Source organism: Alosa sapidissima, chromosome 11 (genome assembly GCF_018492685.1).
Source record: "Alosa sapidissima isolate fAloSap1 chromosome 11, fAloSap1.pri, whole genome shotgun sequence".
NCBI classification, from domain to species: domain Eukaryota; kingdom Metazoa; phylum Chordata; class Actinopteri; order Clupeiformes; family Clupeidae; genus Alosa; species Alosa sapidissima.
In genome coordinates this window covers 5,931,773-5,994,155 of record NC_055967.1, presented here as the reverse complement: position 1 = coordinate 5,994,155, position 62,383 = coordinate 5,931,773, and the positions used below count along the sequence as shown (strand labels likewise).

General features: G+C 42.3%; 1 protein-coding gene and 2 long non-coding RNA genes across 3 annotated transcripts; all 3 read left to right on the top strand.

Annotated features, from left to right (window-relative positions):
- Positions 1 to 12,898: 12,898 nt before the first annotated feature.
- Positions 12,899 to 37,673, top strand: LOC121724347. The gene is made up of 3 exons (XR_006035190.1): positions 12,899 to 12,918; positions 19,859 to 19,864; positions 37,548 to 37,673. It is a non-coding gene; the product is annotated as an uncharacterized LOC121724347 (long non-coding RNA).
- A 6,541-nt stretch (positions 37,674 to 44,214) lies between these two features.
- Positions 44,215 to 45,309, top strand: LOC121724317. Its single transcript, XR_006035185.1, has 2 exons — positions 44,215 to 44,474; positions 45,218 to 45,309. It is a non-coding gene; the product is annotated as an uncharacterized LOC121724317 (long non-coding RNA).
- An 8,385-nt stretch (positions 45,310 to 53,694) lies between these two features.
- On the top strand, positions 53,695 to 56,126 carry LOC121724215 (leukotriene B4 receptor 1-like). The gene has a single exon (XM_042110614.1). It carries the CDS (start codon positions 53,703 to 53,705, stop codon positions 54,678 to 54,680), a length of 978 nt encoding a protein of 325 aa, XP_041966548.1. The 5' UTR covers positions 53,695 to 53,702; the 3' UTR covers positions 54,681 to 56,126.
- Positions 56,127 to 62,383: the final 6,257 nt, after the last annotated feature.

Genomic DNA, 62,383 nt, shown 5'->3' with positions numbered 1-62,383 from the left:
ATTTGGCATGTGTTTGAGGCGATAAGCGTTCTCTCCCTGAGCTGACATTCAGCAGGGGGTGTTGCTGTAGTCGAAGGTTCAGCTGCTTCTAACCCTCAGTGGTTAGTGGTGTTTGTATGTGTGTGTGTGTGTGTGTGTTATTCTGTGTGTGTGTGTGTGTGTGTGTATGCATGTGTATTAGAGAGAGAGAAAGAGAGAAAAAGCTTGTGTGTGTGTGTTTGTTGGTGACACAGGGTAGGGGGTTTGGCAGGGAGCTGAGCACATAAGGCGACACTCGGAGCCTTGCTCTGTAGTGTCAGCCACACTCGAGCTGGTCATGAATCCTCACCACAGATATTAATCAGAACGCCCTCTGCTCTGCCACACATCCACATACACACACAAGAGAGACAGACAGATCCCTCGAAAATCTCCACACCACACTTTTTATTAAAGCAATATTTCACACAGACACACACACACACACACACACGTCTGGAGGTGCACCATGCATGAAAACCTCCAAAAGACTATTATAGAGGGGGTGAGAGAAAGTGAGGGGGAGAAACCTTGGACAGACTTTGGAAAAACACCCTCAGTCACAGCTCTAAATAAGAACAGTGGAAATCAGAGAGGAGTGTCTCGCCAGCAAGGAGTCGCAAATGCAACACACATGTTACACAAGCCCCGGTAGAGCGCTGATTCTGCCAGGCCTGCAGACAGCAGGAATTTTGCAGAGGCCTAAACGACGGCATGGGTGACAACACACATTATCCTCAGTACAGCTTGTTTGTTTGATCGTACGCCTTGGCCATGCAGGTCTGGCATTCTGGTAGAATGCCACAAACCTAATATCACCACTTTATATGTGTTGCATTGTCCTCGACAGTCAGACAATGTGTGTAGTTTATGTCAGTAATGCATCTGAAAAGTAATGCAAAGCCTCATAAAAGGCAAAAGGTGGGACACATATTCTGCATCACCCCTGATTATCAGGGGGAAGATGTAACTTGTAACAGAGTCCACCCTATTCAACTCTATCTTGCTATCTTTAAGTTTAGCCTAGTAGTATCACTTCTGACGCCATGAGATGACTGTATTTAACAGAATGAATCTCAAGTGCAGATCGACTCATGTGCAGTACAATCGCTGGCACACTGATTATGATTTATAATTATATCAATATGAAATCTTGCCAATTGTATTGTGATAGACTAAGAATGTGGAGGACATGCTCACTTTTGTCTGCCATTGTTCAAGCCATCTAACTGACTGCCATTGTTCAAGCCATCTATGGAGAGATTTGAGTGATTTAGAGCTGTCTCTGGGCTCCTTGTCATATTGGACAGCGGAAGAGCCATGAGGTTATTACAGTCGAGTCTCCCCCTTTGAACTTTGGGCATTGTAGAGGAGCCGTTTCCTTGGAGACATGCCCTACTCCCACTTATTGCCTCCACTTTAATCTTCACCGTAGCCATATACCTCACAAGATGATCCACAGCCCGTGTGTGGCTCTACAAAAAAATGGATTCATTTCCCTTCGGTTGAGCTGCTTGCGAATCCTGCTTTCCAATTTGTTGAGCTTTTCAGAGAGTGCTCCAGCCCGACTATACACAATACACTTGGCCACGTTATTGTGTGTGTGTGTGAGTGTGCATGTGTCTGAGATTGAGCAACTGCATAAAATAATGATTTGGGTGAAAAAAGGAGAACGGAATCTGAGCCCATCTTTCACTGTTGCACAGGGAGGTAAATCCTTCGCCAGTGGATAATTAAAGTGACATAAATCACACTAGACGCGGTGACGCAATTAACCACAAACACATTTTGTTTACCATGACTGTTCTTCTGCGGAGGCATATGTGTGGGCCATGAAGGACGTGGAAGAACTGTGGCTCACGGAACTCACGGCGTCCAAAATTCACGTGAGAACTGAGGGACGTCACCTTTGTTAGGCTACCTTTGCGGTCTTTCAATTTCCCAGTAGACAAAGCAGTCCTAGATTTCTACTTGAAAATCTCCTGCACTGCAGTAATGAAAAACAATGGCTCCCTACTTTCCAAGTGCAGTTCTCTTGGCATACATGGTGGCAACATCTATTATCGATTCCAGCATCTCCTTTGTCTGTTGCTTAACTGCATTTGACAAGACAGTTGTGGTTCATCAGTTTCCCCGATATGGACATGAGAGCAAACGCTGTGGTAGTGGAATCTCTCTTCGCAACATTGTCATCACAAACCACCACAAATACGAAAGGACACAAAAGAAGACGAGGGGAGACTGAGAAATACCTATGATGCAATACATGGTTCTCCCAAACATGGGTTGAAGGATATTTATGTCTTTAAGCTTTGTCTTGTCTTCATCTAAAAAGGCTTTGCCTGTAGATCCAGCGACACAACACCCCCGCCAAGCCTTGAATGCGGGCGCCCTGCTCATCTGTGTCTGGTGGACACTGTGTCTGGTCTCTGGGACTGGCGATGAGTTATGGAAGAATAAATCCCTCTCTCTCTGGCGCAGAGTCGGGGCAGCTTCATTGGAGGGCCGTCCCAGAAGACCGCGCCCCGGGCCAACATGTGTGCATTCCTCGCAGGGTTGAAATCCCTGTGGCATGTGGTTTCAGGACCTCGTCCAGAACTCCACCCTCCCGCCGGAGCCGATTCGACTTGACAGTTTTCCCCCGGTTGAACCGCTGCTTCTCTTCTCCAGGAGTGAACATGATAAAACCCACATGATTAGAAAAAAAGGAGGAGAACAAATGGTGAGGGGGGGAAAAAATGCCAAAATGGTAGAAAAACACCAACGAGCACACTGTAAGATATGCTCCAGTGATAACATTCCATTTTTCAACTAAAGACCAGACAGAGCTGGGGTTGACAGATGGAGAGTGTCTGTGTTGACAGACATCTGAGAGGTGGGCACAAAAGCGGTGCCAGGGAGTTCACCCCTCTGTTAGCTCCGATGGCTACTCGCACTTTCTTTCAGTGGAAACAGAAGGCAGAGAGGAGCAAGACACTGTCACTCGTTTAGCTTCGCCAACACACACAATGTTTCTGTTAATAAAAAACCTGTCTCATGTGCTGAGAGGTGCAGTAGTTAGGCATGAAGAGAGAAACTTGCTCAAACATGCACAAACAAACAAACTAGGGTTCAGTCCATTTGGAGATGTGATATATTGTTAAATATAATTAAACAAGTAATCATCATCCAAGTGAATAGGACATATTTGTACAAAACATTTTAAAGCATGGAAGACTAGCTATGTAAAGAGGCAGAGGTATTTAATAATCCACACTTAATCAATTTGCAAAAGGTGGTTTGCTTCATATATGAAAAAAAAATAAATGTCAATCTGAATATATACAAGCCTTGTGATGTGCAATCCAATGAGCGGATGCACCATGTTGCCTGCAAGAATAGTTCCACAGAGTATTCCAGTGATAAAAAAAAAGTATTAACATTGTCAGAAAGGATCATGTTAAAGGAAAATTCTGGTTTTTAGCACTTTGAGTCCCTTTTCTGGTTTGTTTTGGATGATTTGGATGAGTGGTGGACACCGACATTTTGACGATTGGTCCTGTCTCGACTTTTCTGACTCGTTTTGAATTGCCTTTGCCTGCTCAGGGTGGCTGCCAACAGGCATACTGTAGGCTACTCAAACATGTCCTAAAACAACCCTTAACGTTCGTTTTCAAAACTGTGCAACTCACCGAGTGGTTAGTGGTGTTCGTTGATTATTAAAAGCAAATATATCGGCGCAATGTATGATTTCTAGCCGTCTTATTTGCTAGGCCTATTGTGGAACTATTTATTCAAACACCTCACAACCGCGTATAAACTTCCGCTCAATATTTGAATCTGAAGCATAGACGGTGGCGCAGTAATATTAACGTGCAATGAGTCTTCCAACAGAAATCAATGGGATTTTACAAAATGCCAAATAAAACACGACAGAAACTGTATTTCGCTACGATACTTGTTTTGGAACATCAACGAACACCACTAACCACTCGGTGAGTTGCACAGTTTTGAAAACGAACGTTAAGGGTTGTTTTAGGACATGTTTGAGTAGCGTACTACAGTATGCCTGTTGGCAACCACTCTGAGTAGTCAAAGGCGATTCAAAACGAGTCAGAAAGGTTGAGACAGGACCTATCGTCAAAATGTTGGTGTCCACCACTCTAGTTCATCCGAAACAAACCAGAAAAGGGACTCAAAGTGCTAAATACCGGAATTTTCCTTTAACAAGTTAAATCACAAATATGAGTTTAAGTGCAAACATTTGAAAGATTTCCATTTTTACAACCACAGCTTTATATGATGAAACTCGTCAAAAATAATGATGAAATACATAAAAATGAATTTATGGACTACACAAAGCAGACAATGCAATCATTTGTTGCCACCAGGTAAGAAGATTTACTCGATGTTTGGTCATAACATATTTTTACTGAATTTCAGCTCCAAACAAAAGATAGCCTAAGTGCTACAGTAGATGGGCCTCCTCAGCTTTTCCATGAGAGATTTCCATTTCCAGATTCTGTTGCTTGTAAATAATAAAAGCCAAGAACTACACAAAAAAGATCACAGCTTCATTTCCCGATTGATTTCCATTTCTAATGTTATTTCAGTAAATGCAATGACTGCTGCCCTTTATAACTTAATGTCTTGTATGGCATCTTGACAATCCAATACTAAGCACTACTATGCCGGCACTTAATAATGTGAATAAGCTATTTAAACATGAAAAACTGGTTCACGTTGGATTTTGGAAGCATGAGACGGATGCATACTGTAACTATACCTCATAGTAACACTTAATCCGAAAACAATGTGTTCAGATCACATTACCAAACACACAGCAAAAAGTAATAAGCATGCTATGCTGGTACAGGAGAGCCTATGCAATACTATGAGCATAAAAGGAAGCACAACAGACGCTATATGACTGAAGGCTATAGGCTACCAAGTCAATGCAAAGCCATTAAATACCCTATACAGGTATAATATCTGACCACACAGCCATTACCAGCAAAATCATAGATCTTCTGTTTCTGGTGACTACTGGCTCTTAAGTTTGTTCTCCCTCTTTTAAATGGACAAGTGTAAGTTGACTATCTTCCTTAACGGAACATGCCAACTTTGTTGGAAATAAGCTCCCAGAGTTAGAAAAGTGGATACATACCCTTCTCTACTCTGAGTGTCCAATAACCCAATCTGACACTGTTAGCCTGGCTTAGCATAATTCACTGGAAGTGGGAAGACCCAAGGGGGCAGGCGAATTCCCGGAAGTAGAAGAATCGACGTAGGCTGGAGGGACCACCTCTCTGCTAACTCCCATAGAAGCCCATTCATTCTAGGATTTTTTTGAAATACCATAACTTCATATAACATATATCCTGTGCCGATATTGTAGCTTCTGTGTAATCTACATAAACACTACAAAGGCAAAACAGACTCCACTACCTTGTCCGTAACGTTGGTTACCCGTAAGAAGAATGGTTAGCTTGTTCGGTTGGAGGGAAGCTAGCTTTGACGTAATCTCTCTTTCGCACCGTAGGGAGATAACCGTATTGTTTGGATAAGAAGCTCAGTCCACCTTACTGTCTATGACGGTAACTCATAAGCAAAACCTAGCATACACGACCGTATGTTAAGGTAAAGCATTACACAGAGGCAACCTAATAATAATAAAAAAAGTAAACCTAATTTTTTTTAAAAACCGGCACTAATCATTTCAGAGGTTTTCGATGGATTGACCGTAGGTCGGAAAAATTAGCTTCAAGGCTATAACTTTTTTGTTTTGTTTTAGCATGACTGTTTTTGAAGATGATCATGTGTGGTAGCTTCAACATTAACAAGACTTGGTGAGGATGATATTAATAATAATACATAAATAAATGTTTAACTTTGATGACTTTGAAGGCGAAGGAAGTGTGAGAAGAATTTCTGTGTATCTATCATATGAGTTACAAGATTCAGTTCGATGGCTAACGTCACGAAGTTAAGTGTGAGTCGGCGCAGTACTGGGGGGACCAACTGAAAAATCGTTCTATTTGACTCAGTGCCCTCCCATTGAAAACGACGGAGTCTGTTCGTCCATTTCTTTTACTGTCAATGGGAAGACCAGTTAGCCTATAGCTGCATGCTAACTGGTCTTCTCACTTTCACTGAATTATGCTAAGGTAGGCTAACGGTGTCATTCTGGATTATTGCATGCACAAATAAGTAGGTATGTACCCACTTATCTGGGGTAGATGGCAGATAAGATAATTTCCCCAAAAGTTGGCGTGTTCCTTTAAAGATATCCTTCTATCAGAGTATAAAATTGGAGTGTAATATGCGTAGCACACATGACACATCCATCATCTCTTCTGTCCTGTCTCACCCTGCTAATCCCTCATGGAAAATAAGTGTACTAAAGTGTACTGAGTCCTTTCCCTAGTGGATTGAGGCTATTTAGGACATCAAAGGCTGCATCCATTGTGCACAGGAAGTGAACTGTGGCTGCACATCCGCTTAACTGAGGATACTTCAGCTCCTGTTCACAAGATTGAAGGGCATCAGCCACACTGCTGGGGAACAGCTGAGCTACGAGATGAACTTTCATCTTTTGGGTCCGCCTCTCAATGTGCGCCATTTTAAGTTTGTTTCAAAGGCGCAAGCACTCCTTCTCCTGAAGTTCCCACTTTATCCGCTGGTCATCTTCTCATACCAGTACCTCAGCTGTAGAGTAGATGTTGCACAGAAGCTTGAGCATGTCACTTGGATCCAAGAACACATGTTTTTTTTTTTGTGTGCGCTCCTTGAGATGGAAAAGGTAAGATTTCTTGTGCAGCAGAAGCCTTCCTTTTTAGTGTTCTTGGAGACCCTGCATAATGGTGATCATCGAGAGAGAAGCTAGATGTTGTAATGCAGTGGTGTGTTTCTTGTGTCATTGCCACATAACAGCTAGGCTATATTTTGGAGAAAGAGCTTGTCACTTCTGTGACAGAAAAAGCAGCTTGATCTGCTTTCAGAAGCTATGGAAAAATATTATATATTGTTTACAAATATTTAGAAAGCCTGGTAAATCAACCCTTAGCCATTTTTGCTACGTACTGTAGGCACTTAGCCTCTTTCATCATGAATTCAAAGCAGAGACATTGGCTGAATTGCTCTCTCTCTCTTTCTCTCTATCTCAGACACAGAAACACACAGACACACACACACACACACACACACACACACACAGCATTGATCTTTGACTACCACCAAGATAATCCAAGTCTTTTGTTATCTAATACACTCTAATCTATTACTTATCAAAGCCGGCCTCCTACAGCAGGAGTTTGAATAGGATCCCAAACCTCATTGATCCCCTCTCACGAGGCCCGTGGAAACAAAAAAGAGGGCAGCTTTTGTGCATTTCACAAAGAAACACACAGCACTGAATGGCAGGGGAAGTAACCTAAAGGTGGAAACATGATTTCCTCTCCGATAAGATTAGCTCTTGAGAAAGATCAGAAAGCAGTACATGAACAACATGGCGGCACCAACAATACTTCACAGAGGAGACCTTGGGGACCTGACCCTTTTTTCTTGCTATTTGTGTAATGAGTATATTCTTAAACTCCTAAATAGATAGTGTACATTATAATGGTGAGATGTTTGTTGCCCTTTTTTGGACTGCTTATGTTTTCAGCATTGAAGTCTACCATAAAAACTCTTGTGCCAAGATCTTTTATCAACAAATAAGATCTCGGGATGACATGTTCTGATATATAGAAATTGACTAACAACCACAAAGAATACAAGTAAAAACTTTTTCATAGCAAAAATCCAAAGAGAATAACTGCACACAAAGTGAGTGAGGGTATTGCTCAACCAAACACCTCTGTTGTGTAACCACTGACAATAAATCATTCATGTGATCAATAGTTAATAAGATCCTTAAAGCTTCCGCTGTAACTGAAGTAAATTGCTTCGAGCACATTCAAGAAGATGTATGGTGTGTTTGTTATTTCCCTTGCTGAGTGTAATGATTCAGGAGAGTAAATTCCTCTGATTAATCTAATGTTTTTCTGTCCAATATCAGAATCCACTTTTTTTTAAGGAATTTGGTAAACCAAAAATTTGGGGGCAGTCGTGGCCTACTGGTTAGCGCTTCGGACTTGTGATCGGAGGGTTGCCGGTTCGAACCCCGACCAGTAGGCACAGCTGAAGTGCCCTTCAGCAAGGCACCTAACCCCTCACTGCTCCCCGAGTGCCCGCTGTTATTGCAGGCAGCTCTCTGCGCCGGGATTAGTGTGTGCTTCACTTCACTGTGTGCTGAGTGTGTTTCACTAATTCACGGATTGGGATAAATGCAGAGACCACATTTCCCTCACGGGACCAAAACAGTATATATAATACTTAAACCAGGACAGCTGGGAGATGGGGTTGTGAGTGTTTCTCACCAAAGCAAAGATCTCCACAGGTGTTCAGAGAATATGAGAATTAAATCCAGAACCTTTTCTGCACAAAGTTACCTTTATCTCTTGACTTGATCTCCACTTTCATGTAATTTTGATTATCACTTCTGCCAGTGCCATCATATGATCAAACATGTGATGGTAGGAAGGGGGAGTTTAAGATATCTATGTGATTCAGTATAGAGGATCAGGAAGTAATTCATATGGGCACTTATTTCAATGGCAACTATTAAAACCTCTGGCTGAGGTCACATGCTGAAGTTGTGGAGACAGTCATGAAGACTCTCAGATTCTTCCCAAAACTGTGCCAGTCTGTGGGCAAATGCCAGACAGTAGGACAGTTACCAGCAGCGCTGGTCCCAAGTTTTGGAAGAGAATAGGAAAAACTCCACTTTCTGTGAATGAATGAATGAATGAATGAATGAATGAATGGCAAACCCCACAGGCCATGTAGTGATGGCACTAATGAACTGTGACTGTCTTTGATTGAGTTGAATCTGGAGTCGAAGCTTCCTTTCATGTTAATAAGACTTTTTCAAAGGTTCTTCAAAAAGATAAAACTGCAGCACATAGTATTTTTTAAGTCATTTGAGTTATACACTATACAGTCTATTGTGACAAAATAAAATAACAATGACTGCTGCTCTGTGAAACAAAAAAGACAGTGAAAATCAATTGAAAATCGAAGAACCCCCTAGACAACTCTGAAAAGAAACTCTGACTAGTCCGCTCTGAATAAAACAAAACTCTTTACTAAGACAGCTATAGTGTTTGTGTGGTAGTCACTTGCTGAGCCATCATATTAGCCCACCCACGCCTCTTTCCCCTCTACTCTCCCTGTAATAGCTGATGAAGCTGCCTGGCCAACCTCACATTAGACAGCAGCAGTTCTGGCAGTGCTCACCAAGAGGCAATCCATTCAAGGCAACTTCAGCAGCACAACACATCACAGCCACATCTCGCAGGTACATTTTGACATTTTGATTTCAGAGGCAATTACATGATGCCATAAAATACCTCACCCAAGAAAATAGTGTAATGTACATGACATGATTTTCTCTCTCTCTCTCTCTCTCTCTCTTTTAAGGGAAGGGCACTTGGCTGAAAGCCTACAGCTGATACAGGCTTTTTAGTGAGCTTCAAAAATGTGAATATGTTAGCAAATTCCTTTACCTTGGTTCCATTTGGCCAATTTTGATGAGGATACAGACATTTGCCCCCCCCCCCCCCCTCCCCCTCTCTCTGGCACTCTCCCTTCCTCCCTCTCTCTCTATCACTCTCTCTTTCTTTTGCTCTTTTCAAACGTGTCATTGCCTGCACGGAATGCTAACAGTAAAGACATGCATACTCCTGGAACTGTGCTAACATTTTTACCTTTACTGTACATATATCATGTCCATATGAGAATGTTTCTTTTTTTTAAGTCTCCTGTTTACAGTAGTCTGTGGCACATAGCACTTCAACCTCTTCTTGATCCGTCTTTAATGTAGTTGCTTGTAAGTGTGCCTTTGTGCATGCTTTAGGTTCCTGTGACAGGACATTTTTCTTTTAACAGCAGATTCCAAAATTCACTTTCACCCACTCTTGAAATGTATTCTGCACCTTTCTTAAGCACAAAGAGTGCCAATCAGATAGGATGCAGTCTAGCTTATGCCAAAACCACATATCTATAACCCTATCTGTGGGCGATCAGTTGTGCGGAAACCAATCTTATATTTGGCTCCTGTGATTGAAATCAGTGTTTCTATTACCTTGCTGTAAACAGATGGCTGATAAGTTGGACGAAAGGCTTTTGAAATTATGTTCAGGGAGGCTGTGGTCAGCCTCTTATGCACGCAGAAGTAACTTTGCTCCGCTACGGGAATGATTAACCCCCCCAACCCTGACAGGCCAGTGAAAATCGAACACTCATACCCACAAGCCAACAGGGGCCAATAGGGCATCCATTTTGGCCCCTGAAGGCCACTTCAGCATCTCTTTGAGTCAGAAGGGTGGTAGTGGAGATTTTCAGAAACAGGCTACCACTACATTCACATTCACACACATACACCTACACAAACACTCATATGAGAGAGGGAGGGAGGGATAGAAAGAGAGAGAGAGAGAGAGAGTCATGTGGATTGAAATGCCAGACTGGTCGTGACCCTTCCCTTCAGGCTGCCACATCGTAGTGTGTAGGCCTAAGTCAGACAATATATAAATTCATGGCCACTAGAATGTGAATGAATAAATAAATAAATAAATAAATAAATAAATAAATAAATTGCTTTACTGATGCAGATATTCTACTGAGTCTAAAGGACACATGGGGTCCTGAGAGACCAGCTGATTGTGGTTTGGTTCTGGGCCATCATAGACCCAATCCAGGACCAGGTCCGTTGTCAGACTATTACAATTTCTATCCAGGCCATGTGCAGTCAGCGTTCCATTTGTCATTGCTGGTCTTTTTGAACTCTCGCAGAGCGTTCTTTTATTGATGACATCCACGGCAAGGTTGTCACCGATGAAAGCGTACCCTGGGACACCGGAGAGCCGTCATATGAAAGGTAGACATTTCATAAATCATTTAATTACGATTCCATTAGCGAATTAATGTGCCGCCTGCTCGCGGTGATAAGACAGTTCGGCCGAGTGTGTCCAGAGAATTCACTCAATTACCCCTACTCTCTGTGTCTACTTACCTCTCAGGCTGGCAGCCTCGGCCACCCCATCTGCATAACAAAACCACCCTGTTTCCTGGGCTGTCACACTGCAGGGTTTGGGGGCCTGGGCAGGTAATAGACGCCTTAGCTTGTGAACGCGCGGGTCTTCCACAGGCATGACAGCAGGCAGATGGCTACTTCTTTCTTTCTCTTCCTATGTTTTTTTTTTTCTTCTTCTTTTTTGTAGCCGTGGGCAGCTTGAGGCACTGTCTGACATCCTAATCAGAGAGACCTTTTCTGTCAAGGGAAAGGAGGCTAATGGCTGAGGATATCATTGTCGACAATCTGTATTGCAGCCTATTTGTCAAGTAACTATTGCGGCCGAACAAATAACAGTGGTTAAAAGTATGCAGCTTGTGGTTATCTATAATTTCAGTCGTGTGTTCACTGGAACATGCATGACCTTGAGTAGCATTTAAAATCCACTGTCCATATTTGAAGGGGAAGGATTTTAAAGGATTATGCAGAGTCTGTGAAATTAGTTCACTCGCATCCGTACACAATAGCTGACTGGGATGGGGGAAAAATATGTTTTTGAAGAATTGTTCTTGTGTTTTACTTAGACTCCAGGGAATGTATCAAAGACAACAATAGATCATATGAGTTACTGTAATATGCAACAACTGTTAAAAAAGAAAATATGCAGGGCCCTATTTGCCAAGAGCAACATTCGCTGACCATAAAGTTCAATTCAGTCCACGTCCTCCCCAGATTCGGAGGAGAATTAATGATGAGTGTTTACAATGTGTTGTGGTTTGTTCTGTGACACAACAGTGCAAGTCTGAGACCTTGCTGAAGGCCGGGGTAGAGAGAAGCAGGATGCTCTCTGCCCTCAAACTTTCCAGCCCAGCATGGGCACCCTCATAAGCCCCCTCTCCATATTAATGTGGAGACTCTATCAAGCATAAGGGGAGAAAAGCTTTTCGGAAAGGAATATGCTTTCTCCTATGATGCACTTTATTAGATGTTAGTAGATGTTGAGAAGGCGCATTGATAGGACCGCACATAATAGTATTGTAATAACAAGTCAATAGTAATATTGTAACAGTTTTACATTTTGCGATTCAAAAGAAACTTTACTGAAACGTGGGAGGAAATCAAGGTTATTTGGACTTGTACTGGAGCATTGAAACATTGGTCAGTCGCAGAAATTAATAATAATGAAGAAATATATATTTTCTCCTACTAACCCTCATGTGGAAAGACACCTTCATAATTTTTAAGTAGCCATCCAGTTCTAACTATATCAAATTCCAGGATTTTGTACTGTGTTGTAAGTTAAAATCATTTGAATAAATGAATTCTTTTGTTATAATGGAAAGCTGAAAGGATTACAGAACAAAAGTACAGAACATTATTCCTCATACGAGAGCATTGCAAATCCCCTATGCAATGATCTTATTTTTAAAAGTTTTTGAGGGCCACTATCTGGTTCAAAGAGAGACTTTTCCTCAAGCATGGCCAAATAATTTGATACATTTACAAGATGAATCATGTCAACAAGAAACAGCAGAACTCTGTTTGAATCCTTCCACACATGGGCACCAGCCATTAAAATAATATGGGTATGAAAAAGAGTTTCGAGATCAAAATGCTTTGACACAAACACAACCCCAGGAAAGCTGGCAGAAGAGGTCTGTCTGATGGACGTTCTGGGAATCATCCAAACCAGCAAAGTACATGAGAGTCATTTAGCAATTGGATAGCCACTCATTCTCTTTCTCTGCTTCATGTACTAATGCCATTAGAATCACCATTTTTCAACACACACACACACACACACAGTTACACAACAGATGCTATCACCAGTCATTTTCACTGAGCCACTCACATTGTACATACAGTACATTTCAATTTAAATACGCTTTGCATGCAGATAGGAAATCCTGCATTATCTTGTCCGTGTAATGTGTAATATGGACAATTATCCCCTTAGTAGCCTCCTAAGCCATGTCAGGGGCCTGCAAGTGTAAACAGCCACAGGCTAGCCTGATGATGGAGCCATAAACAGATAACAACTTAATGGCAGACCAATTTGGAGGCAGCTGGGGGCTGGGCTGTAGAAGCAGCTGTTTCAACACACATACACTCACTCAAAAGCTAACCTGGAAACTGGTGACACATGCTGCAGATATATTTACTAAGACCAGCATTTCAACCAGCAAAAACTAAGACCAGCATTTCAACAGATGCTTTTGTCCCAAGGATATTTGTTACGGTTCGGTATGTGTCTTCTGCATTCTAAGCATTGGCACTCAACACAAGTGGCCATGTATGGTGTACAGTGATATAGCATGAGGTAGCATGATCTTGTATACATCTTTGTGATTCAGATGTAGATACATAGGAGAAGAAGCTTATTTGTTATTCTAGCCTCCCTTGCTTCACTACCGAATCAGGAAAATGGCCACAAATAGTTAAACATAAAATTTTCTGTTGAGTTTTTATGTAAGAACAAGAAAATTAAGTCAACAAGTTAAACTGCATCCGGCCCAATGGGCTCAATTAACAGTGCAAGAACATTACTTGGGATGTAAACCTCAATGTTGCTTCATTCAGTCATAAATTAACAGTAAATAAATCAAGGTCTCTGGACAGCAAAGCCCAATTTATACAGCTTAATAGCAATCTGGAAATAATAAAAACAAATCTACAGGTGTAATTACTCATCATGAGAAAGATTCATATATTGTGTGCAGTATATGCACTCTCTTTAGTTCATATTACAGTAAATACAATCTACAAAATACTGTTTCATTTATAAATATAACAAATACTGGTAACATCACATAAAACATTTAGTCAATTTAAACAGAAAATATTGCTAACATATAGTGTGTGAGGTTACTCATCTTGTTTGTCTTTATGTGTGCCCACACACACACACATGTACACATTAAGGGAAGGTTACTTTTAAAATGTATTCCACTACAGATTACAGAATACATGCCCTAAAATGTATTTTGTAATATTCCGCTAGATCACTCAAGTTGAGTAACGTATTTTGAATACTTAGGATACCTATGAAACACTGTTAGCGCCATTGTGTCAAAGAACGTACCACAGTCATGTTTTGTCTACACATAGGCTAAAACATGGCATACACCGGAAAATAAATTAACACCACAAGGAGAGTTAAATGCCTTTTTGCAGAACATGAGAAACGAGAACCTATACTGGGCTAAAAGATGTTGGCTGGATATACTGTAGGCCCTATTGACCTACAACCAAAACTAATTTTACATTCTACATTCTCTGAGAGGTTTTTCATTTAGGCTATCAATATAAACAGAGAGGGAAAGAGAAAGGAGCCACCTGAGAGATACATAGGCTACATGTACATATATATATATATAAGGGATAATGGACGATACATAGGCTACATGTACATATATATATATATAAGGGATAATGGACGATACATAGGCTACATGTACATATATATATATATAAGGGATAATGGACGATACATAGGCTACATGTACATATATATATATATAAGGGATAATGGACGATACATAGGCTACATGTACATATATATATATATAAGGGATAATGGACGATACATAGGCTACATGTACATATATATATATATAAGGGATAATGGACGATACATAGGCTACATGTACATATATATATATATAAGGGATAATGGACGATACATAGGCTACATGTACATATATATATATATATAAGGGATAATGGACGATACATAGGCTACATGTACATATATATATATATATAAGGGATAATGGACCACACGGTAGTCTGTGCACGGTAGTCTGTGCAAATTAATGCACGGTCGAGGTTGTAAAACGGTAAAACCTCATAAGTGCATTAATTTCTGTGAACAGACCACCGTGGAGTCCAATATCCCGCTTATTCCACTGTTGCCACTTGCGCTGTGTTCATTTCCTGTTACAATTTAAACGTTTTAAACGCTAAAACTGTCTTGTTTGTAGAACTACTTTCTTCCCACACATGTCAACAAATTTCTCAACTTGCAGGACTAACTGTCGTTACTAGTTCTAAATGGATGGTTGCTACGGCCAAAGGCCAGTCGTTAGTTCTATCTCTCCCGTTGTCAAGCGGGCGTATCCCAAGATTCTGATGAACTTTAGTTTTGAAACATCGCTATTTTACTTGATGCCTGCTGTCATCCATCTAGCTAAAAGCCACCTCCGTCATATGCTACAATGTTGCTATGTGCTGAACGTCTGCATTTTACAGCTCAGATGCAACGTGACGGTTCATTTAAACTTCACAACGAGTTTTAGTTTTACAAACTACTTTTTTACTTCATTGGTGTGCAAATAACATACGGTTAATGGTCATTCTAAATTACATAGGACAATGGAAATTCAACCAAGCAGTGGAATATATACAGTTACTCATTTTTTTTTGTATTTTAAATACGTAATCCTGTTACATGTATTCCGTTACTTCCCAACACTGCACACACACACACACACACACACACACACACACACACACACACAGGCAGGCACACACACATGGGCAGGCACATGCGCGCACACACCAGAAAGAGAAAGGTGATTTTTATTAGGTAGCCGTTAGGTGCTGATGACTCACGGGTCATCACTCTAAGCCCTGCCGAGGCCGTGCTGCCATGCTTGGAGGCCCCTCAGGGCTGAAGATGTGTTTATAGGCTGCTGAGACCTGGCCCCTGGACGCACTTACTGGAAATGACCAGCCTACTGCAATCACTGGACAACAAGCAGTCCATTGCACAGGGAGTGAAGGGCTGCAACGAGGGCCCCTTGGGTTTGAATCAGCACCTGCATGAGAGAGAGAGAGAGAGAGAGGGAGAGGACAAACCGCCTCTGGTGTCGGGAGTCCAAGCATGCCTAACCTCTCGATTCTGCCTGAGGAGGTCGAGGCTTTGGCATGTTCCATGTTCTACAAGCAGGTTCCTGTCAAATGCGATTCCTTTTACATCCGTGATCTCGAAGAATGAGGAAATTAATCCAAGCCGGGCTTTGAAATCGACAGGGTATTTTGTAGTCGTCATTTGCTTGGCAAATAAATGTCAACTTGGCTTCTACTGGTCTGGTCAACCTGTGATCAACGGACTGATCACTAAAACTCCCTTTGGGGTCTATCAGAGCAGTAGGAGCCACAGTGCCCTCTGCTGGCGGTAGGTGCAACAGTCCTGCGGTCGCCGGGAACATGTTGAAGGTCCTCATTAGAAAACCCTTGCTCACATTCCCCCGGCCACAAGCTTAGATACTGTAATTTTGCGGCTTGGACGGGACATGTCTCTCGCAGGAGTGCTCCACTCACGTCTATGATTTAGTGATTGTAGAACTACGCTCGCTCCGAAATGTTTTTCCAACCCAGAACACCTCCCCCTATACACCGTGAGAATATTAGTGTTTAATGTATTCCCTGAGATGGTAAGATTTATCATTCAGTTTATTAAATCATTTTTAATGACTGCCCATTGCTGAAGATAGAGATGCAGATAATGGACTTAGCACAAAGGAAAACATTTAGACACACGGCACACACTCAGCTATAATTAATGGCACTCTGAGTGGTGTGGAAAACTAACTGCAACAGTTCATAACATCAAGCCTCTACACATGCACTGGCTGAAGTGTTGCCTCTCTCTGCACAAGTGACTATTGTATTTTCCCAAGTTTTAACACATCTCTCTCTTTTTCTCCCCCTCTCTCTCTCTCTCTCTCTTTCTCTGACTACATACATACTTTCTCAAACACTATGAGTAACCTATAAGTACACACACACACACACACACACACACACACACTGACACACGCACACACATACACACACACACACACACACATGACCCTAGCACCTATTTCATTAATAGTGTGTCTGGAACAGCTCAACAAGAGGAAAGCTTACTCTCTGTTCAAATGGTGTTAAAAAAAAGTTCTTGTTTTCCGCTAATTATGGGATGTCTGTTTCCTTCATAATCCCTGTTTAATGGTTCTGCGCCATAGGTAAGAAAATAAATATTGTGCACTGTAAATGCCAGCTAATGAAAAGTTCAGAGTGGTCCTGTCGTAGCACCTACTTAACTGACACCAGTAAAGGCTCCACAATAAATGTGGCTAATTAAACACAATAAAGTGTGCAAATTGTGTGGCCTGTCTAAGTGGATTGAGTATGAATGAACAGATTTACTGCAACAGTATACCTTCCTGAGCACTCTCCTAAATCCTGGAAGAGAAAGGGGGAAAGAGGTGGCAGAGAAAGACAGACACAGAAAAGGAGAGATAGGCAGATAGAGAGAGAGAGAGAGAGCAAAAGGGGGAGGGAGAAATGGAAAAGTTATACTTCTCCCCCTATCAAACATTTCACTCCATGTGACAGGAAGCCCTTCATACAATAGCAACTTCATAACTCAGCAGAAAACAACCCCAGGCAAAATACCTGACTAGGTCTTATTCACAGCTCTGAAAGCAAGGCGTATGCTCCCCCTGCCCCCTCCTCCCTCCCCCTGTGTTCTCCAGAAGTAACATAACACATCACTGTATGGGCTGATTTTCGAGGGCACTAATAGGTCTTGGCAGCACACGTGTAAGGTATATTGAACGCAAATGAAGTAGTGATATGTCAGTAAACACCGGGGCGCATTATGAATGTGGCTATTTAATGATGAGTTTGCCAAGTGGCAGAGTGAGAGAGAGAGAGAGAGAGAGAGGTATTTCTCTTGTAGAATTTGTTTCACTTTACCTCACGCTATAAGTCAAGCTACAGCTCACACCCATGACCTGTGAAGGTGACTAATAGGAAGTGGCCTCAGTCTCGCAGGCACGGACTATTGCAAACAGCCACCGAAGCCACAGCTTCTCTCTCTCTCTCCCCCATGGGAGTTCAAATCAAACTGGCATTGTTCAAATGCTTTCAGAGAGAGAGAGCCAAAGGCAAACACTTTATATGGCACTGTTAACCCTGTGCTGTGCAAATGTTTGTTTTGGGGCTGAAGCGTCGCTTAACAGCCGCGCACAGCTGCCTCTCTACCTCACGCTGCCTTGATTTCCTGAGGCTAGGGAGATGCAAATGATGGGAGCCGCACCACTGCAGGCCAGAGACAGGTTTTTACTGGGGAGAGAAGAGCTGATGTAAACTGGGTGTAATCTTTAAAACATGGATGACTTGACCTGACTGCAGAGTGGCTGTGACATGGCGGACTACTTGACTCAGATGGCAGTCTGGCAGTCTGGTAGTCCGGCGTTCTGTAATGCAATTAACATGCAATCAATTAGGATTTCAGCTCTGGCATCATTCTGAAAAAGGCTCCACAACATTAATCATTGAAACTTGTTTACTGCTCTCAGCAATTAAAAATGGTCCCTCTCTGAAAACAGCTCCATTCATTGATAGGGCTGACAGGAGAGCGTGACAGGCATGCACACAAACAACCCTGAAGTCGAGCATCGGAGGCTCCGCTGGAGCACAATGGCAACACTAAATTATTGAGGAGGCCGAGTTCATCTGTCTTCAGACTGCTATGGGCCCGTGGTGCTATTTTCATCCACCCTCTCTGATTTCACTCCGCACACGCAGGCCAGGACACAGCAGCCTCCCTTCCACCGATACCGAGATGTCTGCCTGCAGAGCTCTGCTCTTGTTTCTTTTCTTTTTTTTTTTGTATCCCTCCTCTCCCAGTGTAGCGTAGCGTCACAGAACACCACTCACACTTGCCTCAGTGGCCTCAGGATGCAGCCTGCTTCAGAAAAAAAAATATATATCCATTCCCAGCCTGACAAGTTTAAACAAAGCAATTTCAGGGGCCAGCTGCACCTGCAGTATGGGACTGCAGCCCTCCCTCCCCTCCCTGTCCCGCCCATCACCTCTCCTCTCCTCTCCTCTCCTCTCCTCGCCACCAACCCAACCTCCTCCTCCTGCTCTGTCTAGCAGGAAGACAATCATTTGTCTCGTTACATGGTTGAAATGAACACAGCGTCTGTGAGCCAGAGGGACTAAAGACTCTGAGGGAATGGTCTGCAGGCATAGTGGTGAGAGAGAGAGAGAGAGAGAGAGAGAGAGAGAGGGAGAGAGAGAGAGAGAGGGGGAGAGAGAGAGAGGAAGGGAAAATGAGAGGCTAAGGTGGATAGATGTGGACAAGACAGACTCACTGATAGATTAACAGATTTAGACGTGTATATATATATACAGTATTTTCCGGACTATAAGTCATAGTTTGGCTGGTCCTGCGACTCAGGTGCAACATATATTTATATATATGTTTTTTCCTCTTCATGACACATTTGATTGGTGCGACTTATACTCCAGTGCGACTTATAGTCCGGAAAATATGATATATATATATATATATATATATATATATATATATATATATATATATATATATATATACTGTGAGATAGAGGAGAGAAAGACAGTGATATGGGAGAGACTCGTAAATAACTAGACAGACAGAAAGAGAAAGAGAGAGAATGAAAGAGACCGACACAGAGAGAGAAAGCAGGCACTCTGTCTCCAACACAACACTTCACCCATGCGAGTGAAAGTGTTGTGGGGTTTAAGTGAGCTTAATGTAGCACAAAGGCTCCGGGCTCAGGCCAGCCACTCCTGTGAGAGCGGCCATAATTAGCCTCGCTTGGCCAGATAAGCCCTCACTGGCACTGCCAGGCACAGCACACACTGCATTATTGGATTACTCTGCCCAACATCACAGTGTGGGAAATCCTATCACTGGACAAGCAGTCAGTAATTAGGCCTAAATGGGGTGGTGATGTGATAGTGAACGGTGCTATCTGCAGGGCATAAAGGACAAATGCAGAACCTTGTATGAATTGGTCAGGAGAATCAAGAAATGTTCCTCTGTGACATATTATACTATGAGACTCATGCAGTTCACACATACAGTACCTCACTCCCTCTATCTGCACATGCCGTTTCTCACGCCAGCTTTTCCACTTTGCTTCATCCAACGCATCTGTGATTTTTAAACGACTCTGACGAGATCTGTGCATTAACACAGATATGGTGGACAACATGCTGGCAGCTGGAGCTATGTTGTATGTAAAATAATGTTTTATTTTTATCAATCAATAACGACTCAACTAATTGACATTATCACCTGGAGAGAAGAAATACTCTTTTCTGATTGGCTGGTGGGGTGGCTATTAATTCTGAATAACAGGACACCTATGAAGTAGATCTGGTAAAACAAGTTTCATAACCGTTCCATATCAATGCTTATGAATGGTAACAACAACACCATAGTAGCCTAGGACCTAACACCACCATGTTACATTACCTTCTCTGAAGTAGTGGTAGACTATTTCCATTCACATAGAGAAATATGGCAATAAACTAACTTTTGGAAAGGTAGCATTAAGCCACTTGCAAAGAGAAAGGGGAGTGAAGAAACTAACCTTCATTAACAGAAATGAATGCCCCATATATTTTTTACTAGGCTTAAACATAGTTACCTTTTTCATAAACATGACCCAACATCGTTTTTGAAGAGAAGAGAGTGGAAGAGTGAGCCAGACACTGTAGCACACTGCTATCACATTTCTGTGTCCTGCTATCACAGGTCCTTAGATGCTCTACAAATACATACTGGTATTATCAGGGCTTTATTTTTCCGGGGGGTAGCAAGAGGTAGCTCTGCTCCTGGACCTCTGTATGTGAGCCTCTTAAGCTCTCCCACCTCTAGTGGGCAATACCAAAATACCATTTTTTGGTAGTATAATTGTTCTGTAAGCCCTATAAAACAGTGTGCAGGCCATATCTTGAAATAATGTATTGATGTAGCCTATTTAGATGTGTTGAACATGCACACATCTACAGTAATAACAAGTTTTACTCCAAACTGAACTCCAAGCTTACTTTGGCAGCCCTTACTTTTTCACAAAATGGTTAGACTTCATGTGGGCATCTGTTATTCACAGATGGCTTTAAAAGAAGGATCTTTAAAAAAAAAATAAAAAAAATATATAGGTTATAGATTTTTTAAGATATCTATTACTGTAACTATTACTGTGGTTCGTTACTGTTTCACTTCCTCTAATTGGACTCTCTATAACCAGCTATAGATCTTATCAATGCTAACTGTGTGGTTGTTTTTTAGCTTTTACAGGATGATGCTGCCAAAAGATATTGCCAAAATAAATCTGTTAGTCAGCTATAGATTTGATCTGTGCTAACTGTGTGGTTGTTCATGTTTGCAAGGCAACTACTGCTTGTGAGGATCCAGTTAGCTTGCTAGCTTTAGACAAAAAACACCATAATGTTTATCTAACTGAGATGAGAAGGGCCTTGGATTATCTGCTGGTTCTTCAAACTCAGTAGAACTAGCTTTATGCCAAAGCAGATGGATTAAAGTGGACCAAATATTTAGTTGGTGATTTGGGAAAGCAGTATCCATTTCCCCCCTTTTTCACAGTGCTTCTGTGCCAGTGGAGGCTAATCAAAAGAATGTGGGGCCAACTGAATGCCTACTCTACTCTTTTGACATTTATCTTAAACATTGATAAAACTATGGCATTGCAATGTAACTTGTGGTGACAGACCTCTCAAAACACAAACAGAGAACAATCATCTTCTTTTCATAGATTTATGCACAATGTTGATAAACTCTATTTCACCAGGGGTGGAAAACATTGGCTTGGTCAAGGGGTGGCCCACGGGCCAGTTTAAGGGGTCATTTTAAACATGATACGGTTCATCTTGAGAGTCAGTTATCCTTCATACATGCCAATTATACAGAGGGAACAGGCCTCGGCAGCATCAGGGTTAATCTCTTTTGTGTCCCCCCGTTGAAAAGATCCATTATTATGATTTTTTAAAAAGAGGATCGACTTTCGTTTCTCACTTCCTCCTCTGGGCCTGAGGGTGAGGTTGCTAGGCGATGGTGGCTATCTCTGAGGTGACGTGATCTCCCCAGAGCCTGGTTCTCACTCATCACGTCCACACAAAGACTCTCTCTCTCTCTCTCTCTCTCTCTCTCTCACACACACACACACACACACATACACACAGACACACACACATTTACACACAGAGGCACACAGATACACATACATACATGCACCCACACTCTCACACACATACACACGGAAAAAAAGCGAGAAAAAAAGGAGAGTGAGAAAAAAAAACTGCTGAGAGAGGTAGAGAGTGTTGAGAGAGCAGAGAGGAGAGAAAGAGATAAAGCTTGCGAGAGAAGGAGTGAGAGTGAGGAGACAGAGTGAGAGGGGGGCTCCACTATCCGGTTGCCTTTTCTCCCCTTGCGCCCTTATCTCGAGGAGCCTGTTCTCACTCACTCATTGCCATGCTGAGAGGGGCTTCCACACAACCCCGGGCCCTGCTGGGATGCTGATGTGACGGCCCCAGAGAGCTGTGCTCGGGGGCCGGGCCCGCCGAGCAGAAACAGATGGCGGCCATGACGGGCAGCAGGGGCCGGCAGGCCAGCAGGCCAAGAGAGCGAGGGGCGGCGAGCGCACAGTGTCTGCCCATTTCTTCTCTTCTCCTCTCTGCATGGTTGGAGCTGTGAAATGGGGAAGGGGCATCAGGGGGTAACTGGTAGGGTGAGGGGGGGCAGGGTGGTATTGAAATATACTACAATTAGATCATACGTGAGAGAAAGCGAGGGAAAGTTATCTCAAGGAGCTTCAAAACAACGCACATGTCTCCACGGGATTTGTTATTTCATCTTCTATCAAAGCAAGGAAGACAGCTCTGTAAATAACGGCCTCACTGTGTGTGTGTGTGTGTGTGTGTGTGTGTGTGTGTATATGTGTGTGTGTGTGTGTGTGTGTGTGTGTGTGTGTGTGTGTGTGCATGTTTGTGAGAGGGGTAAGGGTTGGCTGTGAGAGGCAGTGACTGATGAGTGTGTGATTGTAGGCCAGCTCTGGACAGACCAGGGGAGGAAAAGTGTATTTACTATTCAGATGTGTTTCTGGTGAGCAGCAGTGCTCTTGTGTGGGCCATTTGACCTTTGTTTCTCGTAGTGTACAAAGGGAGGGCGAAAGAAAAAGGCTCGATGTGAAGAGAGGCAGAAGCACATGGTTAGCAGAGTATTTCTCAGAAAAAGAATAATATGATTGTTTGTGATTAACAGAGATTCTCAGAAAAGAATAATATGATCATTTTGATCCAAGACCAACAAAAACAAAAGGGATGTATCACGTCAACACCTCTTCAGCCAAGGAGCCAGCTAAAGGATGACTGAAGGCTCGATGTCCAACAGAGCTTCTATTCAGCACAGCTGCTGACATGACAGACTAAATCATCCACAACTGATGAACACGGCTGTGTATGCGCACACACACACACACACACACAAACACACACACACACACACACACACACACACACACACACACACACACACACACACACACACACACACACAAGGTCTCTCCTGATGTGAATCTGCTAGGTCTGGATGCTGGATAAAAAGCTCATCACCGGGGTGTTTATCAGGGACTAGCATCAGGGGCCACTCGTTTAGAGGCTGAGAAGGGGGGGTGGACATGCCTCTGCCCCTCACCCACTCGAGCCACCTCTCCTTGACTCAGCTTTGTCCTCACGCTGAGAGACATGAGGCCAGATCCTCCATCCGTCCTCACCGTTGTCTCGTCTAATCCATCAATCACACTCTTGCCTGATAACCTCCCCTGCGTTCGGACACTCTTGTCTTCGCGGCTTTGTGGATTTGCGGGGACATACTTCGCTCATCTCTGTGTGATTATGTGAGATTTTGAGAGCTAAGCGTAATATATCCCAATGTAGTAATTCTCTGACAATGTCATATGTTGGCCCCCGTCAGAAGGTAGATTTATCATTTTATTATGATCGAAATTAAATGTTTCAAAGTCGTTGACTTGAAAGGATTACAAAACAAGGCAATAGAGTACTGAAATGAAAACGTCACTTTGTCCTGGCAACCAGATTTTCTGTTCTAAACAACCGAACCAGAGATGGCATTTTCCATTGCTTCTCTGTGTTCTTTCTTTTAAAACAAGAATAAATCAATTTCAAGATTTGAAAATCACTAGATCGAAACATGTGGAGGTGTTTATGTATTTTTCCGGGGTATTAAAAGGAAAAGTTTGCGCTAGTATGAAAGATAAAGTTTATAACGTAACAGTAAATTTGCCTAATCTGTTCTGATTACATAATGTTATTACTGTCAACCGGGGTGGCTTCGAACACTTTTTAAAAAATGTTTTATTTACAAACCTGAAAAAAAAATCGGCATGTAGGCTATGAGACTCTGACTGATGATTGCATTCAGGAAGCATTGCACCATGTCGACGATCTATTCTCAATAATTGCTCGGAGACACAAACTCCTTATCAATTTGCAAAAAAAAGTTCCTTTTCTATAAAACTTTGGTCTGGCATGTATTTCACGTTGTTAATTTGGTTTGTGTAGAACAGAAAATTGGTTGCTACGGAAACATGATGTCACACTTTAGTACTCTATTCCTGGAGGGTGTGAGAGCAATGTGACCACAACAGAATATTATTTATACAAGTAACAGTAGACTATCTGACAAACTGGGCAAAAACGGTAAGTTATCTCATTTGACTGTGATGTATGCATCAAACACAGAGACACCAAATCTGTGCGACAGATTTCACAAGCCACCCTCAAAGCCATCAAACAGGTCACAGCAATCGTGACAGCTCACACAGTGAACTCCAGTGACAATCCTGATTCATTTCCCACGATGGCCTCCTAGTGCGGAGTTTCTCAGATGTGACACACACACACACATACTCTATTTACCACACATACTTACTCACATGAGCACACACTCAGACAGTGCACACAACATACAGCTGTATATATGTGTATACACATAAACACAGATATATAAACACACATTTACAGAAAAAAAGAAAAAAAATGCATTCACTTAAAACCCACACACACATACAGTAGGTACACTGAAATACACTCACATATATACACAGCACACATAAATAGGCCAACACATGCATAGTGTTCACACTCCAATGATAAGACCTGGTGTTCTCTTTTGGAGGTGCAGAGCCTCTCAACTAAAACATTTGCTCCACAGCTGCATGGGAACATCTGGGATGGATGGCAGGAAACTCGGCGGCTGTCAGCGTGACGTGCGCTGAATGTTTTTTAAGCACTTCAGAAGGATGAGCACAAAATCGCCTTCCCCCTCCCCAAACACACACACACACACACACACACACACACACCCTTCTTCAGAATTTATAGAGTCCAGCAGCAAGTGGTTCTCATTACCCCTTGTCATCTTCCTAACAAATTGCAGCATTGGTCTCTCAGCTGGGGCAGGCAGTACTTATGGGGGAGTTATTATCTTATTTACCCCATGTCGTGCCCAGGTTTGAGTAAATTACCACTGGGTTTCCTGCCTAACTAGACGTAATTGGGGTGGCTTTTTAAACAATGCACTTTCCTACAGTGAAGGCTTAAGATGTTTCAAAACCCACCTATATGTCTCATCCTGTCTGGAGACTGATTCTGACAGTGAGGTTTGCTGTTGATACTCTTGTTATTCCTAAGAATTGATTAGGTGGTGTACCACCAGTTTTAAATGTGAATTCCTGATTTGCACTGAGCTTGATGAAAACTTGATGTTTTTTGACTGCATGGAGATCAACATGATTGGAATCTGAAATTTGTTTACACTTCGATACGCCATGATACGCTGCAGAACAGTGCAGATGTTTACTGTTTTAAAGGGTTGTCATTGTCTCAACACTGACTGTGAGGAGATGATGCAACTGAGAGGGACGATGGGACGTACATGTAATAAAACTCAGACGTTTGCACGCGGCATTCTCCGCCTGTCAGACAAACTCGGCGGAGCCCTCAGGGGTAAGCCGACGCGAGACAAAATGAAAATGAGAAACCCACACCTTTGCAGCACGCCATCAAGGCTTCAAAAGGCCCGTGCCGCATTAAAAGCTTTCATCTGGTTTTCCCTGGCAGTGGGGGTTACGTGAATTATCCAGCAGGAATTGTGGGAGAAAACTGTTGCAGACGAGAGAAATGAATAGGCTGCACCTGGTCTGATACAGCTGTTTTGCACATAGCATAGATCAGTCTAGCTGGGGTTTTTTCAAAGGAACAGAAAAAAAATATGGAATGGAAGAAAGAACTATTGGAAATAATATGCCAGAACAAGTCAAAAGAAGACTGGATTGAATTGACAGAAGACACAATACAGATAAATAAGCGTATTTTGTTTTGACATGACTCATAAGGTCACTGCCGCTGCTGTTGCTGTCTCAATGCTCTGTGGCCCTCCCCTCCATTTGCACATTCCTTTCACTCCACCTAGTCCGGGTAAACGAAACAAGGCCAACACAGTCCGCCTTGGTGTGGTGAATGAAACAGCAACATATCACAGATGTTCTTCTCAGTTTTAAATGGCACTGGAAAACCCTGTACCCTAAACAAGAAACTAAACTACATGTTGCTTATTTGGAAGTGTTCTGCCTCCATTCCCTCCATCTTATAGCCTCCACAGCCTGATCGTATTTAACATGCTGCCTGCAAATGTATCAGGGATGAGGTAAAGCAGGAAGCAATGCAGCTGTGGGCTCAGGACTGTGCTGCGTTGTACTGCACTACACCATCCACACCCTTCAGAACCCCCAAGGCACCTCAGGGGCCCAACCACACAACCAGACGACTGCTTTTCCACTGCGTGTCCATCCCAGCCATCTCCCTCCTGGTGGGGATACTAGTACACAGCTGCACCGCCATAATTGTGGCTGTCGTGATAGTGATGACAAAATTATTAAAAGTGCAAAAAACAATGAGCTCACTAAAACACTAATCTTCCTGTTTATGTATGCAAGAGCTGACAGATGCTGATAACTGCAGATGGCAAAAGGCTCTTGGGGAAAGTGCAGGTACAGTACTAATGCTTGGCAGACCATTATCCCCAATCCCTTGTTGTGATCTTCTGATGTCTGTCTGAGGTGATGCCAAAATTCACAATGTATTTGCTCTTACAAATGTATTGTTGGTGGTATTTACTTAAACATAATAACAAGTAGCATTCAATATTCTATTTACACTTATTTTAGTTACACCCATCCATTATTTATAATAAGAATACATTGTGTAAAAAGAGTGAAAACTGACAACTCTTTCCAGATAAGCAGACTTGGCCACAATTTGGTACAATTAAAATTATGTAATGACAAATAAAGCCCCCAATCCGTTTATCACTTTTTCCATTTCAATAAAGTGGAACAGATGTTCTCAGGTCACTACGGTTTGTTTATATTGGGTTTTGCAAGAGAGCTGTGGCCAGTCCGTGTTATAAATCAAACGCTTTTCCACAACCACAATGCTTGAAACAGCCTCCAGCTAAGATCTGCGAACAAGGTAAACCCGTTTAACAGTAAGCCCAAAGACAGAAAGAGAGCGAACGCTATACAGATAAAGACATCACACTGAGCTAAATCCCATTCCACCCCTCACAGCAACACTGCATGTGCCTTTTCTGCTCAATGTGAACTCCTCCGTGTCCCCTTATCAGAGCGTTTCAAGGACATGCCACACTTTGAAAAACACAAAAGCCTCAGTCAGACGTACACAGTGTTGAGTCGCATTCCTCTATGTGTGATAGTGGAGGATGATGAGATATTGTGTGCTGTGTATAATAACCCTGTCTATCAATGATAGAAATGAAAACGGTTTCCCCTATCCTCAATCATTTCTACATCTATTCATGTGCGAAGACACAGATGGAACTAAGGAACAGGGATGTATTATGTTCTGTTCTCTCTCTGGTGGCAGCAATGGCTACCATGTCAGGTTCAGTAACCACACAAGCCCCATAGCCCAACCTGAAGTTCATGCCTGTGTTCAACTCCAAAAAGGGTCTCACATTCTATAGTACACAAGAGCTTGATCTGACCATTTTAGAAAACACCACTGCCTGTCCTGTGGCATTCAGGCTTGTCTGGAAGTGGATCTGGAGACTAAGTGGACATGCAGGTCCATTTGCACTGATTAGCCAGCCCAGTGCAGCACCGACCTCCCAGATCTGCTCCACTGGACTGTGCCTGGACTGGGCAGACACAGTCGCAAGTGCCAGTCTGCCGATAAGAGGGAACCAGTCTCCCAGGGAACAGTGTGTGTAATACAATCCTCACAACCCACCCCCCCCCCCCCCCCCACACACACACACACACACACACTCACACACACCACCACCACCACCTTCCTTCCAGCATGTCTGTCTCGCTAGACTGCCCCCACCCTGTGCCAGCCCTGATGCCAGTCGCCATGCCAGGCTGTTGCTCGGTGTTGTGGGCATGTAATCATATTAGCGACTGGCATCGATGTGTGTTGCCAGGGGGATGCATGGAGGCCTTACTGTGCTGCTGCACATGGGGTTCAGGGTGTTTCTACAGCCAATGTCATTGAGTGAATATGATCTGACAGCTGAAATATTGAAATGTGTCAAACATGGAAAATTATGTTGAAGTGTCATAGATTTATACATGCATAAGCATGTGTGTGTGTGTGTGTGTGTGTGTCTCTCTCTCTCTCTATCTGTGTGTGTGTGAAGAGAAACAGAGAAAATAAGAATAAGAGAGAGAAAGAAAAACTGGAACTTCATGTACCTCTGCACCTCCATACACTCCAGTCTCTCTTTCTCCCTCTCTCTGTCTGTAACTTTTGTGTGTGTGTGTGTGTGTGTGTGTGTGTATTATGTGGCCAAATGATATGAAACAAACTCGGCTCATAGCAAGGTATAAAATGTCAAAACAGAGCCCCAGTGCCTTTCTCAGCAGCATGTTTTGCTGGCCGTGCGGCCCACGGCTCAACACCAGGCCTAGTTTCCACCACGCAAGGCCTCCCAGTGGAATGCAAAACAGGTGCTGCGCCACTGGCTCCCCCCGCAGTGGAGGAGGAAGAAAAACAGCCACCCACGCCGGGCTCGAGACATGACTGACAGCACATCACATTCTCCAACCAGCTGTGTCTTCTGCTGATCTTTAAGGAAAATCCCTGCAAGACAGAGAGAAAGTCAGGGATAGAGAAGGAGTGAGAGAGAGAGAGAGAGAGAACAAAATAGGGAACAAATGGTAACAAGAGTCATGGAGGGAGGGAGAAAGAGAGAGAGAGAGAGAAAACCATACCAGAGAGAAAACCAGACCGGAGAGAATAGAAAATCCTTAACTCCAGTGAAATGATGTATAGGGAGACTCCACATGTTTGTGAATCACTGACAAGCCCAGATGAGACTTCCCTCTACTGACACCTCCTTCATTAACAATCGAGTTTCTCCAAGAGAACTTTTACTGGACGTATGGGAACACACAGGCTCTTGGACGCTCTTAGGCACTATTGAAGTGATGATGGCCTCAGATAGGACCGCATATGTGCAACTGAAATTGAAACAATACGCCGCAGTCTCCCCTCCAGACGGCCCCATGTGTGTTGCAGGGGCTGCTCTGACTCCTGGCAGGACATTATACATGCATAATCTGGCAGCCGATTCAAAGCCTCGAGTTTCTATTCGGATCCACACCAAAGCCCAGGGAGATTAAAATAATTTGCCTGGTGTAAAACCACCCAATGCATAGTCATGCGTCTCATGATACGGCCTACAGTGCACTCGTTTGCTTGCTCTGTCTGCTCCCTGCGTCCCCCCGTTGTGGTCGGTTCTACATGCAGTAATTATCTCAGCAGTTGATGTGCAGTCATTGTTTTTGCTCGAAAATGAAATGGGCCGAATAAAATAGAAAACCCACAAGCGCGTGTCGTGCAAGACCTTGCAGTAGGCTAGAAGATGCCTCTTGAGAAGATGCAATGTTTTTGTTCACAGCGTAACCACACTCCCAGACATCCTTCTTGAGAACATATATATTTCCTGGGCTTTATGCAACAGACAGTATCCTGCCCGTGCTTATAACTCAACCCATCCAACACGAACAAACTCAATTAGGCCCAGACTCAATCAGGGCTATTATAATTAGAAAGTGGAGACTCGTATCTCACCTGTAGATCTCTTTTGACCAAACACAGCCCAGCCTTGGTACACATGGAATTAGGATGATGAGAAATAATGACTGTAAGTGTTCACTAATTTACCCACCCCCACCCCCTCAAGGTGACATGGTGCTGTATGAGTCATCTGACTATTTATATTCTGCTCACGTAGCATACCCTGGGCCAGGAATTCCTTTTGTTCTTCGCAAATTACACAAGATCCTCCCATCTGGTCATCAGCCTATTGCTGAACACAAGGACCTCGAGCGGCTTTAGAGCAGACGGCATTCCCTTATCTTGCTAAAACTAAAGACTATAGGAAAATTCATGTAAAATCCTTTCTTGTATTGAAAGTAATAATAATAATAATAATAATAAGCTTTATTTGTATAGCACCTTTCATACACAGAAATTGATAATGAATGAATAATGAAGTGACATCCTTGCTAAAAAATACACCTGCTTAGATGTGGACATGTACGTTCCCAAGAAGTCCTGAAAATGTTGGAATGATAATAGCAGTGAAACATTAGATAATTTATACTTAATGAATTTAGTGGATGAGATCTAGAGCTTTTGCATCATGTGACCACATCAGGCTTGGGGCTTACAGTGGGTCACGTCATACGGAGGCTACCATGGAGGGGTCACTATTTTGAGTTGTTTGTGAACTTTTCCACGCTCCCTGAAATAACATGAAGCAAGCATCGAGGAATCCGCTCGGAAAACACAGCTGCTAATTTGGAACCAAAACAATTGGATGTCATACAGCGCCCACGCAGTATCCACAAAAAAGACCCATAAAAGGCTTGTGTTCTATCGCTGTTTCTGTGTGTGTGTGTGTGTGTGTGTGTGTTTGATAGACCAACTACTTTTTACACATCAGTAAGGGTATACAGACACATGCATAGAAATAGTTGTTGTCATTTAGACACAATCAGTATCATTCATACTTCATTTCCATTGCACCTGTAATCATAATAACAATAATAATAACATATTTTGCAAAGCTCAAGATCATTCTACATCACTCAACAGGTCAGTCTGGACATGAGCTAACACAACTGACACACCCAAGACCGTACATAGCTCTCCATACAAACATCAGTTGCTAAAACAGCAACAGAAGAACAGCACATGTTGGGGGAAACCAAAACATCTATCATACACACTGTGAATAGCCACACAGAAATAGCCACATTACAAGGCAATTCATCTGACCACAGGGAGCAAGTCAACACTATGGCAGCAGGGGTGACGAGTACAAAGTTAATGTCCAGTGCCCCCTTGTCCTTGTGCCACGCCAATGATAAACTGCTTCTCTGTGGGTGCAGCCCCGGCTCACCGTGCAAGCCAACGGCACACACCGACCTGCCGCTGCACAACAATGCTCATATTCAGGGCCCCGCAGACAGCAAATTGCTTCTCTCACTCCTCAACCACGCCCTGTGCTCAATGCCACCTGCAAAACTAACCCTGCTGGAAATTTCACTACAAATTACCCAGTGTCTACTGGATCCCCTTGGGAGCAGGGGAAATCAAAACTCCCAGGTTCCCCTGCACCCTCCCCTGCAAATGCCCTCCACACCTAGTGTACACAAACAGGCAATGATACTCACTAATATATATTTACACTGCATTAGTATGGCAGACACAGACACAGCAGTACCTTTATACTACACACACACACACACACACACACACACACACACAATACACACACACACAATACCCATAGTAAAGTTTGCATAGCAAGAATGTGCATCAATAACAACATAAATCTTGCCAAGCACCATCATACTAAACAAGAGATATTTACAGAGGTTTCATGGGGACTGGTGCGAAAAAGTATGAAACTGGCTGAATTGTTATATTTAGGTCATCTACTGCTTCAATCGTAAACAAACCAGACACAATCCACCTTCCCACAGTTAATCTAACCCCCCTGCAAGAAGAGTAAAACTACTGACACAAGGCTTCAGTTTCAGGGGCAAATCAAAGCAAGATGCATACCGAAGCAATGAATAATGCTGCAACAACATGGTATTCTTCACCATAGCAACCAAGGAGCAAGACTGCCCCCTTGTGGAAGCTCGCCTCACTCGAGGGCAGATTGGCAGGAATGCGAGTGAGTCAGGGGCGAATCTGCCAGAGAGAGATGAGTGATGAAAGCTCCTTGGAAAAAGGATTAGGGGGTGTTTACGTGGCCAAGTGGCCCACTGCCAATTGCACAAGTGTGCAAACTCGCTTAAAGCCACAGTGCCTGGAGTTCGGCTCAAGTCCCGTCTCTCTGTTTACTCTTGTCAACCGTGCAGATGGGGGTCTGCTTTGTTCGGGACGACCACAAATACGACAACCCCCCGCCTCTCAGCTTCTCCCGAGCTCAGCTCCCTAAAAAGCAAAGAGGAGCAGATTGATCATGCTTGCCGAGTGATATTTGTGTGGCCATAAGTCAAATGAAGATAATCCTGCTGAAACTCCCCAAATTTTTATTGAATCATTTGGTGCAATGAAGAGCCATGATATGACAAATACGGCAAATATATATAGACAGTGCCAGTGGGTATTAAAATGGACAACAACAAAACAAAACAAAAATTGGTTCACTGGGGCAATGATATTTATTTGAGCACAGGTAAAAAAATGTCCTCACTATGAAAGATAATGAGGGGTCAATAAAACATACAATTTCCACAATTTCACCTTGATGATAACAGAAAAAGAGACAATGTCAAGATTATAAAGGAGAGTATATGTATTTGTGTGTAAAAATAATGTATACATTAGTGCATATGTATATTCTATGTATGTGTGGGTATATATGTATTGCATCTGTGTTACAGTAATGTGTGTATATGCAATTGGGATGGTGGTCTGTTTCCTGGGCCTGGACGGCAGGAGTGAGTCTGTCTGGGATATGGCGCGGTGCCAGGGTTTTGAGGCCTGGAGTAGGATCAGAGCGAAGTGTGGTTTTGTGTGCTCCACTTGAGGGATGGAGCTCACGGGTCCAGAGATCACAGAAAACCTGAGGAGCCCGCACAGCTGCAGCTCAGCTCTCCCTATCCCCTCGATGTGTGGAGGTAGCTTACAAATATACACACCTACACACACACACACACACACAATAAGAACACAAACACACACACACACACACACACACACACAATAAGAACACAAACACACACACACAAAACAAATACACACACACTGGATGTGGTCTATATCCATGTATACAAATGACTTTGTGCATCACACACAAACGATGAAGCTGTTTAGCACAGGAAGAACACATGTTTTTGCCCAATCCATGTCTTATGAATTAGATAACTCTTTAACCTTTGAAACAAACACCACCTCTTCCGTAACATTTAGAACTGTGCATGCATGTAAAGATGATTGAATATTTGAAAAATGGCCAAGATAATCAAAACCCTTGCTGTTTCTTATAAGCATGGTCTACAGTTACATTTAGCCTGTTTTTTAATCAGAACATTCTTTTTTGACTCTTAGAGGAAGACCACAGAACACAGATGAAGTTCTGGAGGGCAGGAAAATACAAACAATTGATACAAATGTTTCAGAATCAGGTTATCAGTGAAAATGTATGGACATGTATTGCTTACAGTAATGCGATATGATGCTGATGTTTAATTTCCATAAGGTTTCATTGAGTCAATCAGATGTAACTACAACCAGATACAAGCAGATGGCCTAAGACGGCCTACAAAATTCAGTGAAGGTGAATCTGAAAACTGACAGCATCTAATGGGGGAGACAGTTTTGAAAGGGGAAGCACAGCAACCGATGAAGAATGCCAGGGTCGTGGTGAGGTCAAAGTATTGAACCAAAGCCAATTTATTTTAGACCTTGGGAAACAATCTGGATTGCTGATGATTCTGGCAAGAAGGACCACAGCCTTCTGTTTGCAACTACAGCGCCCTCCACTGGCTAAAAGCATAGTGAGCAAGTTTCAGTCTTATACAAAGGTGTATCCGGACCAATATTTCACACTGGTGATTTTGAATTTCTCACAGGGACCTGATGAGGACCATGATTAAGCCCAATCTTAAAGGGGCTACAGGTTGTCTCAGTTGTTAAAAAAGTTTTGTTTAACCATTGATCATATTTAGACCTTACGAATCCTAATTAATCTGTGCATTATATGGTTGATGCAAGATACCAGTATTGTGGTATACAGATGAAAGTCCAATATCATACTGTGAACATTTGCTTAATGTATGGTATGGACAAGATGCAACTGAATGGGCATAATGTGGCTGTCAAAAGAGGAAACATATCATGTTCGAGAACATCATACTGAACCAGTCCACCATCCTAAACCATCTCCAACCACTATAAACTGCACTATTGAAATAATTTTGTTTTAAAGTTGGTAACCTCTGACTTAAAAACAGATATCTATAGGCCTAATGGATAAACACAATATAGCCTCCCATAAAAACATGATTATTATACTGCACAAATATTGTAACCTCCCTACTACTACCGTACTCCCCCTTTTTTAGGGAAACATTCAGGCAAATATGGTATTGTAGACCTGCACAAACATAACCACAAATCCTTGCAGAGCTGCTTGAAACTTGAATTTCCCCTGGGGATCAATAAAGTATCTATCTATCTATCTGAAACATACAAAACAATCCTGAACATCTATCTAAAATTAAGCTTAAACAAAAACACCCTTGAAGCCAGTCCACTATGTTGGAAAACTAAAACAAATAATTTCAAAATTAAAAATTCTGGAGTCTAACCAAAGCTTATTCAATTACTATGCAAAACTTATGTGCGAATTTCATACCAAAGTATCCTGAGTACAAACGTCGGTGGATCAGCTCATTAGCTACCCGGGCAGAGAAACTGCTACTGTCCCCTGTACTGAACCTAGTTTGGCCTAATGTTAGTAGCCTCATAAGTTAACATAATGTATGTCCATAACTATGGAACTATGAGACCGAAAGATGACCGGCATGAATGATGCCATCCTACTACCCATCACGAGACCATTATATCAACAAAGTCATGTGACTGACCTGGAAGCTGTCCTGCAGCAATATTTGGGAACATGCCTCTTCCTCTTGCCTGGAACACCTCAGCTCGTTCCAAGCGACAAGAGATGTTGACGGCCATTGTTCGGCCTCATAGATCCATTAGTTATGGTCATCTATTTCATTCTATTTCGACCTCATTCTGACCGTCACCACAGTCTTACAGATGAGTAACATCAACAGTTGTCATGAGGGACAGAAGATTACTTGTCATCACCAGTCTGGTCGGCAACCGACATGAGAACAGTGGAACCGATTGTGCCGTTAGTTACATTGACGATATAAAATTTGGCAAAGGTACGTGGAGTGCTCCAAGAGCAACCCCTTTCAAAGCTGCCCATGAAGTGGCCATACTACTTGTGGAATGAGCCACCAGTCTGTCAGGAATTGGGAAACCATGCCCGGAGTAGGCCTGAGAAACCGTCTCAACCAGCCAGTGATACAGATGCTGTTTAGATACTGGGGGACCCAGTTTATCCCCATAGCACACAAACAGTTGTGTGTGAGCTTGTCTCAGTGGCTGTGTGTGATCAACATAAGTTTTCAATGTCCTAACTGGGCAGAGTACATGAAGAGCCACTCCTGCCAAGCTGGCTCAGGGCAAAATGCCTCCAGTTCAATGGCATGGTTAGCCGACTGGGGGTTCACCACCTTAGGGAGGAAGAATGCGTTCGGCCAAAGTGACACCCCTGTATCCTCAGGTTCCCTCCTCAAGCACTCAGCACTCACAGAGAGTGCATGTAGTTCACTCACCCTCATAGCAGAGCACAGTTCTCTAGAGCAGAGTTCTCTACATCTGCCTGGACGCAGACGAGTAGCACCTTTCAGAAACATGACAGCTGGCCTGATGGGTCAAGCCAAATTTGACCCTTTATCTGAGAGTAGGTATGCTCTGTGCAGCAGGGGCCAGGGTTGACCAGGGCCAAGCGAAGAAGGGCTGGAAACCAATCCCTGGCCATCACAATGCTACCAACACAGTACTTTAGTATGCACCAGCACTTTATTGTGCACCACACTTTAAATGTGCACTAGCACTGTAGTTTTGAGTGTTAGGTAGGGCAAAGTGCACAGCTCAGATCCTTTTGCACTCTGGTCCCTATCTGGTTACCTGTTATGTATTTTCTTTCTATGTTTGATGTTTTACTGTCTCTATGCACTGTTGTCTTTGTATGTTCCATGTTTGTCTGTGCAGCAGTACCCTGTCTCTAAACCACATTTCTCCCAAGGGAGATGAATAAATTAACTTGACTTGACTTAAACAGAACTCTGTACTCCTGAGAGACTCTGTTTGGCACATAGGGGATCAAGGGTAGAGGAGGAAAGGTGTATGACTAGGAAAACCACCTCTTGTTATTGTTCCTGGCTTCAGTAACATCCAAACTGTTTAAAGGGTAATCAGCACTCATGGTTTTACTGATAAATTAAAATGTAAAGTGCTCAAAATATGTAACCATTATGAAAGTACATGTGTCAAGTTAGAAAAATATTTTATTTAACAATATTAATAACAAAACAATGTTAAGACAGGAGAATAAAAACTAAAACAAAGAACAAACAAATGCAATTCATTAGTGCAAATAAAAACTCTATACAAGGCATCAGGAGTCTAGTCCGGAGGGGTCCTTGAGCTAGAGAGGTTGGTCGGTACCATCTGAGGGAAATAAGTCTCATAAGCCGTTTACATGGTAATAAGTCTCATAAGCCGTTTAAATAAGTCTCATAAGCCACGTTTACATGGAGTTTTTTTGTCATTCCGATTAAAAAAAATTGTGCCATCTGTGTACATGAGGTACATTCAATTTCGATCAGGTGCTCTCAAGCGCTGTAGAATCTTTGATCGGAATAGCCATTGTTACCAACTTTTCCTTAACTGCACACAGTGGTAAACAAACAGGTTTAAACACCAAATTATCTATATTCAGTCAGTCATTTTCAGTCAGCTGTGTCCTGAATTTGTTTTAAAAAATGCACATAACAATTCAGAAGGGTTTATCTTTACCCTACAGTCAATATAATAAATGCAACCTTTTTCATTGTCCGTTTAGTTCCCGTGAACATTTTAAACCCTGCACGAAGAGTCAGTTAAAATGGTATTTAAGCCTATATTTTGGCACCCGGGCGGTTCAGCATGAAGGTAAGTCAATATTTTGAACATAATATTTAATAATTATAACAAATGGAGCATATTTTGGATGATTATCCAAATCATTCAAGATCATTGAATAAGTGGAATGTAACCAATATTTTTCTTTTTCTTTGTGTCTTCATAACACAGGATACGCTGGCAGAGGGAAAAGAGAGGAGTTATTTAAGATCATCAGTGAGGACCCTCACCCAGATATCTGTAGCGCAGTGGTTCTCAAACTGTGGTACGGGTACCACTGGTGGTACGCGGACTCCTTCTAGTGGTACTCCAGGAGTCTCCAAGATTTTTTGTTATAAAGATGACATAATCACTTCAAATTATATCAATATATATATATATATATAGTAGGCCTATTGTCTCCTATTGGCTAATATAAAAACGAATATAGGCCTACTTTTTTTAAAGTATATATATATAATTCAATATATATATATAATTCAATATATATATATAATTCAAAATCCTTTACCACACAATCACTTAAGTTAAATTTAAAAAAAGTAGGCCTATATTCGTTTTTATATTAGCCAATAGGAGACAATAGGCCTACTTTAGTTTAGTTTAGTTTATTTGACAAACCATTAAAATACATGTTGGTACAAATCATGCATTAAAACAGTGTCAAGGATAGCACAAAAAGTCATAGACTTATTTCCATTGTGGTCCTTGATCTTAAAGTACATACAGTATACAACACTTATAACACATAACACAACACAACACTTAAAACACATACCCAATCTCATAAAACTACATGACACATTACTCAAACTCAACAAACCCTCCCACCCCTACCTACCCACCCACCTGCCTACCTATTCTTGGATTTTAGCTAAAAGCCATTTCCTAACATTCTTTTTAAAACTGTATGGGCTTGTGTTCTGTTTGATAAATAAAGGCAGATCGTTCCACTCCAGTGCTCCTGTATAAGCAAATGAGCATTGCCCCATACTGGTTCTACACCTCGGAGGGTGCAGGTTGGCTACGCTAGCCCTAGTCCTATGATTATGAGATTCCCCAGATCTGGAAAAATGGCTATTTAGGTACACTGGGGCCCTGTTGTTAATGACCTTGTGTACCATATTGAGCCTCAGCTGGGTCACTCTGATCTGAACTGGTAACCAGTTGAGCTCCTGGAAATGCCTCCTTCCAATGTGTTCTCGAGGGCCCAGCCCCATCACAACCCTCACTAACCTATTCTGGGAGACCTGCAATTTTCTTTTTAGTGAGGTTGACAGACCTGCTGCCCATGCTACGCTGCCGTAATCAAAATGACACTGCACTAGGCAGTTGGCTAGAAGGCGTAGGCTTTCACTGTCCAGCAGATCGGCCTTTCTGGCAAGAAACTTTGTGCGGGCGTTGACTTTGCCCAGCACCTGTAGCGCCATTTCCTCCCCACCCAAACTTTCATCTAGAACACACCCTAGGTACTTCACTGTTGTTTTTGCTGCTATCCTCACAGACCCTACCTCTACTCTTAGCTCCTGAGCCTTCTTTAATCTCGGTTTGGACCCAAATAGAATGGACTCTGTCTTCTCTAGATGTAGAGACAGTCTATTGTCACACAGCCAACTGGTTATTTTGGTGAGTTCCTCTCCTAGTCTACTTTGGAGCGTGTTGACCTTGCCCTTGCAGCCTATGTCTTTTAGAGTCTTCCATAGCTTCTTTGAATCGTTTTTATTTTCATTTATTAGATTCATGTAATATTCATTTTTAGCTACCTTAATAAGTCTTTGTGTTTCATTTCTACATTTCTTGTAAATATCAGCATCAGCTTGGTCCTGTGTCTTTTTATACCTCTGCACTGCCTCCTCCCTAGCTTGGATTGCATCTAAAATCTCTGGGTTGAGCCATGGACTTGATCTCTGCTTTATTCTAATTTGCTTAAGAGGAGCCATGGAATTCACTACCTGAAGAAATAACTGGTTAAACAGATCCCAGGCTCCATCAACACAATCCAGCCTGAGCACCGCAGACCAGTCTACTTAACTAAGCAGGTCTTTAAAACTGTATGTGCAGTAGTTCTTGAATGATCTAATTTTAATACATTTATGGCTTGAAAAAGTTTGCCTCTGAACCTTCCTGGTACAGTATGTGATGTAGGGCTGCAGTTATCGATTCTTTTTGTAATCGATTAATCTAGCACTTTATCGATCGATTAATCGGATAATTTTGTTTTGCATTTTTAAACGACCAAAACAAATAATGCATAACGAAAATGACATTGCTGTACAATGATCAAGCAATTGGCACAGAGGTATTTATTCTAACTCCAACATTTGGCTCCAAAACTAAGCCCATTTATTGCAATTTACCAATTTAGTGTTTATAAGTGCCAGTGCCAACAATTAAATAATGTTCAAAATGTTCTCTGTAAAATTGCAACCTCTTGTGCATGACTTAGCTGGGTGAACAAAGCTGTCCATATTATGTTGTTAAGTAATGGGAGGGAGAAGAGGGGTAGCAATTTAATGTATTATGCACAACAGGTTTCATGCTGTAATCTAGACCTGACATCAAAGTAAATATCTGTTTTATGTAGATTTCTACACCTGCAGCATTTGGCTACTAACAAATTATTTCACCATTACTAAAAAATAGCCTACCATAAGGCTACTAACAAATAATTTTACCATTAGGCTCCTAAAAAATCATTTCTGGGGTGAGCCTATTTGCTATGGTAACCTAGCAACCTGTGTGTGTGTGTGTGTGTTCACGCGTGCGGTGCGTGAGGGAAGATGAGGGTGCATGCATGTGAGGGGTTCTTTTTTAGGCATACTATCTTGCAATTGAACGTGAATAAGTTTACTAGGCTACTTAAAAACATCAAAGCTAAACATTATATCACGACATCGCTACAAATATAGTATGTGATTAAAATCAGCCAAAATCAATGTAGGCTATAGGCTACGTAGCTAGATAGATAGATAGCCTACATTATACGCTTGGTGAAACAGCATGGAGTGGATGTTTTCGGTTCAGATGCTAGTTCTTTTCCTTTTTGAGTATGTAATGATCCCAAAACTTTACTTGAAAACTTTAGACATTCTCTGCCATTTATGGACATCTTGACTCCTCAATCGCGCCAGCTAAATTCAGAATGTATCACCAGAGCCCGTCTACGACATTCTCTGGTATCACGATTCACGCGCTAGTGGTGTGCTTCCTGAACAACAGTCCGTGTGGAACAATCAGATCCCTGTGCGTATAGCAAAGATTGTTAAGGCGGAGCAAGATACTTCGTCGTAGTTCATGTCTATGGGCGCGAAATGGGGATCGAATCCTGTCTGCATAAAGAGGCGTGTCGATGACGTATTGACGAGCGTACGTTGCAACCGGCCAACAGCAGCTGCATAAATAACCGGCGCACACCTGATATAAGGTTGATTTTCTCCAGACTGGAATGCTCGAAAACGTGCCCGAAATTCACATTCCTAACTCTATAGAACCAAGACCTTAGCATATGTGGTGAAATTCTGAGCTATGCCCATAGACTTCAATGGAGCAGTCGCTGCCTCTGCTCTGCATAAAGGGGGATTTTGCCCCCCCCCCCCCTCGTGCGATCCGGGTTCCCGGAAGTGGCTCCTGATGAAACATCTTGCTCCGCCTTAACAATCTTTGCGTATAGTGCGCATCATAGGAATTTAACGAGGCTTCGAGGCAGGGTTTTTGCCTCGAGTAATTTTTGTAATCGAGTTATTCGAGTAACTCGATGAATCGTTTCAGCCCTAATGTGATGAAATGTTACATTCATCTGACTAGTCTAGTTGAACTGTATTCCATAGGTGCCAACTCTCACGCATTGGCCGTGAGACACACTCATTTGATTAGTTTCACACACTCACACGCCACACCCCCGATTTCTCACGCTGAAGTGTCAACCCGGTCGGTCAGATGCCTGAAAAATGAGTTTAGCCTATCTATAGATCTACCTGTTGAGCCACGGTTATGCTTTCAGAGACGGTGAGAGGGTTCAAGAGCACCCCCTGTCTGTGGAATTTTCTAAATTTTCTCTCATTTGCGATGCTACTTCAGAAGCCGTCCCAGGCGCATTCCCCCCGCATTTCCCCGGCTTCAGGTATGCTTTGAGTAGGCCTACTATTTTTCACGCTGAAGTGTCAACCTGGTAGGTCAAATACCTGGCAGATGAGGTTCAACTAAACTAAACCTATACATATGATATCACTTTATTGTGATAAATGGTTCGCGAGAAAATTAACATTGAACCGACGTGCAATTTAGGCTAATCATATTTGCATTTTGCACACAGTGCACACCCATTAATCTCGGTTTAATATTTCACTAACCCTTCACACAACACGTGGCAAACCCAATATCACAATAAACAGCAAACCGTACCGAATACGAGGATATAAAGCATGCCTCTGTGCAATAAGTGGTTCCTGAGTAATCCGGTTTTGAAATTGCAACACATTTCTACATAGCCTCATTGGGGCGAAATTATAATGTATTCTAATGTAAACTATTTGTCAGTAGGCCTACATACATTTTTGTAAATTGCTCAGCCATAGATTATCCCACTATGGTTCTTATATTGTCAGGTTCCAGCCAATCCCATTACAGATAAATGACTATATTTATATTGGCATGCTTCCTAGTGACATTAATGCAAAAATATGACGAAAATCAAATAACGAGACACAAATATTGATATAAAGCCTGACATAAGCCATATGCAAACATTCACATCATGCAGATATGGGTACATCCTGAAAAAGGAATAGCATGTAGGCTATAGGCTATGGCCATTACAATGACCGATATATTATCTTAAATAAACTAGCTGAATAACACAGGTGACCACTTCTGCATAATTTCATGGAGTGCTGAAATGTACACACATTTTTGAACATTTCTGAACTGTGAAATGTAGCATATGTTTTTGTGGTTGTGAACTTATTGCAATATCACCATAACTACTCCACCTGTGTGTGCATGGTTATAATTCTGAAGTGCAAAATAGCTTAGGCTACAGCACAAATATTTCCATAAAAATAAGCAAGTCTGACCTCTGAATTTATTTTGAAAGTGCACCTAATTGATGCATTTAAAAGTTAAAATATACAAACATTTCTTAAATTCTTACAAAACACCCACCCACTTTTTAAAATTGTTAGTTTGGACCCCCTTACTTTTGCCGTGCGAAATACCAGTGGTGTTTTTAGCATCTGTTTAGTGCTTCATTGTCATTTTCATTGGATTCACGGTTTAGTTTGATATTTAATTTACTTTTGGACTGTTAGATTATATTGTTAAATGTTGGGACTGATGGGCACTGAAATCTGGGGAGGTATTTGATGATCACTATTACGTTCCATGTAGTTGAAAGAGTGTCGGGATTTCAAACAAACCATCCGCTTTCATGCGTTCATTGAACGTCTGCGGTGCTGTAATGGAAACCTTATTGCGTAGCCAAGTAGCCTATTGAGTTATTTTTAAATTATGCATGATTTACTTTTTATTAATTTCGTAGGCTGGCTTTATTTTGTTATATAGAAGTATCTAAATAACCTGTTAAAATGTACCAGAATTCAGGAAATTGCATCTATTCCAGTTTTCTGGGGGAGGACCCCCATACCCCCCCTCTGAAATGTCCCACCCACTTTCACAATGCCTCCGACGCCCATGGTCCTAGTAGTAGGCTAGATCCCTTTGATACCAATGTTCATTTAACTCTGGGACCCTGGTCCCAGGGATGGATTACTGCACGGGCCTTCCGGGCCCAGACCCAGGGGCCCAAGGTGTCAGGGGGCCCTGAAGCCCAAGCCTTTGCATGGAATCATTGCCTCAATATCAACACATCAGGATGTAGGCTATGAATCTGATTGAATTTAGTATTGGCCATCCCCAAAATGCTAGCCTGACGAGCCAGACCCACATTAAAATGTAGGGTCTGGGCACTCACCATTCGCAGTGCTCAGTCTGAGGGGCGGGATAATCGGTTGTCTTTCAAATTTCCTCTGCACGCAATAGGACAGCACCGAGTCCCATGCGTTTTCCCACCAGCGGAGCTAGTTGGCTAGTTCAAACTTTTGCCATCTCAAAACAAGCTTAACTTGTGTCACACTGTTGGCCAACAGCAATATCCATCTTCTTTGTTTTCAAGTAGCAGGGAATTCAAGCCAAACCGTTGCAAGTCTGCCATCAATCATTATGTTATGCCCCCCTAACGACTCTATAGACGATTTGATTGGCCTGATAGAAGTTTAGTTTTTCGAGCTCACAAGCCAACGGAGAGTTGCTAGACTAGCCCTGGAAGCAAATGTAATTTGCTGCCGCTAGGGTGTGTCTAGATTTCTAAGTTACCAAAATGCACCAGAATACAGGAAATCACATCAAACAAATGAAAAAAATTCTGGAGGAGGACCCCCAAATCCCCCTTCCACATATGTGACAATCAGTGGGGAGCCCTTAATACATGTGGGCCCAGGGGCCCGAAAATTCATAATCCGTCCATGCCTGGTCCCTACACCTGAGAACCACTGATGTACGTTTTTTTTACTGTACGGTATAATGCTGAATGAGCCAAACAAAAATTTCCGCAGCAAAATTTTGGTTGGCCCCACCAAATCTCACTCCAAACGGGAAGTATTAGAAAGAGAAGTGTGGTGAATATGTTCGAGCAGAAACGGAAGCTGGTGACAATGAGCCCAGCACATGTGACTAGTGAAACTTCAATGGCACCTGCCAGCAACAAATGACGCAAAACAGTATGTAGCCTACAACATACACCCAGACAGCACACATACATCTGCCCGATGTTGGTTTCAGATCAGCAGCATGGGATATCCTCCCATATAATAATGTCGCAGGGGTATCGGCCTGAAGTCGCTTCCATGTATGTTGGCTTTTGATCGTTCCTACTATCCAAAGCAGATCCCGCTATCTGTTTTTTTTTTTACCCCAGCTTCCATGTATGTTGGCTTTTGATCGTTCCTACTACCCAAAGCAGATCCCGCCATCTGTTTTTTTTACCCCAGCATCCATGTATGTTGGCTTTTGATCGTTCCTACTACCAGACGCAGATCCCGCTCTATCTGTTCTTTTTCTGCGTGTGTAGCAGGCAGCCAGGCACGTCAGATCAGCCTCCTGGAGCAGCGATTTTCAGGTTGGTAAATTCACTCATGTAAATTGTCAGAAAATAGGCATTGTGTCCAATTGTATGACTGTTTATATATTTGCCTGCTAGCCTAAGCCATAACTTGGTGTACATTACTTTATAAAGAGCTGTTTTGGGGTAATTACGACTTCGTTGTGAACTAATTCACGTTAGCTAGTTGAGCTAACACTGGAAAATATGTTAAACCCAGAGCCATATAAAGGTAGCTAGCGGCTATGGCAAAATGTTAACACTACAGCATCCATGATTACCGGTACAAGGACAGCAATATGCTTGGGTGTAAGAATAGCAAGTTATTATTTGACCGTGAGACTTAACCCAGGAAAGGCTGTCGTTTTTGTATGGAGAGGAGTGGGAGCTAGGCTATTAGCTAACGTTACTGTCTTGGCTGAGCTAACCTGCTGGTCGTGTCATCATAACGCCTTTGCACAGAGAAAAATGCACAGATAAATGCATCAGCCAAAGTTCCCAAAGCAAATGTAGGCTACGTTTCAGTCCCAACTTTCTCTAGTCACTTCCAGAGTTCGTGTTTTGGCCGGCGTTAGCGCGCTAGCCAAGTAACGGCATTAGCTCGCCTCTGCTGAGGTAATACTAATGGGTTTGAAATCTATTTCTCCGAGCTCGGTAGTGGTTCTCTGCATCTATGAAAATTCCTTAACAGCAATCGGTAAGGGTAGACTTTAAAGATGAAAGTGTTGCGGTGAATTAATTGTTGTTTTTGTCTCTTGCAGGAGAAGAACCTGATTTTTGGGGGAACATTTTCTAACAGCATTTTTTCATCATTCAGACTTTTTTAAACATTAAATAAAATGAATTGAAAATATTTCTGGCATCTTTCTTGTGTCTTTATAGATCTAATCATTTATAGCCTAGTGTAAAATGTGCAATCTCAAGTTCCGACCTAAATAAATAAAGGTCGTATAAGCCGGGGGTGGGCATAGCGTTGATGAGTCGTTGAAACATTGGCTCATTGTTGTTTTCGATGATTTGCCGACATCCCGGCGATGTCTTGCCAATGTGCAAACGATGAGTCGTTGAAACATTGGCTCATTGTCGTTTTCGATGATTTGCCGACATCCTGTAGCCTGGCTAGCGCCACCACTTCTCAATGAGACGTGGTCTGGGAACCAAACGTTCATTTTCTCGTATTAGAAAAAAATGCCCAGATCCGTTTATTGGGTGCCACGGATGTCTATCAAATGCGTCTGTGCATAGCTCATCATCGTCTTGCTTTCCCCCCTGTTCTGTGATTGGTTCCCTATCTCAGGCGAAAATTTGCTCCATGGTCTCCAGGCTGCCTTAGCAGCGTGAATCAAATTGCGCGCAAGGCAGCATGGGAACACCCAGGCTAGACATCCCGGCGATGTCTTGCCAAAGAGCAAACGCTTCCTATGCGATGTCTTCTAGACTGTAACGGCATTCATTGGCCCGACATCGGTAAGATTTATGTGTGCCGTCTGGGCAGTACAATATGTGAAATTGGCTTAAGCTATGTAAGGGATAATGGACGACACGGTGGTCTGTTCACAGAAGTTAATGCACGGTCGAGGTTGTAAAACGGCCCCGACGCAAAAACTTGCAAGACAAACTGCCGTTACTAGTTCTAAATAGATGGTTGCTACGTCCAAAGGCCACGTTAGTTCTATCTCTCCCGTTGTCAAGCGGGCGTATCCCAAGATTCTGATGAATCTAATCTAATGATTCTATTTTACTTAGCCTGCTGTCATCCATCTAGCTAAAAGCCACCTCCATCATATGCTACAATGTTGCCATCAAAGATTCTAGAACAGAGCAAGATGGATTACTGGCAGGAGAATACATTGGATATGTTGAAGTACGTTTTATGACTCTATGGTCGCCATTTTAGTAAGCTCAGGTGTCGTCACAGACGCTGGCTACCGTGGGAATCCTATGGCGCTGATCCTTAAATGTTAACAATATTTTGTTCTGTAAAGCTGTATGTTGAAATTACGAGAAACCCAATAGACCACACCATGTCTAGACCAGTTAAATATATTGTATAAAGACAATGTCAAATTATTTCCGAGGGTAAATTAGGCTAGGGCACTGACATCTGTCCATCATCCACCAAAACTAAGTTCAATGGACCTATAGCCAGTGTGGGAGATAACGCCTTACTGTAATTTCAGGTAAAGGTCAATTTAAATTTCAGTAATTCGTTACAGTTACTGAATAACTGTAACGTCCATTCCTGCATTAGGTCTAGGCTACTCACAATATCTGTCTAGCCTAGGGTTTCTCAACGGGGGCGTTCGTACTACCTGGGAACGTGAGAGGTTTTTTTTTTTGTTTTTTTTTACATTTCACATCACATATTTTTGGTGCAAAAATAGGCTATTTTCATTCATGGGTTTCTAACCCCTCTACCGTCCCAGCTACATTTTACTGTTTATCTACAGTATGCTCAGTGGTCATACAGTGCAGTTCGGGCCTGCACACGCCCGGACTCACGTTCCCCAGCCCCAGCTATCGTCATCTCTATAGCCCGTTTTCCGCTCGCTGTTGTTCTGCAGCTGCTCTGAGCGTAGTCTCCACGAAAAGACCGTTGCTAATCCGTTGGATTGTTATGGTGCATATGTAGCTCATCATCGTCTTGCTTTCCCCCGTTCTGTGATTGGTTCCCTATCTCAGGCGAAAATTTGCTCCATGGTCTCCAGGCTGCCTTAGCAGCGTGAATCAAATCACGCGCAAGGCAGCATGGGAACACCCAGGCTACTGGCGCAGTGTAGCCATCCGTCAGTCTTCAGTCTTGCCCATCCGATTAGAGGGCTTTCCTTCGTTTAGGCCTACGCTCACCATCTTAAAAAGACGCGCAAGTCAACACTGCGCTGAAACTCAAGAATCAGTCAAATCGCGAACAGCCACAACTCCGTTTAATTGTCAGGTGTGATGAAATACGTTCATATTCCACTTTTTATGTCATAAACGTTGCATGCCTATGTAAAGGTTTTGTGGTAGGATTGTCCAATGGTCAAGCTGTTGCTTCAATTTGTGTTTTAATCTATACGACGCACCGATGCTGGGTTCATCAGTTTTGCGCAAGTTTAAAACGCTTAGCCGACTGCGTAATTTGTAATTTTCATTCTATAAGTTCCACTTTTCATGTCATGAATATAACATGCCTATGATGAGGCTTTGCAGTTGTACAATATGGTCAATCTATTGTCTCAACTGAGATTCATGTGATGCTCGCACTGATGCTGGGTTCATGCACTTGGCCTAGAACAACATTTTGGAGAGGGAATGAGAGAATGAACGCACGCAAGAAACACTTTTTAATTAAACGTAGGCCTAATTCACAAATACATCGTAAAACACTGAAAGTTAATATTTACACCACGAGTCTCACGTCGCTCTCAAGCTCAGTCACTTGCTGCCCTCTTTTGAGCTTGCGAGAGGCTGAAGCAGTCATACACATTTGCACAATTGTTGCCGCGACGCAGCCTACGAATTTAATACAAAGTAAATAATGCTTAATTAAATAAAGGCAGGTGCTTACACAGCATATAAGTAAATAAAAGAGCCCGGTCATAATTTGAGGATTTACAGTAGATGAGTATTGGCCTAAATAATAGGACTACAGCTAATTTATAACTCAAGCAAATGTTTTCAATTATAACATATCATTGCACAAATTAAGTTCAACGGTTAGATTTATTTAGTTAGTTTGCCTGCTAGCTAGCTTATAAGTAGGCTATACAGTCTCTCAATGGGATTTTATGTGATCTATAATTTACAAGTAGGCCTACAATAGGTACTTCTGTCTAAATAATAGGCCTTTACCTTATTCAGTGTAAACTTGGAAAAGATCAATCGGGCCTTTCACACTGTCAGTTCTTGCAGTTCATTACCGAGTAAAAAAACAGCTGGCAACGTTAAAAACAGCTGTTCAGATGGGCTCATAGAATTGGAACTGTATGAAATGTTGCGCTGAGCTTACCAAAATGGGCCCCTGTCGGGCTCAGAGCGTACTTCATGCCTATGACGTAACTGATCTATCTTCCTCCGCTCTAGAATCTTTGGTTGCCGTGTTCTGAACGTCTGCATTTTACAGCTCTGATGACAGTTAATTTAAACATAACAACGAGTTCGGCGAATTAATATACAAGTGTGATACGGCCAAAAAAATGGATCTTCTTCATAGGTGTGCAAATAACATACGGTTAATGGTCGTTCTAAATTCCGTAGGACAATGGGAAATTCAACCAAGCAGTGGAATAATCATAGGTGCCAACTCTCACGCATTGGCCGTGAGACACACGCATTTGATTGGTTTCACACACTCACACGCCACACCCCCGATTTCTCACGCTGAAGTGTCAACCCGGTCGGTCAGATGCCTGAAAAATGAGTTTAGCCTATCTATAGATCTACCTGTTGAGCCACGGTTATGCTTTCAGAGACGGTGAGAGGTTCAAGAGCACCCCCTGTCTGTGGAATTTTATAACTTTTCTCTCATTTGCGATGCTACTTCAGAAGCCGTCCCAGGCGCATTCCCCACGCATTTCCCCGGCTTCAGGTAGGCTATGCTTTGAGTATTATTGAGTATTTTTCACGCTGAAGTGTCAACCTGGTAGGTCAAATACCTGGCAGATGAGGTTCAACTAAACTAAACCTATACATATGATATCACACATCAGGTGAACGTGCGGAATCTAAGCTATTATTAGCGCCAAGTTGCTGTGATATATGGTTCGCGAGAAAATTAACATTGAACCGACGTGCAATTTAGGCTAATCATATTTGCATTTTGCACACAGTGCACACCCATTACTCTCGGCTTAATATTTCACTAACCCTTCACACAACACGTGGCAAACCCAATATCACAATAAACAGCAAACCTTACCGAATACGAGGATATAGAGCATGCCTTTGTGCAATAAGTGGTTCCTGAGTAATCCGGTTTTGAAATTGCAACACATTTCTACATAGCCTCATTGGGGCGAAATTATAATGTATTCTAACGTAAACTATTTGTCAGTAGGCCTACATACATTTTTGTAAATTGCTCAGCCATATCCCGCTATCATGGTTCTTATATTGTCAGGTTCCAGCCAATCCCATTACAGATAAATGAATACATTTATATTGCCATGCTTCCTAGTGACATTAATGCAAAAATATGAAGAAAATCAAATAACGAGACACAAATATTGATATAAAGCCTGACATAAGCCATATGCAAACATTCACATCATGCAGATATGGGTACATCCTGAAAAAGGAATAGCATGTAGGCTATGGCCATTACAATGACCAATATATTATCTTAAATAAACTAGCTGAATAACACAGGTGACCACTTCTGCATAATTTCATGGAGTGCTGAAATGTCAACACATTTTTTAACATTTCTGAACTGTGAAATGTAGCATATGTTTTTGTGGTTGTGAACTTATTGCAATATCACCTAACTATTCCACCTGTGTGTGCATGGTTATAATTCTGAAGTGCAAAATAGCTTAGGCTACAGCACAAATATTTCCATAAAAATAAGCAAGTCTGACCTCTGAATTTATTTTGAAAGTGCACCTGATTGATACATTTAAAAGTTAAAATATACAAACACTTCTTAAATTCTTACAAAACACCCACCCACTTTTTAAAATTGTTAGTTTGGACCCCCTCACTTTTGCCGTGCGAAATACCAGTGCTGTTTTCAGCATCTGTTTAGTGCTTCATTGTCATTTTCATTGGATTCACGGTTTAGTTTGATATTTAATTTACTTTTGGACTGTTTGATTATATTGTTAAATGTTGGGACTGATGGGCACTGAAATCTGGGGAGGTATTTGATGATCACTATTACGTTCCATGTAGTTGAAAGAGTGTCGGGATTTCAAACAAACCATCCGCTTTCATGCGTTCATTGAACATCTGCGGTGCTGTAATGGAAACCTTATTGCGTAGCCAAGTAGCCTATTGAGTTATTTTTAAATTATGCATGATTTACTTTTTATTAATTTCGTAGGCTGGCTTTATTTTGTTATATAGAAGTATCTAAATAACCTGTTAAAATGTACCAGAATTCAGGAAATTGCATCTAGTCCAAAAAAAAATTTCTGGGGGAGGACCCCCATACCCCCTCTCTGAAATGTCCCACCCACTTTCACAATGCCTCCGACGCCCATGGTCCTAGTAGTAGGCTAGATCCCTTTGATACCAATGTTCATTTAACTCTGAGACCCTGGTCCCAAGGATGGATTACTGCACGGGCCTTCCGGGCCCAGACCCAGGGGCCAAGGTGTCAGGGGGCCCTGAAGCCCAAGCCTTTGCATGGAATCATTGCCTCAATATCAACACATCAGGATGTAGGCTATGAATCTGATTGAATTTAGTATTGGCCATCCCCAAAATGCTAGCCTGACGAGCCAGACCCACATTAAAACGTTCGCAGTGCTCAGTCCGAGGGGCGGGATAATCGGTTGTCTTTCAAATTCCCTCTGCACGCAATAGGACAGCACTGAGTCCCATGCGTTTTCCCACCAGGGGAGCTAGTTGGCTAGTTCAAACTTTTGCCATCTCAAAACAAGCTTAACTCGTGTCACACTGTTGGCCAACAGCAATATCCATCTTCTTTGTTTTCAGGGAATTCAAGCCAAACCATTGCAACTCATGCCATCAATCATTATGTTATGCCCCCCTAACAACTAGACGATTTGATTGGCCTGATAGAAGTTTAATTTTTCGAGCTCACAAGCCAACGGAGAGTTGCTAGACTAGCCCTGGAAGTAAATGTAATTTGCTGCCGTTAGGGTGTGTCTAGATTTCTAAGCTACCAAAATGCACCAGAAATCACATCAAACAAATGAAAAAATGTCCACATATGCGACAATTAGTGGGGAGCCCTTCATACGTGGGCCCAGGGCCCCGAAAGTTCATAATCCGTCCATGCCTGGTCCATACACCTGAGAACCACTGGTGTACGTTTTTTTTTATTGTACGGTATAATGCTGAATGAGCCAAACAAAAATTTCCGCAGCAAAATGTTGGTTGGCCCCACCAAATCTCACTCCAAGGTTTTTTGAAAAGTTGGCAGCCCTGAATAATGTATTTTAATGCCAGTAATAATTGTGGTACTTGGAGAGCCAACTGTTTTCTGAGGTGGTACTCATTGTGAAAAGTTTGAGAGCCACTGCTGTAGAGAATTGTGCCAGCAATGCAATGATGACAGAATAGATTTAAGATTTCATTTAATAAAGAAAATGTATATGCCACACTTATATAATGAAATTTATTTAATGATTATAATGACTGATACATGTTTACACCAATCATCAATTTGGTAGGATCTGCTGTTTATTGTTTTCATACAGAGTGCACCTCAAAGCGCATACAGTAAGTCAAACATAACAAAAACAACACAAGGTATAATGGTCCATCGGCTCATTGACTGGTTGAAAGTGTCCATGGTCATTGATAGGGTATGCAGCTAGTGATGACTCTCTTCATGATTCTCTTAGACTGGATTGTATTGGCAGATACTTAGTTTGCAATCTAGATCAGTGGTTCTTAAGTGCATGGATGTAATGCCAACTTTGACTGATTGACATTGGTGGCGCTAGAGCACTTGAGGTACAGACATGAAACTTGGTGAAATGAATCATGGGACATCAGTGTGACGGTTCTACGGGCTGCCATAGACTCCCATGGCAGAAGAAAGTATAATAATAAGAAAACATAGAAACACAATGGGGTCCTGCACCTTTGGTGTAGGCCCACAATGACTCAATACACTTGGAGGAGGTCTGCATCCTTTCTTTTCCAGACATTTTTGGATTTTGCCATGGTATTGTTTTAGTATCGAGATATTTATGGCAGGTATTGTATCAAAGTCATAATTTGGGTACCATGACAACACTAGTCTGCAGTCACAGACACAGTTCACAGCTCCGGACAATATCCAGTCCACTCCAAGGGGCTACAGAGGGAACCGGAGAGGTTGATAAATCCGTTCTAAAACCAACACAGGTTGGTTTCCCACTTTCCTCAATTAAGACGAATAGTGTGTTGATTGATACAGTATTGCAGGCCTCTTGCTGCCAGGAGTCTGTGTATTGTGGCATGGTTTTATTTCAGTTAGCCTATTAGCTGGTTTGATTTGCATTGAGCTCAATGAGCATAAAAATAAAACCATGCCAATCTCTAGGTATGGTGAAGGGTATGTGATGATGTTGGGCCATTTTAATTCCAAAGGCCAAGGGAACTTTATCAGGATGCATAGTATCCTGGATCCATAAAATAACTGGCCTTTAAAAATACAAATCTGCCTGCCTCTATGGGAATTTAACATAGGGTGCCAATACTTATGACCGCTGTATTTTAAGGAAGAACATTTATTTATTTATGATACATTATTCATTCACAAAGAAAATTGGTGTCCTTAAAGGTTGGATATTTCCTCATTTTTTACTTAAGGCATTAAGATAAATGTCCAAAAGATGATTTTATGTTTCTCTTTTTAGTCAACTTTAGCAGAAGTGCCAATAATTCTGGAGGGTATGTATCTTCCACTCCATGAAAAGTGTGTTAATGCATCAGGAATTAGCCTACAATATAGACTAAAACGTTTGTTGTTTGTATTATTCTTCAGGAACACTTTAGTTTGTTAGGGTGTGAAGCAGCACTTGTAACATTCTGCAAATTTGTGATCGTCTGATGAATATGAGCATGAACATACAAGACACAAGTAAACACTAGGTTGTAAAGCTAAATTTTTTGGCAGTAACGGTAATGGCGTTATTAAAATGGGAAGAGTAATCAATTAGATTACTCGTTACTGAAAAAAAGTAACGCCGCTATTTATAACGCCGTTATTCCCATCACTGCTGAAGGCTAACCTTTAAATAACCAAATGACAAGGTCATTCCACAACTAATCAGTTGACATTTGGCCACATGCAATGACTACAGATTTATTTATTTTTCCATTTTTATCATCACTACAACTTTTGTTGGTCTTCACTGCCAAATACACAAATCAGGCAGAAGGACAGGGTGCTCTGAAGAATATCTTTTTAAAACAGGTCCATAGAATAACAAATCAGCATTTTTAGGTAATTTCTGCTGTAAGTGTGTGAAGTGCAAGGCAGGAAGTTTGCTTGAGGTTATTGCCTGCAACTTCCTCTTGATTGCTCACACTGCTCTCACAGCTCATAGTGGTCACATTGTTCCGGCAACTGTCATTACTATCATGCAGCAGCTCAACATCACCAGCATCAGCTCCACTGCCCCGGTCTCGCTAGGGACCCAGGTGGCAAGTGCCATGCTGGGCTTCTGCTGTGCCCTGGGGGTGCCTGGCAATCTGGTGGTGCTGGCCGTCCTCCGACGCAGACTGGCTGAAGGAAACTTCACTCTCTGGCTGATGCTGAACCTCTCTGTGTCAGACCTGCTGACGCTGCTCACACTGCCTGTGTGGATTTACACGTTGTGTCACGGCTGGAGTTTGGGCCTGGTACCTTGCAAGCTTCTCTCCTACCTGGTGTACTGGAGCCTCTACACCAGCGTGCTGTGCGTCACTCTCCTGAGTGTGCAACGCTACATCCAGGTGCTCTATCCACAGCGCTGGGCCGAGCTCAAGTCTCCGGGTCGCAAGATTCTGCTGGGACTCGTATGGGCTCTTGGAGGCATTCTGTCCTGTCATGCTCTGGTCCAAAGAGAAGTGATATTGGAAGGGGATGGACGGCTCCACTGCTTGCAACACTACAGGTCGGACGGGGAACAGGTGACCACACTCCTCCTCGAGAGCCTGCTGCTGTTTGTACTTCCGTTCTCTATCCTGGCTTCCTTATACGTCAGCCTGCACAGAAGGGTGACGCAGAACATTCGTTCGGGACACGAGAGGATGAAGAAGCTGGTTGTCAGCATCATTGTGGTGTTCTTCATCTTTTCCATTCCAATCCACCTCAACAATCTGTTCACCGTTGTGGCAGTTTCTTTGAGATCACATGACATCCTGCAGTTTTCCAAGGTCACTAAGAATGCTGCTGGAGCACTGACTTTCATCAACAGCTGTGTGAACCCCTTCCTGTATGCTTTTTCCCACCGGGAATTGCGTCAGTCCACAGCCATGCCACTGAATCCTGCACTCAGTCCAAAACAACACACTGGTAATAGACCCAACCGCATCCTCAAATCTATAGATATTGCTCCCTTAATGAACAGCAGGTGATGTCATATTAGAGAGTACACTACCTGATCCGATCAGGTCTCAGAACTCAATATTTGAAGATGTCCAGATGTAAGTCATGTTCCACTCTCTCTTATCAAATAAGTACTGTATGTCAGACAATCAAGCAGAAATGGAATATAGTATTCAAAATTAAGTTTTCATCAGTGTAAATATTAATCGTTGCATTTACATTAGTTGAGATTGAGCCCATAACGCTTGCTTTTGAGTTTTCATGTTACTTGATGGCTGCCATATTTCAGTTGGTTGCAATTCAACAACCTAATTTGTGTGCCTTGTGATCCTTACATCTTTAACATGGTGAATTTTACTTTCATGAAAAACTTAAGACCTTACAACACGAATGCATTGTCAGCAATGGGTTTCAAAGGGCAATTACACTCAAGATAAATGATTAAAATAATAATAAAAAAACACCAAGTATCATTCTAAAGTAGCATTTTATTATGTTTCATCTATTATTTACATATCCGTTTTTTTTGCAAAGTGTTAGTCATCAATTTCATGCAACTATGAAGCTGGGTTGTAGTTAGCTAGTAATCAAGGATCTTTGGTTGTACCATCCTGAAAGTCAAATGCATGTATGACATGCACATGTTTGAAACCATTTGTGGTTAGTCGGTCAGCACCTTCCTGCCTCATATAGCTCTCTCTGTTTGAGGGTAACACATGGGTAACCAGACAGACCCCCTTAGCAAATTTGAATTGGCTCTGCAGGTGAGTCTGGAAAGGAGCATTGACATTAAATTCCAAATCACCAAAAACCCAAGAATGTGTTATTTTCTGGAATTTAGTAAAACGCTGGTTACAGATGGCTCTGGGGGTTTCTCCTGGGGCGGTGGGGGATGGGGTTACAGTAGTTAAATAAGCTAAAAAAGCTATTTTAACAGGGCTACCATACCCTGATACACAACCTGATCTGTGACAGGACTACGCAGTATACCCACTTAAAAAGCATCACCATCTCCGTATGCCCATTTAAAATAGGCAAGGATAGGTATTAACATTTGGGTTTGATCACAGTATACCCACTACAGCTAACTAGACTACACCACTGAGGATGTGTGTGAACAGGATGACAATAGGATATGTATTAGTTGTTCTGAATTAATAGAATCTTGGCTCTGTCACAGATTTATTATACCACAAGATGATACCCTATCTTGTCTTTACAGTACTCATTGTTTTTGTCCCCATTGTTAAACATGATAATGTACAGTATGTTTTATATGGCATTATTGTTAATATTATTATTATTTAGAATGCCCTGATGCATTATTTGTAATATTTGCAATGAAGGAAGTGATTATTCACTGTCCATGAGAACATGAGTTGTTATCTTGCATATTGGTCTCCTGTAAAATAAAAAAGGGAAATACACTTCCTATGCTGTGGTTTGCCACGTTTCTCAAAGCTGAAGAGGTTTCAGAGACATGTGAGGAAGACTTACAAATCCTCACTTGCCAAGCAACTGCTCAAGTTCCCATGTGTTGCTGAATCATTGCCATTAAATTCCACCTGCGTAATATATGGCATGGCCCGTGTTCAGAAGCTGAACGGTGATGGCAAGACATTTGCTGATATTGCAGACTATGCCTTGACCACTGTGCTAGCTGAAGCAAGTCACAGCACCCGTGTTGACATTGTTTTTGATGTATATAATGAGGCTTCTATCAAACACATCCAGAGGTGCAGACTCAGGCACAGAGTTCAGCAATGGAAGAGATTACTACAAAGCAACAACAACAAAACAAATCTTGCTACCTTCTTGCTCAAAGAGTGGAGCAAAGAACAGTCTAGAACTCGGTGAAAAGGTTCTATACACTACAACCAAAGATCAGTGTTACAAGCTGACCCAACAGGGAGTACACAAGGTAGCAGACCTGTCGTCCACTCAGGAAGAGGTTGCCACCCGTATGCTAGTCCATGCTTGCCATGCTTCAAGGACTAGTCACAAATCTGTCATCCTTGTGTCTGATGACACTGATGTCTTGGTGATAAGCCTGGCTACCAGTGACACACTCACATGTGACCTGTTCCTGAAGACAGGGACAAAGAATCGCACCAGTTACATAAACATCTCACAACTCGCTTGTGGTCTGGGTTCACAGTTGCGTCAGGCTTTGCCTAGTTTACAAGCATACACAGGCTGCGACACTGTAAGTGCATTTGCAGGTTGTGATAAAGTGTCAGCCCTAAAACTTCTTCAGAAGAATGAAAACTTCTGTGAGACCTTTCAGAGGGTTGGGGCAGACTGGACAATGACACCTGAGTTGTATGCAGCCTTACAGGAGTTAATGTACAGCTCCAAGTCCAGAATCACCAACATCAATGAAATGAGGTATGTACTTTTTTGTGCAAAGAAAGGCATAGAATCCTGGCAGTTACCTCCATGCTCAGATTCTCTCAGGAAGCACTGTCTCAGAGCTAACTATCAAGGTGCTATCTGGAGAAGATGCCTTGAGAACAACCCTGAGGTTCTTTCCCCAGTTGAGCATGGGTGGTCTAGAGTGGACCAAGATGGTGACTTGCAGCTCTCCATAGACTAGTTCAATGTCTCCATTGGTCCACAAGCAGTATTTGAGTTTCTGTCATGCTCATGCAAGAGGGACTGTGGGCTAGTCCACATATACCAAACTGATCTTTTTTTCCTCCGTCTTCCCTGGAACCGTATCAAGAATATTTGTGTCTAAACGGATCCATCTCAACATGACTCAACACGTTACTTCATATCCCAGGCCTATAGGTGGCACTGTTTCTCTTACAGAAATTGACCAAAGCTTGCACGCTGTAGGCTATACAAACAGACAGAATAGGCTACGACGAAAATGGCTAGTGCAAGGAAACCAGAATTGTTTGTGTGGACTATAGTGAACTGTCAACTGTAGTCAATTGCAAAACTAATAAACTTTATTTTTACGGTTTGTGAAGGGTGCAGTCCCGTCCTTTATTTGGCTAACGCAGGTACAAATAATCTCCTTTACTTTCTTTGGTTGTAGAGAGTCCGCGATTCACATTAGTTTTGGCTATCACCGCAAGTGCATAGGCTACTAAACGCTAGGCCTACCCAAGTTCTAGGCTATTCCGTCGCCACATTTATAATATTGCTATAATAGGCTACCTTCGTTAATACTTTTGCCTGCATCAAAGCCCGCATTTGCATTCAGTGTGCATCTACCATAGGCTTAACATGAGTTCTAAGCACCTTTGTATGCTCATATCTGACTTCACTAATTATGAATGCATTTATTTATGTTGTAAGACATCGGCACTATGCACAAATTAATTTAAATTTACCCTGCACTTCCCTAATAACTTCTGACTAATTCTCTCGCGTCACTGACAGTAGCTAGAATGCATCAAGAAAACACAGGGAAAACACTGTTCCGTCCACCAAGTCATGAGCTATTGGTGCTGGGCAGCACCAGTTGTGATATTTATCCTACTGAGTGTAATCGTAGGTAATGTCATGTATGGAAACTAGTATTGTTAGGCAATACTATAAGTGTCAAGTCCAGGGCAGCTGTGGTGTGGCGATGACATCATCAATACGCAAGTATGTGGTTTTGCCGTCCAAATGAACTCGCAAGGGCTACAGTTTCAGATTTTTCCACCCTGGGACCAGGTTTCAAAAAAGTGCGATGCAAAACCTGTGCGTTTAACCCAAAAAGCGTCTCCGTGTGGACGGGGCCTGTGTCACTCCATCATGTCAGTGTGTTGCCAACAACTTGGCCTGCACTGACCTATGCCATGCAAGACAGTGCAAAAACCAGAAGGATGACTTTGCTGATGAGAAACAATCCTATTCCTCTGATGAGGATTCCGACGAAGAGTTTGTTTAGTGTCGTGGCCTTGAATGATGCAATCTGTGCGAAAATGTCATAAAATGTCATTGACCATGCCTAAAGGTCATAACCTTGACCTTTTACAGTAATGGAGATGCCATAATTGGGCTTACCACACCTTAAAACATAGGAATCCATGTCTCATTTGTTATTTGTTATACCGTTTTTAGATTTTCAGCTATGTCAGTGTTTTGCTTAATTTATACACATTATTTTCTCAAACGCCATGTCTGATATAAGACTGAAAATCACCCCCTCCAAATCAGATAATATGGGTAAATGATACATTTTCTGAATCCTTAGGGTCATGTCAGTATTTCAGTGTTTGGATTTTGTTTCTCTGATGCTCCCTGGTGCCACAGGATTAAAAGACAAAAGATGACTTAGGCGGAAATGGCAGGAAAATGTGTGTGATTAAAAGTTTGAAGAGCTCCAGGGTTGGCTGTACTTATCCAAAATGTTCACAAATGTTCGCAATTCCAGGGAATTACCAGTGCATGAAAATGCAAAACATATTGTGTGAAATATATTGTTAAAACAGATGATGTGCTAATTGGCAACCAACATGATGAGGTTTAATATAGTTGGAATGACTGAACTAGGTAGATGAGGTTTAATATAGTTGGAATGACTGAACAGTTAAATAGGGTGATAGTTTAAAAGGTTAAATGATTTTCTAGGTAGATGAGGTTTAATATAGTTAGAATGACTGATCTCAGTAGATGAGGTTTAATATAGTTGGAATGACTGAACAGTTAAATAGCTGGATAGTTTAAAAGGTTAAATTATTTGCTAGGTAGATGAGGTTTAATATAGTTGTAATGACTGAACAGTTAAATAGGTGGATAGTTTAAATGGTTAAATAGTAATTTGGGTGAAATTGGGGGCCAAGCAGCGAAGCTGCGAGGACCTCATTGTGTTTCTACGTTTTCCTATTATTATTATTATATGCAATGGGAGTCTATGGCAGCCCATAGAACCGTCTGGTAAAAAGTTGGGAACTTTGGCACACTAATTGGGGACGGTCCCATGATTCATGTCACCAAGTTTCATGTCGGCAACTCAAACCCTCTAGCGCCACCAACAGGCCAAAGTTGGAAGTGTGTTCACTCACGTAACTTTTGACCCGTAGGTCCGATTTTCAAAAGTCAGGTATCGTTGGAATCCTTGGACCAGGCCGAGTTCAACGCACGTATGACGTCATTTTCCGCCATTTTGGATTTCATCAAAAACACTTAAAATGTATCAGGGGTCACATACTTTCTCTGATTCCCACCAAATTTTACACAGATCATCTTCAGACCAAGCCTCACAAAAGTTATCACTTTTCGTCTTCAGGAAGTATTACCGTTCGCCCGTAACAGCCAATCAAAATTTGCGGCGAAGCCGCCAAACAGGAAGTGAGCTCATATCTCAGCAACCCTTGCAGTCATCAAATCCAAACTTGGCATATGGACTCATGACCCCATCAGGAGGACACTCTAGAAATGTGGTGACCTTTGACCTCTAGGGGGCGCTGTAAATCAGTAACATGCCTTTTGGACTGTAGCTGCTGTTGTGCCTAGAATTACAATGTACTAGTGGTGTCTGGTAATACTGTGGAAGATCCTTATGTCGACAGATGGCAATTCATGACATCAACATAATTGATTTGGCCGCCATATTGGATTTAATCAAAACCACTATCAAATTTCCCTAGGTCACAAATTTCATCAGATCCTCACCAAAATTGGCATAGACCATCTTCAGACCATGCCTTATCAGTGCTTTGATTTCCATAACAATTGACGGAAGCGTTTGCTCGTAGCAGCCAATCGAAATTGGTGGCGAAGCCGCCAAAAACAGGAAGTGAGCTCATATCTCAGCATCCGTAGCATCTATCAAAACCAATTGATGAGCAAACTAAGTACATTGACTCCTGACCTAATTGGGAGAACACACAACCAATCTGGTAACCTTTGACCGCTAGGGGGCGCTGTAATTAGCAAAACCTTTTTTTGCCCGTAGCTGCTGAAGTGTATTATTCTGCCATGGAAGTCTATGGCAGCCCATAGAACCGTCTGGTAAAAAGTTGTGAAGTTCGGCACACTGATTAGAGACAGTCCTGTGATAAATTTCATCAAGTTTTAAGTCGGCACCTCATACACTCTAGCACCACCAACAGGTCAAAGTTGGATGTGTGTTCACGCACCTAACCTTTGACCTGTCGCTCTGAGTTTTCAAAAACCAGGTGTTGTTCTTGTCCTTGGACTAAGCTGAGTTCAATGCACCCTATGATGTCAATTTCCGCCATGATGGATTTTCCGCTATATTGAATTTTATCAAAAACACTTAAAAGTTTTCATAGGTCACAAATTTTGTCCGATTGACTCCAAACTTGATGCACATCATCTTCAGAGCATGTCTCACAAATGCATTGCTTTTTGTCTTTCGAACTAAAACCATTTGGCCATAATAGACAATCGAAATTGGTGGCGAAGCCACCAAACAGGAAATTACCTTGTAACACAGCCAATCTTGGGTTGTTTGGCATGGAACTTGCTGTGACTGCTTAATGCTATATACCTGATGCAACCGCATTGAGTTACATGACAAATTTGGACTGCTGATCTGACTGCTTGGCCCCCTCATTGCTGCTTGCAGCTATATTTATTATTATAATTTATTTTATTATTATTTATTATTATTTACTATAGGGTTCTAGAATAAATAAAACAGTGTGTTTGAAATAATGGAATTTGTGCTCTCTCATGAAGCTGGGTCGATGGGACATGGGGAGGGTGGGTCTGTTGATCGGGGGGGAGGGGGCGTGGTGCCACGAGTAGTTCAAGCAGACGTAGGACTTTCATGTACTTCGATCAGGGAGGAGTGGGCATGGCACTGTGCCAATACCACGCCCCTCCCCCCTGAGAAACAAAGTCTCACTCCTTGCAAACTTCAAAACTTGAGAGCCCTGGGGCCTGTACTACGAAGCGGGGTTACTGGCTTATCTGGGTAACTTCGAGAGTAACTTGATCACGTGTGGCGTAACTTCCAGATTAACGCTGCATCTCAAACCTGCTCCGAGCAGGTTATGTTCCTGGTTAACCCGAGGTTTCCGTTAACCACACCCTTTATAAGTACCACCCCTCCACTAACAATTCGAGACAATGTCGGCGTACCTGGATGATCCATAGCCTACGACATTGGAGAGCAAATCGTGAGGGGCTCTCTTCGCAGGGCGAGGGGTTTTAGAGACCGCCATATATTCTCTATGAAGATATAGATTGTCAGCCGAGGGAATTCGTTATCTTTGTCAGATGATCTAGGCAGAAGTCTCTAATGCCACCCGTCATAGCAATGCCCTTACGTGGACATTCATGTATTCCATCTAATCGGTGATGCTGAACATCTGTGCAAGAATACTGTATGTCCGAAAATAAATCGGACATAGGCCTAGCCTACAGTATGCTGAACATCTGAGCAAGAATAGCCTAAAATAAATCGGACATAGCCTAAGCTACAGTAGGCCTAATAAATTAAAATCACCATTTTAACAAACTTGTTGAATTGAATGTCATATTACTGTACCCTGCACATAAAGGCTACACATTTCCACAGCACCAGAATCCGACCGAATGCCTCCCTCAACCCCGTCCATAATCAGCCTTCCACTATTATTTGCGATGGCCAACTCCTCTGCTACTGTAAACACTCTGGTGCCTTACAGTAGTGTTCAAAGACACCTTTTTCTTGTTAGCTGTAAAACAGAGGCCAAGTGAAGGCTATAAGCATAGGCCTACATGTTTTCATAATTAAGAAATATTAATGCAAGCTATAACTATAAACCTACTATTCTGA

Excerpts from the sequence above, each read along its gene's own strand:
- LOC121724215 (XM_042110614.1), top strand. The coding sequence starts at position 53,703 with ATGCAGCAGCTCAACATCACCAGCATCAGCTCCACTGCCCCGGTCTCG.